General features: G+C 40.4%; 1 long non-coding RNA gene across 1 annotated transcript; it reads left to right on the forward strand.

Annotated features, from left to right (window-relative positions):
* The first annotated feature begins 34,667 nt into the window (after positions 1-34,667).
* LOC309488386 lies at positions 34,668-40,891 on the forward strand. Its single transcript, XR_014202107.1, has 4 exons — positions 34,668-35,241; positions 35,396-35,511; positions 40,411-40,541; positions 40,753-40,891. It is a non-coding gene; the product is annotated as an uncharacterized lncRNA (long non-coding RNA).
* Positions 40,892-72,089: the final 31,198 nt, after the last annotated feature.

A 72,089-nucleotide genomic window follows, 5' to 3' on the forward strand; every position in this document is an offset into this window, starting at 1 on the left:
TTTCTCCTAAAACTACAAATGTTATCATCTTTTTAACAGGCGCTACCATATCCAAAACGGAAAGACAGTGGTTGTTGAAACTTTGCACAAATGAATCAACATCATCACATTCAACAATAGAGCGAGAGTCAAAAGAGGCAGAGAAATCACTAAGTGTTGTCTCACTAATGATGCGTTTTTGTGTTACAACATTACAGACAGTAGGCATCATGGTAAGTGACAAATTAAAAGAAATACAACAATGGTCACTAATTTGAAATTCTTTAACACTCAGTTTATCAATGTTTAGGCCACAAGAGAAAACCAAACCTAACGTGTGGCCTTTTTTATGCGTGGGGCCAGATACATGCTGTACAAATTGAAAGAGTCCATAATAGTCAACAGTTCAGCTGCAGTCGAACAAGAGGGATCGTCAATATGCAAATTAAAGTCCCCAAGGACTAAAACGCGATCTAGTTTGATGATAGACGTTAAAAACTCAGAGAAATCATCAAGAAATGTACGTGCAGGACCAGGAGGTCGGTAAACTAAAACACAGTAAAAGGGGTGTGTTTTCCCAACCTTCCCAAACCTGCTCAGACGTGGACAGGCTCTGAGTTTCTGTCAGGTTGGTGTTGGACTTCTGGCTTCGGGTCAAGTCTCCAGCTCAGAGCTCTCAGCAAGTGTGTTATTTCCTATCCAAAACAAAGAGTATAAGAACAAGTCAACTCATGAATGTTTTTTTAGAGCTAGAACAGAATTGAATTCTGTTTGGTTTACTGATTCTGTTATTTTCCTGTTTACTACAGGGATGCCGCTTTAAAACAATCTGTATAGTATCAAGCGCTATATAAATTAAGGTGATTTGACTATAACAAGAACATTACAATGAACACAAATTTGAAAATCTCACTACAAATAATCCAGAATCTAAGACAAAAGATAATAATCCTACTCTGCCTGTTACACTTCCACACACCTGAAACTGATCGAGTGAATCTCCTCAACTTCTCCAGTCTAGTGTAGATCACGATCAAACCATTGATGTTGTAACATCTGCTCAAAGCTGGGGCGTTCAGCTGGATCCCGGGCTAAACACTGTCCAATCAGATCCCTGCAGTCTGTACACATTTTAATAAGGAGAGAGCTGGTTAGTCATGACCATGTGACCTGGCATTTTCGCTATACGTTGAGCTAAACTTTCTGTACAAATCGTTTGCTTTATGTGTGTGTTTATCAATGTTCTCATCATTATTCACTCACTTTTGGATAAGTTGCGGTTCTGAAATGTCACTTTAGCTTGTGTGATTTCCGTTCTATTAAGAAAAGGAAGACATTCGTTCGACAACTCGTACAGCAACACTCCTAGAGACCAGACATTTGCAGGGACGGCGTGGAATCGTGGTTCTGTCAAGACTTCAGGTGGGCAGTAATCCGCAGCTCCTGTAAGAAACACATTTGCACATCGTTGAGCTTTTTTTTTTTTTAAGCATCATCAAATAATTAGTAAGTCACTAGCTTCAGGTTTCCACACTCCCAAAATGCTCACCCCTGTATATGTTGCTCTCGTAGCCTTCACTACTAAATAGCTGACCGCAGCCAAAGTCTATCAGCTTGAGTTCTAGCGTGTCTTTCTTTATCAGGAAATTCTGTGAATGAATGTCATTATGGAAAACCCCACGATGGATGCAGTGTTGCACTGCCCGTACAGCCTGTCTCATGACGACCTGTGAGAACCAGTCATTCCAAGGTTGACAAGTGATCGAGTCCAGCAATCTCTCGCAGGGCTCCGGATACTCCATAACCAGAGTGAATCCTCTAGGATCTTCAAACCACTGGTACAGTTGAATGACGAAGGGGCTTATGGATTCTCGCCTCATCATCAGCAGCAGCGCCACTTCTGTAACGAGAGGTTCGGGATTCCCAGGCTAGAGAGAAGAAGCAGACAGAAGGTTAGCTGGGTAAAAATCTGAAGAAAACATCATTTTGAAATGTACTATTCTTTGATCTTTTTAGATGCGTTCAAAAGAGCCTTTTCAGCTCAAAGTTATTTGGTGCCTCTAGGCTTATTTGTTGATCACATTTACACCTAATGCTTCCTACGGGTGTATTAACTACAGTAATCTGCACTTAAACAACTCCATACACATTCAGGTTTTGGCCAACTTACAATATTAAGATAAAGATCGTTGTCAATCTTGCGCATCCGCTTGATGGCAACCTGCACACACACAAAAAAAACATCTTATTAAACCATCTGTAAATTGTTTTAAATGTGTTTTGATGCATGCAATAGCAAAATGTTTGTACAATTCATTAAGATTTACCTTTTTGCAATCAAATTTGCGTGTTCCCAGGAACACTCTGCCATATCCTCCGGATCCAATCATCTTTTTCACTTTATAGAGAGACTTAAAGGACTCTGAAAAACAAACAGAAAAATATGAGATCCATTGTTTTATTGTTATTTGTATTGTTTTAACTTGACTCAGTTATGCATGAAATAGCAAAATCTCTATCTGTAGACTTTGCACTGCCCAGCCTTATTTCAGTCTCACTTGTTGAGCTCTTGTTCACAGGAGAAGCCCCCACGGCACCCTGAGCAGTTCGGCCAGTTGATGTCTCTGTTGGCTCGACAGGAACTTGACCCGGCAGCGGAGGACACAGAAACCATTCGAGGCTGTCGGACCTGGACAAACCCTGTTGGTTTGGGTTCTCCGATCCATCGCCACTCCAGCTCCCCTCGGCGCAGTACGAGCCTCGGCTGCTCAGACTCCACGGGTCTCTACACATCCTCTCGACATTGGTCTCAGGGAGGGAACAAGATGAGGATGACGTGAAGCACGGAGAAGAATTTCTGGAAGCAGTTCTCCAGCATCTGGAGTGGCCTGAGGATGGAACATTTCAGACATCAAAAACTGTTTTTGTTTTTTTATAATATTAATTATCAATGTCAGTGGTCACATCAAATTGTTACTTTGGTTTCACTTTATTTTGATCCCTTTAAGACATTCTACATGTCTTAAATGTCTACTAACTCTCATTAGTAGAGTATTAGTAGACTGTTAGGGTTCGAATAAGAAAATAATATTATAATGGGGGAAATAATTTTAATATTCTGTAAAAACAAGCCTTATTTTGAGTGGAAAACAAGATAATACTGTTTAAAATAATGTTGGAGAAATAATGATTTACCATTATTTGGCTTGACGCCGGAGTGATCTGAAGCGGGTGATGACGGTTCAGGAACAGGATCTGCTGGAGGAATAAAAGGCTCCACAACATCCACAGCACTACTGGAACAGCAGCAGAAAACAGCCTTGAAAGCCTTCCAGAACCTGAGGAAACAATCAGGCCTCTTCCAACGTTTTGGAGCTTTTTCTGAAATGAAGAAAAAACAAATGAAAACAACTATTAGACCCATCTGTAGTTGCAAAGTTACTTATAGTCGACAGAATGTTCAAAAGGGACCATCAAAATAAAGTGTTACCATTACTTTAGTTGGTTTAGTTGACAAATCAGCCATTGAAAATAGAAATACAAACTAAGCCATTACTTCTTTATTAAAAGCCTATTCTGACCTCTGCGAGAGTGTTTAGATGAAGTGGACGGACGTCCATCATCTGTGTTCTGCTTCGCCTTCGTCCCGTGAGCCTGACCTGTGGACACAGAAACAGAAAACTCAGATATCCAGGAAGATCCTGACTCTGTGTCTGGGTCGGGTCTGGCAGCGGTGGACAGTAACAAAGCACATTTATTTGAGTACTGTACTTATGTACACTTTTTGAGCATCTGTACTTTACTTGAGTATAATTTTTTCTGGAAACATTTGACTTTAACTTCACTACATTTGAAAGACAAGTATCGTACTTTTTACTCCACTACATTTCTGTCAAGGTCCTTGAGTAGAAAGTAGTTGGATTCTGACATCAATCTGATTTTCATTTTCAATGTTTGGTTTGGTCTTCTAAATGTCATTGTTTTGGAGCACACTAGCTTATAACAGTGGCTGACATATTCATACTAAAAGCCAAAAAACTTTAAATAGGGCACTATTTGAGGGAACAGCCCGAAACAGGGTGTCCGAAACTATTGTGGACGTTATTGAGAGCACTTATTCAATATCTCATTCAATCCCACTACAGGAAATGTAATATTGATATGAGGGCAGGCAGGCATAGATTCAGAGGCATAAGGTACTGTAAGTATTACAAACAACAATAATAAAACAATGCATTGACATTAATTTACTTTTGATCCTTAAGTACTTTTAAAAACAAGTACTTCTGTACTTTTACTTGAGTAAAAATCAGTCATTTCAACTTTTACTCGTAACTGAGTAATATTTGACCAGAAGTATCTGTAACTTACTTTCACTCAAGTAAGAAAATTGTGTAACTTACTTTGTCCATCTCGGGGCAGCGGATCCTGATCACGGTCATCAGAATCGGGTCTCCAAACCTCCTGACCAGCAGCCGTCTGAGGGAAAGCAGCTCTCCTGGATCTGGAGTGATCTTAGGATGGATATTTCACATATCACATAGTTAGTTATATTTTAATAATAATAATAATCAGTAATCAATGTCTGTGGTCAATTACACATTTTTACTTCAGTTAAGTTACTCAAATTCAAAACTTTATGTCGCATGCAAGGAATCAAATAAATGTGATCAAATGGGTTCTTCAAATTAATGTAACGTTAGTCAGTCATTGTACAACATCATACCATAAACCATAAATGAACAATTAAAGCACTCACCTCCTTCGCCCATCATGCGAGCCATCGATATCCTCCTCCAAACTGCAATACAATCAACACAACACAACACAACACAACACAACACAACACAACACAATAAAATAGAAATCTCCTCAGAAATACACCCCTGAAAAAAATATCAAACAAATAAAAATATTCTCAGAAATTATATAACGTGTAATTAAATAAAATGTAACTCTATATAAAGGATATATCCCCCGATGTCCTTCTAGAATAAAAGTCTTCTCAGAAATGCAGAAAATAGCTTCGAAAGATCAAGTCAGAAAGTCTCAGCAAAAGTCTGTTAATTCTCCTCGTTAATTCACAACAGACAGCGGTCGATCGTGAAATGCGGATACATGCAGATTGCAGAATTCATAAAATGCGTAACTATTAGCAACTAAAATTCGAATCACGCATGCACGCGCACATCGACTCTGATTTATTAAAATGTAATGTTGACGTTTTCTTTAATATGATATTCATTCTTTCAGACCAGTTTTATTATTAAAACCCGTGGAAAATGCCACAAGGGAGAATAAATCGGACATCATATAAATAAATAAATTAAATTGGCCCTTTTCCGCATATAACCATCAAGGCCAATCAGCTTTCAGTATCACTAATGCGTCATCCAACCGGTTAGTAGTAGTGGTGAAGAAATCCAAATTAAGGTTAAATTCTCTATTAAAATTGTTCACAATTGCTACCCTGTTAACTATAAACTTGCTAAATTTGCCCCCATTAAATATCAAACTAAAACGACAGATTGCATTGTGGGTTTAACCTGATGCAGCAAAAGATTTGTTGATTACAGTGAAACTTTTTTTTCTTCTTTGCTTACAAAAAAATTGTCTGATAATTATTAAAGCATTGCAGTATTTCTTGACCAAAGTGCTTCTGTAATATTTAGTGTATCTATAGTGTATTAAAGGTATACATTTAATCACTTCTGTGTTTCCTGGAAATGGACCCTTCAACCTTTCCATTATTATCTCACCAGCTGAACTATAATGAGCATATATGTAATGAGCATAAATAAAAAATATAATAACATATATATACAATGTTATAAGACTGCAAATAATATTTTTACAAAACAGTTATTTCCTCCCACAATTTCTCTCATCTTAAATATATATTATAACTTTTTCTCACCCAATTGAATTTGATCAGAAGGGATGTGTAAGCACTATTATTTGAAAAACTTCTCTGTTTTGTATTATTAAAAGCATTGTTTGACTATACAAGGGTAAATATTTGATCATTCTACTATGGTATTTACCAAATGTTCTTATGCATTAATGCAGTAGTGGTTCTTCACTTTCTCTAGACTCAACTCACTGGGCCCATTTGGAGCAATCTGTGTCTATGTGCTAATATAATATACCTTGTATATCTAGCCTCTAGTCTAGAGAGAATATGGTTGTTCATATCCATATATTTACTGAATAGACAAGTATACAGTATATATATATTATACTGTACACACACAATGGGCTTACATTGTAAGACTACAAATGACTTCATATTTCCTGATTGATAGTTTCCCCAGTGTTGCTGTGGGTTTCACCAGTGTCCTCCGCACATGCAGGTATAGTTAATCAGGAACTAGAGGCTATATTGTGTGTGTCATCTCTGTGACAGACTGGTCACCTGTTCAGGGGGATTTTCTACCTTTGGCCTGTGCTAGCTGGGATTAGCTCCAGCTCCTGGATATTTCAGACATACAAATGTGGTGTTTTTTTAAAGGTCAAAAGATGTAATTGGACATAGTGAAAACACAAACCTTTATTTGTCCACTATAACAGAAACTGTGGTTCAAAAACAAACATACAAACAAAAGACTGTCTTCATGTACCGGTAATGTACTTAACATTGAGTGAGAGTAATTTTAACATGATCTTCAGGCTGCCAGGTGTGTGGCCATGTCCTCTTACTGGGAAAAAAGTAAAAACAACAATCAATAAATGAGAAATGTACAGAGGTGAATTAAGTTGCCATGTAGGTTTACTTATTCTTACCAGGATGGACAAGGCAACCAATGCACCAACACCTCTTTACGTCCCTGTGAATTAGGTAAAAATAAAGAGCCAATTACAAAACAAATCATCATTACATTTCAATTTTTACATATCATTACTACATTTTTAAAGCATTTAACGTAACTCATCAAAAACTTTTAACAAAGCACCACGGAAAGCCTCCATCCTCATGTGTCATTACTGTGGTCCAGCAACACCCCCAGCACAGAGACAGAGACAGGGGAAGCTGCAGGTCGAGGGATGTACGGAACGAAAGGTGGCGTGCTGAAAGGTGAATGCTACTACAACAGAAACTAACCCCTAACCTTAACAGACAGCTTTCACCACCACTTAAAGAGACCTTTCTCCACAAGCAAAGCTCCAGCATACCCGCACTACAGCAGGTTTTGTCATCAAAGCATGAAATCTGAAATTTTAAGGATTCTTATCATCTTAACCAAAACTGACCCATAAATGCCACTCAGACTGAAGAGCAACTTCAACAACTACCGTTAACATATTCAGAAGCAAAGGAAATATACACCTGAACTCTACATGTTATATAGTTAGATTATATGTTATATTCACTGTAGTAATGTACAGAATATTTTATATTAAAATATGAATTTACAATTCTTCACCTTATTAATCATTGTTTGTGTATTGGTGTGTGATCTTCTAACCGTATGCTCTTTTGCACTGCCTGTACTCATACTGTAATCAGTAAGCAAATATGAATTCCATTCCAGATGTTTATTTTTTTGCAATAAAGTACCCTACACATTAGCATACACTGAATGTGGAGTTCTTAACATTACAACAGAGCTAAATATTTGTTTATGCTTTGTTAAATGGACTATGTTATTGCAGTAGGTTTCCTTTAGAAAAAAGTTGTATTACTGGTTTTGGGTTTAGTTAAATCTAGAACGGTTATAACATGAAAACTTCACCGGTTTTATGGAACACACAACATTAACAGATTGAAATACAGATTAATGCCAACCTTTCTCAGACGCGTCTTGGGTACAAATTCCACTGGAAATACGTCCAGAGACGCATGGAATGGACATTCTGTACAAATGTAAAACTTGGTTAGAAATGAATTAATTACTTAACTTGAACAGAGAATGTAGTAAAGACCACCTTTGTCGAGTCCAAGACGAGTCCAAGACCAGGACTAGTCGAGTCCAAGTCAAGACCGAGTCCAAAGAGGTTCGAGTCCGAATCAAGACCGAGTCCAGGACAGGAAAAAAAAGTCTTTGCATGACATTATCAAGACAATCATTTTGGGTTATTATTTGTTGATCTAAAAGCAAAAACAGTGTCACAACACCCAGGATTTTTAAGTATAGACATTCCCCTTGATATCATATAATCTTCTAATCTAAAGAAAACAGAATGATGACATATGGTGATACCTCATAATAGCAGTGTTAGAACTGATATACAAACACCAACCCACTACTGTTACCACTGCTAGGTACTAGTACTGAGCATTTGAGCAACTAAATTACAATATAGCTTCACTGCAGATGTACACAGTAGTGTAGAAAAGAAGTGACCAGCTGAAAAAAATATTGTATAGTATTATATTGTTATTTGGACGTGGGTTAATAGGAAAGACATTGTATTTTCAGAAAACATTAAAGTTTGGTTAAACAACAATGAACACAGTGTAATTTAACATATGTTCTTTTTATTTGAGGACAAACTGCAGAATTTTAAAATAAATTCATCAGGTGTTTAAGAAATTCATAAGAATCATTTTTCACAGTATACTTAACATTACAAGCATTTGTACAACGGTGTATTCTTCAAAAGCTTTTTTTAACATGAACTATAACAGGAAAAACAAATCTGAGTAAATGATCAACTTTTAGAGTGTAGCATTCTGTCTGCAGGAGAGGTAAGAACAACTATTCAGTTTAGTGGTGCACGATATATCGGCCGCCGATATAATATCGGCCGATATGGTCATTTTTTTACACATCGGTATCGTTCCGATGTCAAAATATGGCCGATGTGAACAGGCCGATATTTGACGTGTGAAGTTGAAGATGAAGTTGACGATGCTGACTCGATCTTAGCAGTAGTGAATGTGCCTGAGATAAATACACATTTCATACAGATGACATAAGCAGAGAACAGTCTGTTTTCTTTCGTTTTGAATTGTTCTGTTTAAAAATAGACATTTCAAGCTTTCTATATATGTCTCCGGTCTGTGAGGCAGGTAGATTTCGGTTCATTTATGAGACGCGCTCCAGGTTCACGTGCCCTCGCCTCCGTGTCCTGATTAAATATTTTCTACTTTATTTAAATTTAAAGACAGGCTTTTTGTGCTTTCTGTTTGAGGTCTCTGTGAAAGTTTTAAAGCAGTCTTAGTGGCGCTTTCAGAGCGCTCACGTCAACTGTCCCGTCCGTAACATTGTTAACGCAGTCCAGTGCGACTTATGTTTTTTTCCTCTTCATGACACATTTTTGACTGATCGTTTTTTGACTCGTAGATATTTGAATATATTGCTTGATATTTGATACCCGTTCGAATTAGATTTTTCTCAAAAGTGACAGCACGTGTGATTTGTGGATTACTGATAAGCGCGAGTGGAGAAACAGGCGTTTATTGATTCATTCTCAGTGTTGAGAAACGTAGCCTTCATGTGTTACGTTATTGTATTAATAATAACTAAAGTAGCCTACCTAATTATGTTACATATTTATTTTGTATGAAAACTAGCGCGTTCGTTACTTATGGATTAAAAAGTAGGCTACCGTTGTATCAGTGCTGCGCGAGCTCTCTCTCTCACAAACACGGACGCGCGCACACACAGAGAGAGAAGATAATTGTAAAATGAAAAATTGACGGGCTAAGTTTAAATTTTGTTCTTGCTTGTTTTTTTTCTGTCAAAATATCAGAAAGTATTTTGTATTATCCATCCGTGTTTTTAAAATTCGTTAAATGACGGACGTTTTACTGTTAACACAGCCCATGTCGGATTCGTCTTATAGCCTAGGCTACTTGTTATTATTTTTAGAATGATTCGTTATGCTATTATTGGACTCCTGTCTATTCATTGTCAACTGTTTTCTATAAATATGTTTGTATTGGCTAACATTTATTCAGTTAATGAGTGTCCTGTTTAAAATGTGCAATGTTCAAACGCAAAGACAGCACGTCACAAATAGAAGCCCTTTTCCCTGTGGTATTTTTTAGTATCATATTTGGATATTGGAATAATAAATAAAGTAGCCTATCTTAATTTTACACAATATTCCTGTTTTTTTGTTGTTGTTTTTTTTACCGTTTTCTAAGGGTTTCTTAATTTTAGACAAGTTGACCAGCACACATTACTGTATATGCAATGCAGTATAATGCATGTGTGTCGTATGTGACATATTTTGCACACAGGTAAAGGTGCCCAATATCAGTCATTTCTAAAGTAAAAAAAAAAAAAAATGTTTTGGAAAATAGCTCTTTATTTGATAATCATTCAAATTTGTTTTCTATACAGAGATATCGACATCGGTAAATATCGGTATCGGCCATAACAGCAATATTAATATCGGTTATCGGTATCGGCCACAATTTTCACATCGGTGCATCACTAATTGTAATCAATACAATGCAATTAATATCAACTTTCTGACAGTGTGTGTACGAGTATACAAATATGTACGAGTATCGTACGAATTTGACAACTTGTTAAATCTTGTGAATTATTAAGACTTTCAGACTATGTTCGTACTGGTTGGGCTATGGGTTTTGTGAGAAAAGGTTTAAGAAACAACAAATGCTTGATAAAATGTTTGATTTAGGGTTCGAACCAACACATGTATATACCATTGCGAATATTTGCCTTTGCAGCTGTCCGTCTCCTCCGTTTACTTGTCCTCAAACAATAATAGTCCGAAAGGTCCTTTTGGTCTTTTCAGCTGAAAAAAGAGAAAATAAAATATCATTATGTTGTTTTACATCATTCCTGTGGTAAAAGCATGGTAAGCGTTGTAGTTAATGTGCATTTACAATAAGTATCACATTAAAACTACCAATAGTGTGGTAAAAGCATGGTAAGTTTTGTGATTACTGTCTTTTTACTACACTTACCACAGTAAAACTAATGTTAATGTGGTAAAAGCATGGTAAATGTTGTTTGTACTGTGCTTCTACTACAAATACAACTTTGGAACTAACTGTACTACTTTTAATCTGATATGAATATGATTAACTGATTTAAGGTCTTTAGGCCTATATAGCACGTCACGTGACAGCTAGGCAGTGTTTAATCACCCTGTTTTGAATTAGAAAGCAATAAAACGCAAAGCCTCCGTGGAGATGACAGATATAATGCCGTGACTGAACGTGAGCTAATCTGATTAATATCGACAAACAGAAAATACATTATATATCACATATTATTCGGACAGCGTATTTACTACTTACCAACATCTGACACACGTGAACTGATGCCAAATATCGCGATGTGTTCGGAACGAGACTTCTTCAGGCTTCTAAGGGTTTGAAACTTGCTGGCCCAGAAAAGTTCACTAAACACATCGTTAACAGAGGTGGGTAGTACTTTTACTTCGTTACATTGGGCGACGTTCCTCTCGTTACTTTATTTTAATGCAATATGTGTTGTTAAATGCGTAGTTTATTCCAAGCGCGCTGTATCTTTTTTTCTGGACTTGAGCGATGCTCAATTCACAAATGAATCACTCTTTTGAGTCGATTCTGTTCAAAGACTTCATCAAACAAGTTCAGATCTGTCTAAGTCGGTTCGCGTATCAGTTTGAATGATTCAGTTCCTGATTCTGTTCCCTGCACGCACTGAATCATCTGAAGCGATTTCAATTCACACTGGACTCGGAGTCGTAACAGGAAGATTTAAGCACATCAGGAGCGTTAGATGAAGTGGCAGTGGACCTACAGTACAGTCAAGTGAGAGCAAATCTTCAAATGCATCATATTTTTGCTAGCGATGAAGATCTTTATTAGTTGAACATCTTCGTAAGCTGTCTGTGAATGAATGATTCCACAGGAGTCAGGACGATATATTCGATTTCATTTCACTCAGGTAATACATTTTACAACCAAACAGATTATTACGCCACGATACTAGAAAGTATGACATTACCCGTTTTTTGGACATACATTAATTTACATTAAATAAAGCTCCCATTGTTCACAGTTTATGAACATCCGCCATCCCGCGGTAGTGTGTGTGTGTATGTGTGTATTGCGCAGTGGCGTGCGAACTCGACTTGAAAACGAATGCCTTTGCCTGCCGTAGATAGTTAACCAGTTAAAACATGCTTGCAGAAATATACATTTGATTATATTTTGGAGAACAGTCAGAAGAAGATTCGTCGATGTACTTTTTTTTTTTTTGTGTGTGTGTGTGTGTGTGTGTGTGTTCAGGTTCAGTAGCAGTCATGAGCGCGAGCACATGTGAAGAGTTCTTAACTCTTCTCTGTCAATACATGCCTTTGAATGCAACACTCTGCAGATTCACTTTATTTCGACATTGTCTAATAATCCAAATGTAGTTGTATAAGTTACTATTATACAAACCAGAGGACAGGCAATGATTTTCGAGCTATACAGATGGCAGAAATATTGCTTACGTCTCTCTTCTGTTTTTGTTGCAAAGATAGCTGATAATAATAGTCATTTAAATAAACAAAATCTAAATAATATCATATTTTATATATATGACGACTTAAGAGGCAAAAGCCTCTGAGTACCATCTGAAATTTCCTTCTAAAAGAGCATTTTTATCAAGCTTGTATGTTTATGTTCACACTTAAATGGCAATGAAAAGTAGCCTACCTATTAATTGTCATTAAAGTGAAATTACTGAATTTAAATATACGAGCTTGATAAAAATGATTGTTTTAGAAGAAAATTTCAGATGGCACTCAGAGGCTTTTGCATCAAGTCTTCATATATATATATATATATAGGCCTATATGATCCGAAGTAACTAGTTACTCGCATTGGATACTTTTTTACTCTTACTCAAGTAACTATTAAGATTATTACTTTTACTTTGAGTAAATATTTCTATAAGTACTTGTACTTTTACTTGAGTACAGTTTTTGGATACTCTACCCACCTCTGATCGTTAATATAGTCCAAGTGACTACAGTGGCTCAATCTTAAGTTTATCAAACGACGAAAATACTTTTTGTGCGCAAAAAAACAAAACAAAAAAACGACTTTATTCCACTATTCATTTCCTTCTCTCTAGGCGTTAGTAGCGCTTCTCTGTTATATGTCACATGTAGGCTCACTATTGGCCGACCTTAGAAGCCTATGGAGAGGTGATCCAGCTCTCAGATTTAATCAAAAATACCTTAATTTGTGTTCCGAAGATGAACGAAGGTCTTACGGGGTTGGAACAACATGAGGGTGAGTAATTACTGACAGAATTTTCATTTTCATTCTTAATAATCGTGACCGCCAATAGCAGCGCTTAGTAATCGTGACGTGGGCCAATAGCAAAGCAGAATCATTGTGGGAAATACCGACTGGTTTAACGAATAAAGGTAGAATTTGTGTTCTTATCGTGTTTAACACATCTGTATTTGCTCGCGCGAGTATATCCAACTTGAAAAATCGCAGCTTGAATTTCCAGTTACCGTCGAAGAGAAACACAGGTCTTATCTGCCCTATATAAATAGCTGCCGTTCACTCTTTAGGAGTGGAAGATAGGGCGATGAGGCTGCGAGCTACACCTATGAACCATTGAATCTCTTTGCTGGCTGGTGCACCGGCTAATCGTGGTTGCCTTGATGCACTTGCTGATCTGGCCGGGTTCGGATGCCTTCCACAAATGTCTTTTTGTGCTTTTTTTCTTCATGATAATGACATCAAATGAGAAAATAACTAATGGTAACATTTCATATAACATTAAAACACAATAAAATCATTTAAAATATTTACAATCTGCACATCGAGACGAGCTCCAGGTCCGTGTACTTTTTCGTTCATTCATTATTCTCTTTCGGAATGAAAGATGAAATTTAAAAAAGGGTGCAGCTTGGTTTTTTGTTTAAAAAAACAAACAAAAAAACAGAAATGGCTGTATTTTGTTTTCCAAATGTATTGTTGTCATCAAATAATAGTATTAGAAAATTGGATGACCGATTTTAATTTGTAATATTTATTTGTAGCCTACGTTTATTGTATTTCATTTGACTGATCGCATCTTTACCCAGAAGTGCGAAGTCATAGATATATACACTAGACGTGGCCTTGGCTACGGCAGTTGATTGGAACGAATGCCTTAAATATATAAATAAATAATTGAGCAAAACTTGGCCACTAAATATTTAATATTCAATTATTTTAATGATCACAATTAGAGTTTTAATTTTATTAACTGAACAAGCGCAACATTCGGCATTCAATCAAATATTCTAAAATATGTATTATTATTAATAATGTTATTTCAACATAATATCTCGTTATTTCGACATAATATGTGTGGGTGCAACAAGCAAGATGTGCATTTGGAAATCCGGTGACGCGTGCATTGATTTTGATTAATAAACTAGTGTTTTCTGACAGTGTCGACTCGGCTGCAAAGATGAAGTTGACGATCGCCGTATAGTGAACGCGCCTATAGAGAGAAATGCACATAATGGATTACATAATCAGAGAGTAGCCTTTTTCTTTTCGTTTTGAATTATTTCGTTTAAAGACATTTCAAGCTTTGTGTATTTGATGTATTTCTCATGCAATTGGTTGATGAAAAATTGATTAAAATTAAGATACAATTTATACAAAACGAAATTCACTTTAAAGAAAGCCTTTCTACAAAACAAAACTTAATGAAGTGGTCAAAATCATGTCTGATCCGCTCCATGTCTCTCGATATATTGTGCATCCCATCTTACTCGTGCTGTTCACTTTTCATAAATCAACATACATGGGGAAAAAAATAACATTATAACATTTGAACAAATATGAAAATAAATGCGCTTATTTAATGGCTACAACAGTATAGGCCTACAGACTCTCTATTTGTACAAATTGCTGCACGTTCATTTAATTCTGAATTTTGCACACACAAGTTGATAGGCATTTGTTCAAATCAAGTTCATGATAATTGTGCGTGCATTTATGAATCATTATGATTCTAAAATCATAACAAAGTAGGCTATGCTATGTACACAAAAATCAGATGAGCCCAGAATATTCCAAACTGCCGTAGCCAAGGCGACATCTAGTGTATATAAACTTTTGATCATTTCATTTCCTGTTTGGAATGGAATAAGGAGAAATGAAAACCAGCTCGTTTATTCGTTTTTTAGTTTAGCTTAAAAAAAACGAAAAATGAGATTTTGGCTCGATTTTTCATTTTTCGTTTATGGTTTACAAGTCGGTTTATGGGTTCGATATTTCATTTGCACACGTGGGCGGCGCTGAAACGCCCCTTTCATCTGATTGGTCAAACCGCTCCGCCTTCAGTAAGCTGTGAGCTTTTCTTTCTGTCAGGCAGAATAAGAGTCAGTGCGAGTGCGGCACTGACAAATGCACTTTAATGAAATAATGTCTGAAACCACCATTCACTGTTAACTACACACAATATTTGAAGCAGAAATATGTTGCTGGTCACGTAATTCGTGCTGCTGCGACTTGCAAGCAACCCCATTAATGTGAGCCACAGTATATGACAGATTATATTAGCATATTTCCCATTGATAAATACAGTGCAAATAGTTCCGTCTCTTTGGATAAAAGTGAAGTGGAAATAAAAATCAATAATAGGCTGAACTGTACCATGATAATATGTCCATAACATTTACCACTCTAGTCTTTTATTTACATCAAAAGGCAGGTAGGCGTGTGTGACACAGCCTATTGGCTATAAATAATTTTGAAAATTAAATAGAAATAAAGTTTATATTTTTGAATTTAAGCATGTGTAGCCTACTCAGTTCACATGAAAAGAAAGAGACAGAAAAGAGAGAAGCCAGAATCAGTGAACGTAAATTAAATACTGACAAAATTACCAGGTTTGGGATTAATTGTTATTATTATTATGAGAAATTGACTCCGGCTAGAACTTTGATGCTTCACCAAACTCAGCTCAGACCCTCAGACTGGTCTAACTTGCTTCTAACTGGTCAGACTTTCCCAAAAAATCCATCGACTTGAGTTATCTGAGCAATGAAGGCCGTAATACTTAATGCTGTCCACTAGAGGGGGCGACAGGATAATAAGTGTTTTCTACTCTCTTTCCCTGTTTGCATCAGTTTAAATGACAAATAAATGCATGAATTTCATTCATAAACAGGCAATATCTGTGTATCCACTCTCTAGTTTATTTTAAGATATTGTTATTCACACTAGTTTTTGCATTTAATGTTTGTCCATCCGGAACTTTTATTTGTCATGAGCTCTGTAGCCTACTAGAAAAAAAATATGATTCAACAACACAAACTCTGTTTTTACTCGGCAAATTTGTTTTTCTTTCAAGTAAGCTATAGCCTACAAGTTATCCTGCTTTTTGCCATGACTTGCCATACTGGCCAGAATAAACAATATTTTCTCCACACGAGATATTTAAAAACCCTGCTTTTAGTTTTTTGTGAAGACGAGCGCATATCTTACAAAGGTTCCAGTTCTGTTTAGGCCATTGTAGTTTGTAGGTTGTAATAATTTGTAAGTGCCGCACTCGTACTGACTCTTATTCTGCCTGACAGAAAGAAAAGCTCATAGCTTACTGAAGGTGGAGCGGTTTGACCAATCAGATGAAAGGGGCGTTTCAGCGCCGCCCACGTGTGCAAATGAAATATCGAACCCATAAACCGACTTGTAAACCACTAACGAAAAATGAAAAATCGAGCCAAAATCTCATTTTTCGTTTTTTAAACTAAACTAAAAAACGTTATGCTGTAACTCATTTCTCGTTATTCCCTTCCAAACAGGAAATGAAATGATCAAAAAGTACACGGACCCAAGTGCCAGTAGGCTACTTTTCACAGTACTGTAGCTTTGCAGGAAGGTTTCTTCTTCAAGCATCTTGGAGACGTTCCCGCAGTTCTTCTGGATTTAGTTTGTCTCAGTTTTTTCTGTTGAGACAAAATGTGTTTTACATACAAATCCATAACAATACATTACATGATCATGAATAAATTGTAATTCCTGTAAACTGACAGTAAAAAAAAAAAAAAAAGTAATTCATATTATTTCCACTGATGTGCCACTAATGGACAGAACTCTTGTAAATTAAAGAGCTAATAGGCTGTTGGTAAAGTCACACATCACTGCAGCTGCCATTAGAAGCTCTGGTTCCCAGTAAAAGGAGAACTACTGCACATGCACAATGACTAAATCTAATACAAATTTACAGTTTTAACTCTATTTGATCTTATGACACAGTTCGTGTCAGATTTTATTGCTAATTTTACAATATGTTTGGAGATTTCAGGAGTTCCCCATTCAAGTAAATAGCAGTTAGCCTTGCATAACCTAAAAAAAGTTGCTTGGAGGCTTTGCAAATATGGCTACCAAGAGAACTGATGTTCATTGAAAGCAGAAAGCTTGTCATACTCAACTTTAGCAGAAACCTTGATTTGTTTTGTTTTTCTGAAATTAAACAGTCTGAATAGCCTTTCTTATGGTATAATATAAATAATAATCTGTTTTTGTGTTCACGCAAGAAAAAACACATGTTGGCTTGGAGTCACATGATGCTTAGCATATTTTTTAACTGTTTCTTTCAGAATTATTATGAACCATTTTTAAAAGCTGTACTGTTTGACGTTCTTATATTTTAGATGGAGAAGCTGAAAGCTCTGGGATATGTTCCTCTTCTTCTACTAGGGAAATGTTCGAAGGCCCATAAGTGGACAACGGAGGTCCAGGAGTTCCCCCCTGAGGGACATATGGTGATGGACAAAATGCTCATCCTCTGTGAGTATATTTTACAGGGGAAATTGTATTTGCAAGCACTGATACCTAAATACTGTAGCTATACAAGTTTCTATGTTAAACTACACTTTATTTACAGTTTTTCTCCATTGGTTTGGCTCATTTCTTGAAACAGAAATGACATTCTCAAAACAACATGGACAAACCTCCAAACCACTTGGCAATTGTTCACAACAGAATTGAATTTCTCATTCATTTAATAAAATTGCAAATGTCTAAGTACATGTCTCAATGTCTCAGTACATCTTTGCAAATGATTAAGTACAGGTAGCCTATATTTAGCACAATTTCCAAGTGAATAGATCTTGTTGATCTAAACTGATTGTTGATTCTCAGTCTAATGGTTGTTCGCTCCAAAACGTGTCAGCGTCATTTCATTGTATAAGTCATTACATGCACAATAGTCTGTTCAGTTGTCAAAATTAGTCAAGAACATAATACCATGAATATCATATATACATATATATACACCATATAATATTATTGGCCACCGGGCCACGGTGGATGTCCCAGGCCAGCGAGGGGGCAATATAACTATGTGTGCTGCCATATCTGAGAATGGTGTGGCCACTCACATCCCCAGTCTTGGCCCATACAATACACAGAACCTCCTCATCTTCTTGGACTGCCTTCATTTTGATTTGATCCCTGAAAATGAGAGAGGTCTCGTAGGGCCTCACCTACCACAATGTCATTGTATGGGACATTAGCCGCGTTTCCACTGTCGGGCTAGGGCCGGGCCAGGGCTTTAAACGTGCTGTGCCGGGCTGATAGCCTCGGGCTAATAGCACCGGGCCTGCGTTTCCACTGTCGGGCCAGAAGCTCCACAGCGCTTCACTAAAACACGCCCGTAACACGCCTCTCTGGAACAACGTCACACTAACCAATTCACCAACAAATGGAAGTTTTATCAGAAAACTAATCAGAAATCACTGGAAACAGCGTTGAAAACAAACATGATAAAAGCGGCCGTTTGCTGGCATTTTTGTTGTTTACTTGAATATTTAAGACCCAAGCATCGATGTTTTACCACATGTTTACAATAAAAAGTGATACATTGATCATAATGAATTAATTTATGTCAAAATTGCACATTAGTCACTCAGAAATAAATTACCGTTAGGTCTATTTCACAAAAGAAAGAGGACACACTTACTTCTTCAGTCGCGTCTGTTACTGTTTATCTGGTAGTTACAGGACATATTTACATCACATTTAGAAAGAATGCAATAATTTCTACAAATATATGCCACCAAAAATACGACATGAGGAGCTTTAGCACTCTCTCGACTCCCATACAGATATTTTTTCCGTCAGAGAAACAGAGGAAGCTCCCGAAAAAAAAGTTGCTTTATTTTATGATAGTCCGGTATAAAGAGACGAGACGTAGGCTACTGACAGATCAAATTATGATTGGTCTGATTTCTTCAAGCGTTCACTATGTTTTTTTACTAGCCTATGCGTATCTTCAAGCGTTTACTATGTTTACTATGGTAATCACGGTTTTTCCTGCATAGAGAATTATGAGGCGGCCGCCCCCGTCAAATTTCGGGCCGCCTCCGTCTGTCGACAAAAACTCAAGACGGAATCACATGATTAGATACCTCTTTTCCACCGACACGATTCCGCAGCGGGTTCACGGCCGGGTTCCATTCCATTCTCAAACCGTTCTGCGCATTTCGACTGCATCAGAATAAGCACGAGCCCGGCCCTGGCCCGAGACGCTCAAGCACAAGTCCGACAGCTCATCAGAATTATCAGCCCGAGTCCGACTCGAGTCCGTTTTTTTTAATTATTATTATTACACAGCGGCAGCCTGCCCTATTTGCAGCCATTAAAGTAGGTCAGTTTTGTTAGTTATGTTTCTTTTCATTTCTTTATCATGTTAATTTAGACAAATGTTTTGGAGCATTTTTTTTTTAAATGATGACCAAGCAGCCGAACCGACAGCGAGTATAGTAAAACAACTTTTTTTGAAATACTGAGGCAGGCTCAGGCTGCTCGAACCAGCGCTCGCAAACGAAAGGAGCAATAGCCTATCTAAACCAATTAAATTAAATAAACTTGCAGGTTATCTTACCTCAAAAATGCACGACAGAACATGGCCATTCTTTTTTCCAGTAGTTTCCAACAGTTAAACGAAAATAAAAGTCCAATCAAACGAAAAGCATCCGTAGTTTCCAACAGTTAAACGAAAATAAAGTCCAATGAAACGAAAAGTTAGAGCAGTCTTTTACAGAGCATCGTGGAGAAAAAGAATAGCATCCACAGTGTAGCCTAAGGTTTTAACCCAGTCCTCTCCCTTCTATCACTCTTCCCGCTGCGTTTTAAGTTGGCCATCTGCGATTTTTTCTCTTAATATTCTCCATTATTTGCACATGAGGTGAATCGTGGGTCGCGCTGATGGGAAACCTTCTGTGTGTGTGTGCGTGCGTGCGTGCGTGCGTGCGTGCGTGCGTGCGTGCGTGCGCGTGTGTGTGTGTGTGTGTGCGTGCGTGCATGAGACTGTCATGTCAGTCATATGTCACTATGTAATTATAAGATTATGAAAGTTATGAGGTTATGAAATGTCTTTCTGGTTGTGAAAATGTGTAAATGAAAAGCAAATGATTGTTATTCAACCACAATGTTGTTAATATGGCCCCCTATGAACTGTAAATAAAATCAAATTATCTGATTATTAAATACCTACAAATAAATAAATACATGCTTGTAAAAAGTTTTTTTTTTCACCTTCTAGTGGTCATTATACATAAAAAGATGCACCAGATTAATGCATTTATCTTTAAAATGTACAAAATTTTCTTCCGGGGGGGCATGCCCCCGGACCCCCCTAGAGGTACCGAGCTATCGGATTTTGCCACCTCCGCCTCATTTTCAGCCAGGAAAAACCCTGGTAATGGTTAGCGCGCATAGTCTTTTGCATCACACAAGGCATTCAAACATGAACGCGAGTTAAATTATTTTAAAAGTCTTTAATGCTGACAGAATCATCCGGCGCTGCCGTCTCCCGCCTCTGTTCGTAACCACTCCTCTAGCCCGAGCTGGCCCGCTCTGGCCCAAGGTATTCGACGGGCCAGAAATCCTGGCCGTTGGCCCCGAGTAAGCCCCGGAAGTGACAGTGGAAACGCGACTGGCCCTGGCACGCACTAGCACGGCCCGGCCCTGGCCCGACAGTGGAAACGCGGCTAATGTGAATTTTCCACCGTGGCCCGCTCATCAGGGCCTGGTTCACTACTCATCCAAGGATGGTCAAGGTGTTCCTACCACCTTACTCTCCTTTCCTCAATCCTATTGAGGAGTATTTCTCCGCATGGAGGTGGAGAGTGTATGAGCATCGGGCTCAAGATCAGAGGTCCCTGCTCCATGCAATGGACGCTGCGTGTGAGGATATTACAGGAGATCAGTGTAGTTGCGACTCGTTGCATCGCAAGGGAGAATATACGCTGTGATGTGGACGAGAATCTGTGGCCAGACAGACAGCAGCGTGTGGATGGCCAGGAGGGTGAGGAGGACGGTGGCCAGGAGAGGAAGGGTGAGGACAGCGACCACTGAAGAACTGTTTGTTGTGAAACTCCAGCTTTATTTACAGCACTCTAGGCTGCATATCATTTTTTGTTTGTGTGTTTATATTACAGTATATTATGCTGTATACATTTTCTTTTTACTCTGATGTATGGAAGTTATTTTATGTGTGTGAATGATAATGGTTACAATTTCCTTGGCAGTATGAGTGCAGTGTGTGATGTCAAACCTTGGAGGCTACTCTTACCCTAAAATCCCATTTCTTTTTTTCAGTTTTATACACAATTGTATTCTGTTAGCTAAAAAAAAAAAACAGTACAGTAACCATTGTCAATGAAGGACTGGGCTAAGACTGAAAGTTGGACATGAGGGATATTTCAATGGTCCTCTGCCATAGTGACAAAACATCTAAACATTTTGACTTGCAGTGCTTACACAATGCCAAAGGGACGAAGCATTTTGGGGGCACTGACTGTTTAGATGAGAAGGAAATTTAGTTTTGACACATGAGTGAACTGTTCTGGGTGAGATATGAGCTTTTGCAGGTGAACCATGGTGTTGTGCCGAACCATCCACGTTATTTTGGCAAAAGCACCAAAAGTGTTGAGAACGTCCGGTCTGTTTCGAGAAATGAGCCAAAGCAAATGAGAAGGATCTTTGCCATTTTCGTGGTACTGACTCTTTATATGGGAAAGGAATTTAGTTTTGAAGCATGAGTGAACAGTTTTGGGAGAGATATGAGCTTTTTCAAGTGAGCTATAGTGTTGTGCTGAACTGTAAGACTGTTTTGCCAAAGGATCTTAGAGTTTTGAGAATGTAATTTCTGTTTCAAGAAATGAGCCAAACCAATGGTACTGTAAAAAAAAAAAAAAATATATATATATATATATATATATATGACTTTAATGGTACTTTTTTTAAAGGTTTGAGTCCAGAAGAAGAACAAGAGGTCACAGAAGGTAATGAAGCAGAAAGGCAGGACTTGAAAGAGACTGTAGAAGATGAAGAGGACATTATACTGGAAAACAATGTAGAAATGGAAAGACTGGAGGATGAAGAGCAGATCGAAGAACAACAGATAGAAAGTGGGGAGGAAGAACCAGAGAGGCCTGTTGAGGAACAGAGATTCAAAAGTCCAGAAAAAGAGCAAGAGGACACAGAGGGTGATAGGACAGAGAGTCAGGACTTAAAAGAGGCTGTAGAAGATGAAGACATTTAATCAGAGAAAAATGTAGAAGTGAGGATGAAGGAAAGATCGGAGGATAAAGAGCAAATTGAAGAGCAAGAGACAGAAAGTGGAGGCGGAGAACCAGTGAGACCTGTTGAGGAAGGAGACATGAAAGTGAAAGAAAAGACTAAACAGGCAAAGGAGATGAAGAAACAGGTAAAGAGAAGAATGATCAGTGCACTTAAGATGAATGAAATGGAAGAGAGAAGAGAGATAGAGGGAGTCGTATTAAAACCAGAATGGTGAGTAGAAGAAGATGGGCTGAAGCAAAGACTCACTTCTATTACTCATTAATAATGCCCAACATGGCAAATTAATCCAATCTTCTAAATAAAAGAGCAAAGTGTTGATTAGAAAAGTTAACACGTCATCCTAACTGCCGTTAGAAGCTCCGGTGGCTCTAGAAATAGACAGTATTCTGAGATTTGTGTGTATGACGCTCATGCCCATTGGCTGCTCCAGTCTGAAATGTTTTTTGTTTTTCTTTATACTGTAGGGAAAAAAAATTATGAGACTGTTGTTGTCAAATTTTATTGGTGATTTCAAATCTGAAATTTAATCTTAAATGTAATTGTAGCATGCCCCCCGAACAAGGATGAGACTTTTACTGATGGTTTTATGATGTTTAATCCTTTATAAACTTTACTCCGTTCACCATATCACCAACGTAAGAGCTGAAATGTATACAAATGATATAACTGATCAGCTAACATTGTTCACATTCATATGGTCTTACATTTGTGCAAAAACGAACATATTTACAGACAAATTGCTCAACTGATTTACATTAACACACCTTTTGCCTCTTCGGAGGGGCTGCAAGCATGAAAATCAATGTTTATCAGGTCTCCGTGTCGAAGTGCCGTAGCTGCTATTTGGAATGACAAGCTGCTATATGCTATAAACTGCGCTAGCTAGAGAGCGTGCGTTCAAAAAGAAAACAAAAGCGCGCAGCTCAAAACCGGAAGTCAGCCACCTCAACACAATTTCAAAATAAAATACCTTTTTTTTTTTGTCACCTCTTCTGTAACAAACTTATGGTTATTTACACTCCCACCAAATTATGAGAGTTTGTTATATCAGGATAACAACAACGAAGAATTTTCAACATGAAATAACCATTTCTCTTAAATCAACTTATGAGCATTCTAATATCAGAATTAGCTTTTGCACAGGACGCTCTACACTAGAAAGCTTATTACTGCGTTGACCTTTGTTATTCAGTCTCTTATCTCCAAAGGAGATTTTCACTCTTCTCACGAGACCGTCCTTTCCGGTAACAGTCTCCAGGACTCTGGCAAGTCTCCATTCACCTCTGGGTGACAGTTCATCAATGTCCAACACAACATCACCTACTCTTAGATTTCTTTTTGGGGAGTGCCAGCGCTGCCTAGCAATAATGTTGTGCAGATACTCACGCCTCCACCGGCACCAGAACTGCTCAGTCAAGAACTGAACACGACGCCATCTCTTTGCTCCATAGAGGTCCTCCTTTGGGAAGGCACCAGGTGGAGGTAGTATTGTGCTGGATTTCATGTGGAGCAGGTGGTTGGGGGTAAGTGGTTCCAAGCTGTCAGGGTTGTTAAGGTTGTCTACAGTCAGTGGGCGACTATTGACTATGGCCATCGCTTCATAGAATAAAGTCCTTAATGAAGCATCATTAAGTCTGCCATGCGCAAGGGACAGAGTAGTATTCAATACACTCCTGACAGTTCTTATCTGACGCTCCCACACTCCACCTGCGTGACTGGAGTGTGGTGCATTCATCACAAAGTCGCACTGTTTTTGGGACAGATAAGTACTCAGTCTTTGGGTGTCCAGTTCACTTAGGGCAGCCTTAAACTCATTCTTTGCACCAACAAAGTTTGTTCCCTGATCACATTGGATTTGGCGAATTGCACCTCTGATAGCAATGAAACACCTTAATGCATTAATGAAAGTGTCAGTGGATAAGTCCTCTAATAGCTCAATGTGAATGGCGCGAGAGCAAAAGCAAGTGAATAAAAGTCCATACCGTTTATGTTGTTTTCGGCCTTCTGTGGTTACAAAAGGGCCAAAACAGTCCATGCCGCAATATGTAAAGGGAGGAGAGGGCTCTACGCGCTCTGCAGGTAGATCGCTCATTCTCTGACCTTCCGGAGCTTTGCGGAGTCTGCGACAGATGACACACTGGCGGACGAAAGAAGCAACGGTTCTGCTCATCCCTGGGATCCAGTAGCCACTGGATCTGATTTCGTTAATGGTGAATCCTTTTCCTTGGTGTTTTACTTTGTCATGACAGTGAGCTATTATGAGTTTGGTCACATGATGTTCCTTTGGAATCACAATAGGGTGTTTGAAAGAGTCCTTGATAGATGAAAGTCTCCCTCCGACCTTGATGAGACCGTCCGTGTCCCTGAAAATGTCTAAGTGGAACAGTTTGTTGTGATGTGGAAGCTGGTTGCCTTTGGTTAACAGTTTTATCTCTTTTCCATATGTTTGTTTTTGTACATCCTGAATGATGACATGCACTGCACTTTCTTGTTCACTCACTGTAGCCGGTGCATTTGATTTGACTTTCTTGGCCCTTCTTATGAGACGTGCTACAGCTTTGACTGCTTTGGACCATGACGAGAACTTGGACAAACTTTCTGCAATGCTAAATGTCACTGTAACTTTGGTTAACATTGTCTGTGTTCTTCTGACTTCTGGATCTCCAAGGGACGGTTCCAGCTCTACACTTTGTGTTGTGGGCAGGTCCCTCTCCCAGAGAAAGGAGGGGCCGGTGAACCAGTTGGATGAGAGAAGCTCAGTGACCGATTTACCCCTAGACGCACTATCGGCTGGGTTCTCTTCCGATGGCACATAAAACCATTGCTGAGGGTTTGTACTTTGGCGAATCTTTTGGACTCTATTCGCTACAAAGGTATGGAAACGACGCGCCTCATTGTTTACGTAGCCCAAAACTACCTTCGAATCAGTCCAGAAATACTCTTTGACTTGAGCGTAGCAGAGTTCATCTCGCAACATGTTACTAACTGAGACGGAAACTACAGCTGCAGTTAACTCAAGTCGGGGAATTGTAGTCAACTTGGTAGGAGAAACACGGGCTTTGGCTATTACCAGCGAACAGTGAATCTCCTCTTTAACGTTTTTGGCTCTTAAATAGGTGCATTGTCCATAACCACTCGTGCTCGCATCCGAAAAGTGGTGCAACTCTATTTCTTTAAGCTCACCAAAACTAGCAGGAAAGTAACAACGAGTTATGTTTACCTTGTCTAAGTTGGCAAAGTCACGTTGCCAGCTCTCCCACCTTGGCCTCAGTGCTTCTGGCAGAGAGTCATCCCAGTTGATACCTTGATGACACATTTCCTGCAGGATCCTTTTTCCGTGAAGCACATATGGCGCCAGGAAGCCAAGGGGGTCGTAGATGGATGCAACAGTAGATAAGATGCCCCTACGTGTTGCTGGTTGGTCTTTTAAAGTGTTGTCAAATCTGAAGCAGTCCCTTTCAACGTTCCATTGGATGCCTAAGGCCCTTTCTTGTGGCATGTCTTTGAATGTTAAGTCCTTTGTTTTTGTCTCTACTGCACATTCAGACGGAGGGATGCTTTGTAGAACAGCAGGGCTATTTGAGATAAATTTGTGTAGACGGAGCCCTCCTTGCTTGCATATCTCTGTGGCCTCTTGTGCGAGCTGTATTGCCTTTTCAACTGTGTCTGTGCTTGTGACTCCGTCGTCCACATAAAAGTCCCTTTCCATGAACTCAGATCCTACAGGATGTGTGTGACAGTGTTCTTTAGCTAAATACTTTAGACCGTAATTTGCACACCCTGGAGATGATGTCGCACCGAAAAGATGTACCTTCATTCTGTATACCCGTGGCTGTGTCTCTGTGTTGCCGTTTTTCCACCACAGAAAACTCAGGTAACCTCTGTCGCACCGCTGGACGTGAAACTGGTGGAACATCTTCTCTATATCGCACATTAGAGCAATATGATGTCGTCTGAACCGTAGGAGGATGCCTGTAAGATTGTTAATCAGGTCTGGCCCTTGGAGAAGATGATCGTTTAGACTTGTACCATTGTGTTTGGCGGAACAATCGAATACAACACGAAGTTTAGTGGGCTTTTTGGGGTGATAAATCCCGTGATGGGGAAGGTACCATTGTTCACCTTGTTTCCCTTCATTGTGTACTTCTTCGACGTCACCCCTTTCAATAATGTCTTTCATGTAGGTTATATAGTCTCTTTTGTACTTTTCATCTTTGTTGAACTTTCGCTTTAAGTGTTCGAGTCTGATTTCAGCAAGCTTTCGGTTGTTGGGTAAGTGTGGCCTTTGTCTGAATGGTAGTGGCATCTCACAGTGTCCTTGTTCGTTTTTCCTTATTCCCTCCTTGAGCTTGTCCAAAAAGATGAGATCCTCTTGTGAGACTGTTTTGTCGCTTGCCTTTGTGTCCTTAAAATCTAACTCTAGCACGTTAATCACGTCCATGGGAGTTACAGGGGGTAATTCCTTTATTGTGATTCTATGACACAAACTTGACTGAGTTTCATTGAGCGCTGGTGTGGAGCCTCCAACGATACTCCACCCTAGGTCAGTGCGGATGGCATATGGCTCCTCACCTTCTCCTAATAGAACTTGTCTTGGAGCTAAAGTTCTGGGACAGTTAAATCCGATAAGAAGTCCAACATCACAACTCAGAAGAGGTGGTATCTTATCAACAATTTCGGTCAGGTGGGGCCATTGTTTTGCTGTGTCACTAGTGGGAATGTTGTCATAGTTAACTGGAATAAAGTCTTTGGTGTATGAGAGGGGTAGGTCGATACAAATGTCTGAGTCATAACCTCTCACACGCAGACCAGATACTCTGTTACTCTTGACAATAGAGTGAACACCCAGCATGGTAGTTAATTTTAACTTTACAGGGTGAGTGTCCGCGCGTAGCTGGTTGCTTAATTCTTCACAGACAAATGTGCTGTCACTTTGTGTGTCTAATAGTGCATAAACTAACTGCTCTTTAGACGGGCTCTGAACTGTAGACACCCAAACAGGAACAATCATGGATGTGCTACTTGACTCACCCACCTTAGTAACGTTGAGAGCTGTGACTGTCGCGGTTTCATTTGGAGTGCTTGGAGCGGTGTTGCCAGAGCTGCGAGATCTTTCATATGCCTTGTGATTGTCATTGTGCAGACAAGTGGGATGCCTTCCTTTGCAAATGTCACAAGTGTGGCGATGGCAACAATCTTTGGCGTTATGGCCCACCTTTAAGCATCCATAGCACAGTTTATTGTCCTTAACATATGTGCGCTTCTCTTCTAAGGGCTGATCTGAAAAGTTAGGGCACTTTGACAACTGGTGTTTTTCATCTTTGCAAAACATGCAGGGTACCTTTAATTTTGTGTTGCTTGTCCTTGCCTTGTTGTTTTGTACCGTGGTTTGCGTTGTGAAGACTTGTGAGGATCTGTTTGGTTTAAAGTCCTTTGTGGTCCTTTTTTCGTAGGATGAGCTGCATGAGTGAAGAGCATATGAAGAAGTGACCGGGTTGCATGCGATCTCTGCTTCGACTGCCACAAATTGTGCAAAGTCTTTGAAAGAGGGAAAATCCTTGCCATCCATAAGTGTAACTGTGACCTGTCGATTCCAACGGGCTGCCAGCCAGTCAGGAACTTTCTGCAACATCTTTTGATTTTCCTCACAGTCACTTAGTATTTCTAGACCTTTTACATATGGTGTGGCTTGGAGACATGCATTTAGAAAGTCTGAAAATGTCCTTAATCCTTCCTTATCCTTTGAGCTTATTTTAGGCCATTTTGACAGCTTGTCTCTGAAAGCTCTCTGGACAACAAAGGGTGGTCCATAACGTTGGTCAAGCTTTCGCCATGCATCCTTGTATGCCTCTTCATCACTGCGATAGAATATGCCCTCAAGACATTTTTGTGCTGGGCCTGTGACATACCTTTTGAGCAAGTGAAGCTTATCAGCAGGTGAGATGCTTTTGCAGTCCACAAGTGAAGAGAATGAAGCCTTCCATTCAATGTAGTTAATTGGATCTCCGCTGAACACTGTGGGCATTGGCACCGGGATTCTGTTTATGGTTATACTGTTTTGAATTGCTTGGGCCAACTGGGAAATGTCCGTGGGAGGTGCTTGAGTGACAATTTGAGGGTTTGGATTGTTCACCGTGGGATTTAACATATGGATAGACATGTTTTGTGGCATTAATGGTGGTAAGCCACTAGAGAGAGCTGGTGCTTCATTAACAGATTGGTGGTCAACAGAGAAAGGCATATTATTTGGTTGAATTTGCGGATTGTCCATATCCATGTTCATTTCTCTGTCGTAGATCTCAAGTTTTGCGCGAGCAGCTTGCATTTCCCTTTCTGCCTTTAAACGCTCAAGTTCAGATTCTATATCTTTCATTTTTTCCTTTTGTTTAATTTCCTCCTGCACAATTTTATATTCTGCTTCCTTTGCAGCCAACTCCGCAGCTGCATCAATCCTTTTGGCTGCGATGCTTGAAGTGTCTGACTGCTTACCGACACTAGACTGAGAGGCGGTACCGTAGATGGAGCGGGCGTACTGGTGTGACAGTAGCTGATGAAGGCGTTGTCTTTCTCTATCTGCTTCAAAATCACCATCTATTGCTGTTATACGTTCATTAAGTATTTTCATAATGTCTCTAGTTACTGCTTCACAAGAGTCCATTTTGCGTCTTGTGTCAGAAGATGGCATAGTACGTTCCCTTATTTCATTGTACACCTTCATCATGTTGTTCAGACCCTTTTCAATGTCATCGGCCATTTCACACAACTCGTGCTCTGATAAGTCAGTCTTTAGGCTTTCTCTGGATGTTCTGATTAGCCATTTCCATTGTTCATAGAGACTTAGCAGTTTTTTGTCCTTTTTAATCAGTTCGTCCTTTTGGTAGACTAGCATTTTCTCCGTTAACACACTAGGCCGCTCTGAACGCCTGGGTAATGATAACTCGGTCGCAGCCTCCATTTTATGTAGTTCAGCTAATTGTTTTTCTTTGCGTTCAATATCGTCCTTTAATTCCTGCCTTGACCTGCTCTCTGTATCTCCTTGATGTAATAAAGCTCTCGTTTCATTGATTTCAGTTTGTAGCTTACGTGTTTGCTCTTCAATGTCGTCCATTTTCCGTGTTGTCGTAACGTTAGCTCGCTGCCTGTGCTGTTGCCGTTGTCCTTTGAATTCACGGGCCGCTCGACGTAACGTTAGCACTCTGAGGTGGAGCTCTTACTGTAGCATGCCCCCCGAACAAGGATGAGACTTTTACTGATGGTTTTATGATGTTTAATCCTTTATAAACTTTACTCCGTTCACCATATCACCAACGTAAGAGCTGAAATGTATACAAATGATATAACTGATCAGCTAACATTGTTCACATTCATATGGTCTTACATTTGTGCAAAAACGAACATATTTACAGACAAATTGCTCAACTGATTTACATTAACACACCTTTTGCCTCTTCGGAGGGGCTGCAAGCATGAAAATCAATGTTTATCAGGTCTCCGTGTCGAAGTGCCGTAGCTGCTATTTGGAATGACAAGCTGCTATATGCTATAAACTGCGCTAGCTAGAGAGCGTGCGTTCAAAAAGAAAACAAAAGCGCGCAGCTCAAAACCGGAAGTCAGCCACCTCAACACAATTTCAAAATAAAATACCTTTTTTTTTTGTCACCTCTTCTGTAACAAACTTATGGTTATTTACAGTAATAATTTAACAGTTTTGGAGAATTGGATGTTTCCCCATTCAGAGAGATAGGAGCTGCTCTTGGATGACCAAAATCCCTCTGGCTCTCCCTTCATGTCAGTGTCTGGACACAGCTTTGAATGCCATTTGAAAGACATTTATTAGGCTAATAGTTTGACGATCCAGACACAACTTTATTTAGTTTTTCTCAGTATATGGAGTGGACATTAATGAATGATTGGGAATACAGATTTGACTTCTCTTTAAATAAAGCTTATTATCTGCCTGTTATTCAGTTCCAACACTTATAGATGCTTTTGTATTTCCATCTCCAGCCTGCAGGAGTATCGCCAAGGACTTCAACAGGGGGATTCACAGCCAATGATTGATGATGCATTTCAGCAGCGACCATTGCAAGTTCAAGTTTACAATGCTTCTTCATGTTTCGATCATCCATGACCTTATCATTGGCTGCTGTCTACCTATATCAATTGTGGAAAATGAACATTTCAGACATTTTTTACACACCATGGATGAAAGATACACCCCAATCTCCAGAACAACAATAACCAGCAAACAGATACCTCGACTAGTGATGAGAGTGAAAGAGTGCATCAAGTCCAGTCTGGTAAATCAGAAATCAATCTCTGTAACTGCTGATATATGGTCAGACCGCACAATGAGATCTTACCTGGGAGTCACAGCTCATGTTCTCAACTCTTCAGCCAGTGGGTACACTCTGAACGCCTACCTGCTGGACTGCAGGAGATTCAAAGGGCGTCACAGCTCTGAAAACATTTCAGCTGCATTTGATGAAATACTAGATGACTACAATATAGGGGTTGAACGACTTCAGATTTTTTGAAGTCGACTGTTATGACATCAAAGTCGAGTCGACGTTGACTAGTCACTCACGTCATTCATAAAAACACAAGAGATGGGACTGCTTTGCAACATGCCCCAATTTGCAATTTATTAGCAGAAAATGATACAGATGCTGACAGACAGTTCATAATATGTTGCAACTTAACGGTAACAATGCAACAATAACTTTTTTTAGTGATGCATTATGTTGGCATAACAATGCCATTTATGCAAGATGGGCTGTAAGTAAGCCTACTCACTGTCACAGTCCTGCTCATTCACAGTTTTTACTTTTCGATCATGGTTTGCATGTTTAGTGAAGTTTCTAATTGACCGTTCGCAAAGACCCTCCCCCTTTAGTTACTGTTGCTATGTCCGACACAGTGAAATATACATCGCGGAGCAGAGAGGACACTGACAACGTGCTGACAGACAGGACAGAGCAGGTTACTTTTAATATGTAAACAAAGTCTCAACTTTCATATTTGGTCATTTTATAAAGAAATGTAAACAATAAATACCGTTTTGTGGCTCTTTAATGTGTTGTGGCAGATCGCTGTAGAGCCTCTTAAAGCTGCTCGTGAAGCGATCATCTCTTCCTTCTAGTTAATTTATAGCATCAAATAAACATGAATATACATAAGAAGGAATGTTGTTTTAACTGCAGAAAGACGTCAGTACACGCCGTTATTCAAGTTCAAATCCTCCAACGTTAATCTACTAACTCTCCTGACTGCTTTGTCGGACAGAAATGGCGGATTCGGCGGATTATGATTGGTCAGATCGCCTGTCAATCAAACTCCCTGCGAAGGGTAAATTTACTGCTGTCGAGATGATTTGCATTCCTCACTTAACATTAGCGGATGCCTTTTCAGATGAGTGTGCATTGCACTAGTACTTTTGTTGTACTTCAGGACAGACTTACTTTCCAAGTGACATTTTTACAAGCTTCATCTTTAGTGAAGTATTTCCACACACTTGATGGTGACAATCATAGTGTCACATGATCAACGCGACTAGTCGACGTCAAGCTTAAAGCGTCACGGCATTGCATTAAGGTCGACTAGTCGACTAATCGACTAGTCGGTTCAACCCCTACTACAATATCAGTGATAAGGTAGATTTTATCATCACTGATAATGCAGCTAACACGAAGAAGGCTTTTAAAGTCATTATGGCAGACCACTCAGATGACAGTGAGGATGAGGAGGACATGGTTGGGGAACAGTTAGATACGGACTTTCTTCTTGGTTCCCGTCAACGGCTATCCTGCTTTGCCCACAGTCTTCAACTGGTTATCGGGGATGGGATGAAAGAAGTAAAAGTGCTGTCTCGGGCAATCTCAAAAATGGCCAAACTTGCCAGTCTGCTGCACAGTAGCACGATTTGAGGCTGTTTTTGGAAGTGGTAAAAGCATTCCAGTCTCAAGTGTCACGAGGTGGAATTCGCAATTCAGACAAATACAAGCAGTCATCGAATTAGATCATACTGCACTAACTCAGATGTGCTCAGTGGACTTTGAGAATGTTGTCCTCAGCTAACGTGAATGGGCCCAGTGTAGAGAACTTACACAAATTCTTGGACCGTTTGCTGAGGCCACTGAATTGACCGAGGGTGACAAAATTGTTACACCAGCATGGTTGTCCCTACTGTCCTCGAGCTACATTCTCATTTAACAGAAATGGATAGTGAAAAAGAGACTCTGTAGGCCACTGACCAGGGCCCTCAGAGCCTCACTTAAAAGAAGATTTGCCGGCATCTTTGTTGGATTATGAATGGCAGAAGATCATGGCCTTGATTTGCCATTTGGCCATGATATATACATGCTGGGAGCGATGCTGGACCCCCAGTTCGGGATGAATGTCAGAACCAGTGGCAGTGCTACCACCATACAAAATACTAAGAAGGAACTGCAGAAGTCACTAACAGGTATTTATTTCAAAATCCTCCCTTTAAAGTACAGTGTATTTGCAAGGTTATTGAAGTGGAAGAAGAAGTGAGTCAAATTTACTTCTGTTTTCTTTTTTTCCAGACAGCTTGATCGCTCAGGCTAAGAAAGTGGACCTGGACATCTGTGAGGAACCCACAGAACCAACCCAGGATTCTCCCCCAAACGACAAGATTCCACGGCTCCTGGCAAAATATAAAACTCACAAAAAGAACAATTCCACCCATGGATATCATCCAAGTGTCAACAGTGAGGTAAATACATACCTGGAGGATATTCAGAGCTGTCCGGCAGAGCAGGATGCCCTTGTATTTTGGTTGAAAAACAAGGACAAATACCGTCATTTGCATGCCCTAGCTGTCAAAGTGCTTTCTGTACCTGCTTCTTCAGCACCAGTTGAAAGAGTGTTCAGTGCTGGAGGGCTCATTATGAGGCCCCATAGAGCCAGTTTAGGAGCGGAAATGCTCTCCTTCCCTCATATTTCTCAAGTGTAACAAAACACTTTTGTAAAACTGAATTAGTGATGCACCGATGTGAAAATTGTGGCCGATACCGATAACCGATATTAATATTGCTGTTATGGCCGATACCGATATTTACCGATGTCGATATCTCTGTATGGAAAACAAATTTTAATGATTATCAAATAAAGAGCTAATTTCCAAAACACTTTTTTTTTTACTTTAGAAATGACTGATATTGGGCACCTTTACCTGTGTGCAAAATATGTCACATACACATTGTAAACATTTTCATTTTACAATTATCTTCTCTCTCTGTGTGTGCGCGCGTCCGTGTTTGTGAGAGAGAGAGCTCGAGCAGCACTGATACAACGGTAGCCTACTTTTTAATCCATAAGTAACGAACGCGCTAGTTTTCATGCAAAATAAATATGTAACATAATTAGGTAGGCTACTTTAGTTATTATTAATACAATAACGTAACACATGAAGGCTACATTTCTCAACACTGAGAATGAATCAATAAACGCCTGTTTCTCCACTCGCGCTTATCAGTAATCCACAAATCACACGTGCTGTCACTTTTGAGAAAAATCTAATTCGAACGGGTATCAAATATCAAGCAATATATTCAAATATCTACGAGTCAAAAAACGACCAGTCAAAAATGTGTCATGAAGAGGAAAAAAACATAAGTCGCACTGGACTGCGTTAACAATGTTACGGACGGGACAGTTGACATGAGCGCTCTGAAAGCGCCACTAAGACTGCTTTAAAACTTTCACAGAGACCTCAAACAGAAAGCACAAAAAGCCTGTCTTTAAATTTAATTTCGTTTTGTATTAATTGTATCTTAATTTTGATAAATGTTTCATCAACCAATTGCCTGGATTGAATTAAATAAGAAGTAAATAGAGTAGAAAATATTTAATCAGGACACGGAGGCGAGGGCGCGTGAACCTGGAGCGCGTCTCATAAATGAACCGAAATCTACCTGCCTCACAGACCGGAGACATATATAGAAAGCTTGAAATGTCTATTTTTAAACAGAACAATTCAAAAGGAAAGAAAACAGACTGTTCTCTGCTTATGTCATCTGTATGAAATGTGTATTTATCTCAGGCACATTCACTACTGCTAAGATCGAGTCAGCATCGTCAACTTCATCTTCAACTTCACACGTCAAATATCAGCCTGTTCACATCGGCCATATTTTTACCGATATGTAAAAAATGACCATATCGGCCGATATTATATCGGCGGCCGATATATCGTGCACCACTAATTACAATTATTACAAATTGGTCCCCGTCTGTTTATGTTCCAGTGATACATGATGTCTCTCCACACCTCATAACCTACCTCTGTTTGCAGGGGTGGAAAAGCTTATCTTACTTGTCACATGACATCAGATACTCGATTATTTTGTCATAATCAGATCAGTTACACTGCTGATAACTGTCCCGTTTGCATGTAAATCATTTTCACATGATTATTGCTTGCTATTAAAGATGTACTTTTATTCATAGAAATGCCCCCACATATCAGTGAACTTATAACATAAAAATGCTTTTAAAATTTAATTATTCAACACTCTTTACAGAAAAAAATATCCTACAGTTATACATAAACTGACTATTTGCAAGTAATGTATTAAAATTACCTTCCTTTCTGTCTTGCAGGATTACTTGGTCCTTTTTTTTTTTAAAGCTCTACAATATCAAACTCAACAGCTCTTTTAAGAGCCAACCCTCACAAGAGCTACTAGTGAGTCGCAGCGAATCTTGCCGGGATCAGCCCTTCCCAGGTAAAGTTTCTAGAATATTGAAATCGGTATTTACTCATCAAATGCTCTCTCCTGAATCGTATGGTAAATTAACTTATTTTTAACTGTCTTAATTTATGTTTCAAGAACAATAGTAATTGCACATAGAGTAAGTCGAGACTTTCTTGTTTTACAGCAGAGAAGGAAGACCAGTCCTTATATCAACGCAAGCTAATCGAATAAGTCCTTTGTTTCGGGTGAGGAAGGAACATCTGGTGCCCAAAGAAGACAGAAAGCTGCGCGAGTCCATTGGTATGTCTTGTATTGAAACAATGCTGTAATATGTAGTACATAATTTGATGTTGACAATTTTACATTGTACAGGTTATCACTTGGTTTTTGACCAAGTGAAGCTCTTGAAACAATTGACAGGAGAGTATGTAACTTGTCTGGAAAGTATCAAGCATGCAGGGCCGTGCACAGGGGGGTGGCCCGGTGGCTAGAGCCACTGCCCCTCTGCCCTCATTCAGGCATGAAAACTCCTCACCTTTCGGCGAAATTCGCCGTTTTAAAACCAAAATGGGTCACCTACGTGATTTGTGCAGATCCGATGAGAAAATATTTATGGGGTGGGAAGGGGGGTCGTGGTCGTGGCCAGCATTTACCCGCTATATCTCTATAGTTAGTTACCATAAACTTAGCAGCTTTAAAAAACCAATCATCATTCCTAATGCCGAAACCTGACAGCCAATCCGAGTCAGAGTAGGGCAGAATTGTTTTCAAAGTCTTTAACACCGCGAGTCTGATGACACACTGCCAAACAAAGAACCGCACGTCGGAAAGCAAGCCTGAGGTAAGTTAGCTTACAACTGTCCTGTCAGATACAGAGAGCGATGTTGCCAATGTCATTATTTTTATTTTTGACATAGAAGAGGGCGGGATAATATCGCGAGCGGGCGCGGGCGCCGTGAGTAACAGTTAGTGAGTTGTCGTCGAAAAAGATGGATAATGCAAAAAAGCTGTCGGGGGCTAAAAATAGAAAAAGAAAGAGGGGAAAGGAGATGGCATGTCAACTGATGCGACAGCAGCTAAATAAGTGGATGGTGAAAGGCTACAGGTAGGATTTTGTTTTGTGTGACGTCCAGGCATGTAGGCTAATGCCATCGGGACTACCGGGAGATTCCCGGTGGGCCGACGTGCTTTTTGGGCCGATACATCTCATACTTTTTTGTTTAGTTTTTTGTCTTAACGGCCCATAAAACTCGTACATCGGCGGCCCATTCGTTTTGTTTTGCTTAATTGGCGGCGCTGGGTTACTGCGTAATTAGTGTGTAATGCATTGGTCAATAAAAAGTCAGCGTTAGTTTTTTTTTTTTTTTCTGACACCCCATGAAACACGTAGATCAGCGGCCCATTTGGTTCTTTTCTTGATTGACACTGGGCTAGCCCAATCACACCTTTAATGTGAAGTATAGAAATATACTCTTTCAAGTATAGAAATTAGTACAAAACTAATTATGAAAGTTTCCTTTATTTTTCAGTGCAGTTGTTTTACAATATATGGCTATTACTATCATGGGATTAATATTATAACTATTATTATGTAGTAGTAATGTAGACAGACACTAACTAAAATAATTTTTCTTTGTTTAATTTTCACCAGATTGATGAATTTAACATTAAAAAGCACTATATATATATATGGATTGGATTTTTTGCTGCCGCATCCTTCTCACCTTTTTTACCCCTGACCTGTTTTCATGCCTGCCTCATTGACTGAGGTGCCCCTCTTCCCCACCCCCACCGCTCCGCTCCGCTCAAAGCATTCCGCTGATTCCGCTAATCCGCTCCGGGTTTTCCCGCTCGCTCCGCAGCATCACTCACAGTATGTGTCTGCGGCGCTCTCTTGAAACTGAGAGTGAACACGACAGTTCACGAAAGCTGTCGCATTAAAAGGTAGGCTATGCAGGACAGTGTTTGAATCTGCGAAATTAGTCATTTGTTTTGTTTTTTTGTTTTTTTTGTATTTATGTTGGTAATGTTTTGCTCTTGGTTTTCTACTAACAATTTGTACAACATATCCACGTTCTTAGAATTAGCTGCTTGTCTAATCCAGGGGGGTAATCCAGCATCCAGAAAGAGTACCATCCCCGGGGGCGCCATTGGCTAACAAGCCATCACCTGCTGTTAGCATTCCATTGACTCCCATTCATTTTGGCATCACTTTGACAGCGAATAACTTTACATCTGAGGCGTTTAAAGACTCCATTTGTCCATTGTTTATTTCTAAAGAAACATGACAATGTATAAAAGGCTCCATTACCTTGTATCTTACGTTATGGCCCCGTAGAAGCAGTTTTTGTAAAAATAGGCTAATGATTGCGTCATAACCACGCGACTCTCTGGAAATTACCGTATAGACAGGAAGAGAAGCTTGCAGTTAATCGGGGGGACGTGGAGGCATAAAGCCCGATAAAGTCAAGGGAGAAGCCCATAGAGAGTCATAAAGTTGCTCATGCTCCTAGCTCATGGACACCTCCTACTCACGCTCTCCGTCTCTGCAAGATTCGGAAGGGATTGATTCAGATTTCTCTTGGCACAGCTACTAGAAGACTTACAACTGTCAGACAGGTTGCTCACGTCACGTCTACGTCGTCAAGCTCAATTTGAGTCTGCGCAGTACGCTCAGCCATCAGGAAGTGAGTGCTTCTAATTTGCTTCACTTTTCTCCATTGAAATCTATGGGGTCGCCGTGTCCATTTCTTTTACTGTCTATGGTCTAATCAAATTATAGTACTCTCGATCAGATCTAATACAAATAACTACATTTTCTGTTGATGGCACACTTTGTAGACAAACCTATGGTCCCCCAGTGGCTAGACGTTTTGATGGCTGTAAACCAAGCCCTGGGTATTTTTGAAAAAATGAAAGCTCAGACGGGCGAATCTAGAAATCTTCCCCTTATGTCATCATAAGGGGAAAGGTTTCCTCCCCTTTCTCTTCTTTGCCTTGGCCCGCCCATGAGAAAATGAGTTTCGCGAGCGCGATATTGGTTTTTCCTCGAGAGACACCATGGCTTGCAAACGAGCGGAGCGCAGTTACTTTTTGCCAGCCCTCTCTCCTGGCTTTTGCACAATTTGATTCCCAGTGTTCCTTGGCGTTTTAATTATTTTTTCAAACTCTGCATACCCTTCCAGTAAAAATTTTTGCTCTGCTGCGTTGAAAAACTGAGCGCGCTCTTTGGCCATGGTGAGCAGCCAATAGCAGCGTTGCTGATCAATGTTTCTACTATCGATACATATCCCCTTTTAAACCAGCGCGTGAACGCGCAATTATCTCACTAACTCAATCCAGCTATACTAATCATATCCGGCAGGTGTGTTCGAAGAACCAAATTAGTCAGATCATGATTAGCACGATGATATCATCTTGGATGTCTCGTTTGATCTCAGATGTTTTAAGCAACGTACGAAGAACGGGCCCCAGTTGCTATGACAGCAAGTCCAGGATGAGCGTCGAAGACCCAAACAATCCAAGATCATGCCAAATCGCCAACAATCAAATCCAGCTAACTGAGTTCTTCGACGCTCATCCTGGACTTGCTGTCATAGCAACTGGGGCCCGTTCTTCGTACGTTGCTTGAAACATCCAAGATCAAATTATGAGACATCCAAGGTGATATCATCGGCCTAATCATGATCTGACTAATTAGTTTCTTCGAACACACCTGCCAGTTATGATTAGTATAGCTGGATTGAGTTATCTGAGATAATTGCGCGTTCATGCGCTGGTTTAAACACAAATCTCGACCAGTCTCAGACCGCTCTTCAAGTCTACGTTCCGTGGATCACTTTCCTGCACCGGAGAGAATCATCGGTTGCATCGCGGATAAACTGAAGTAAGTGAAAAAAACAACCATTTAAATGTGCTGCTGTATTAAGTAGCCTGTACATTTTATGCCAGACATGTTGCTCTGCTGACTTTCTCTGGTAGATAAGTATATGTACGTTAGTTTGAAAATGTTAACTTGGTGTTAGCTCGCTTAGTTTACACTAGGTAAGTTAACGTTAATTTGTCAACGTTAATCAATTCCTGACCAATTGCAAAAGGGAACATAAGTTTACCCGTGGCTTATTTAGATTTTTCAATGGTAAGTTAATTAACGTAAACCTTTAATCATTGAAGGTGTCTCGAGTCAGCGTCATAACGTTAAAACCGTAGAAGTTAACCTGATCAACAACTAAAGTGAATGAGCTAACTTACATCTAAAGTGAATGAGCTAACTTACATCTAAAGCGACTGGCTTACACGTGTGATTAATGGTAACGTTAGCTAACAGTTGTGACTGGCGACACACACAATGGTCATTTATTTATGGCTTGTATGCATAGAAGCATTGCTGCATTGACACCAATCGGTTGATGTCAGTTGGTTTTCAAAAAAGTGTAGTACTAGCCAGAGGACACTGGGGGGCAGTAAAAATAAAAAAAGATTTTTTCGTGGCGATAATAGGGTTGACACACTATTGAATAATAAACCATAATGTCCGACTTATATTTATATTTCAACAATGAATTGGAGTAAAATTGATCATTTATCCTCTTGGTCAACTTTTAAGATCACTTGGTCTCAGTTTTCACTTTTATGCAGATGACACCCAGGTTTATATACATTCAAAACCTGATGTTAATGTGGCTGTGTCCTTTCTTTCTCTATGTATTTCTGAGATTAAAAAATGGATGTCTAGGAATTTTCTATGTCTAAACAGTGACAAGACGGAGGTAATGCTCTTTGGTTCACCACACCAGCTGCGGAAGGCTGGGTCTCCAACTATAAGTGTAGATGTTTCTACACTTCAATTTCAAACAACAAGGGATACTCCACTTTAAAATGAAAATTCTGTCATCATATACTCATCCTCATGTTTTCAGTGCTGAACAGAAAGGAAGATATTTAGAAGAATATCAGTAACCAGACAATGTCTGGTCTCATTGACTTCCATAGTATATATTTTTCCTACTATGGAAGTCAATGAGACCAAAAACTGTCTGATTACTGACATTCTTCTAAATATCTTCCGTTCTGTTCAGCAGAAGAAAGAAATTCATACAGGTTTGAAACAACATGAGGATGAGTATATGATGACAGAATTTTCATTTTAAAGTGGAGTATCCCTTTAAAGGTAATAATAATAATCTTTCACTCTTTTAGATTTGCCAGCTACCGCCACCTACAGGCATTTTGGAGACAGATTGAACCTGCAACAAGGAGAATAGTGCGTGTTGGTACACAGTCATCCACTTCCAGCTCCTGACAATGCCACTGATCCACCTCGTCGACCGGTTGGCATAGTTCATACTTAATCATTTTGTTTATAAAAGTAGCTTGCTGATAAATCTGCATCCGTAACAACACAACTGTCTAATTCAATATAATTAAAACCACATACAAGTGGTCTCAGACTTTTGGACCCCCACTTTACAAACATTTATGATGACCATGCAATGATTATCATTTTTACTACTAAGACTTGTTCCCCCTGCTCCCCACCAGAGCCGATGCCTTCCGATGATTGATGAACTGTTCCTGTTCTTGGTGTACCTATCACTGGGACTGAAGGAGAAAGATCTGGGTGATCGTTTCAATATTCATCAGTCCACCGTCAGCAGGATAATCAAAACCTGGGTAAATTGTGCACCTTATTGGGTGCTGTTGGGATATGGATGTCTCCTGAGACAATTAGAGCCACGATGCCGAGTGTATTCGGCAAATACTCTGACACCCAAGTCCTTATTGATTGTACAGAGATGAGATGTCAGATGCTCTTACAGAGTGAAATGTTTTCACAGTATAAATCCCACACTACCCTGAAAGGAATGATTGGTGTGTCACCACATGGTGCTGTTACTTTTATTTCCTCACTGTATTCCGGCTCTATCAGTGACAAAGAACTGTTCAGGCAATCTGGCATTATCCCTCTTTTGGATAAAGATATGGCTGTAATGGTGGACAAGGGATTCAGAATTGATGACCTAGTGCCTTGCAAAGTTTACAGACCACCTTTTCTGAGTAAAAAGTCACAGCTGTCTCATGGCGAAGTGCTGGTCACTCAGGACATTGCACGGTTAAGGATACATGTGGAGAGGACAATTAGGCGCATCAAAGAGAACAAACTGTTTGACACTATTATCCCTCTGTCCATTTGTGGCAGTATCAACCAGCTTTTTGCAGTAGCCTGCCTCCTAACAAACTATCAAAACAAGCCACTGGTCAAAGCTTGGGCCAAATAACTGTGTTAACCTCACTGAGCCAGTCTCTATGGATACTAATACACTGAATGGTCAATATTATTGTCTCAGATCTGCTCGCTAAACTGCTAATGGACCTCCCTTAATTCTGTTCCATTTGTCTCTCTTTATAAACAATAACACTACATAACAATTTCAACAAACTGGATTCTCTGATGTAGATTTAACATATGTATTCCATGATACATGTTTATGTAGCAATACAAGTTATGTTATGTTTGACTTTGAGTGATTTAATTTGTCAAAGTGCCAACTGTTCATTAATTGTCCCCCTCTCTATCTCTTGTAGTAAAATGTACATCTTTTATACAGTCACCATGAGACACTGTATATGGAATGATTTAATTATTTTTGTTACAAATAAATCTGAAAAAATAAAACTTTTTTCTCTCCTTTGTGTTTATTGCAAAATACGCTGTATTTATATAACTTATTTATATAACATTTATGGTGTAACTTTTTGATGCAAATATTGCTTCTTTGGTGATAATGAGTTTGGCATAACAGTGATGCATAAAACATTGAAATTGCCTGTAAGAGCCCCTCAAAAATAGCTATGGTTTCATTTCTAGATGTAAATAACAAACGTGAACTGTGAAAAAAAAGTCACCTTGTTTGAAAAATCTGAACCATATTTTACTGTCGAGTAATAAACAACATTAAGTAAATGGCACCTGTGTGTGGTGTAATTACTTTAAACAGGCATTTAAAAATTAAACAAAGCATGAAATAATTAATTACACAGATAGCAGGTGAATATAATATAACAATACAATAGTGAAATAAGCCAATACATTTTCCAAATTCAGGTGAAATGCATAAAATGTTATTTACTCCTGCTTCTCACAATAACAAAAGTTTATTGCAGGTAATTTCATTTTTCTTCATACAAAGGCCCCCACCTGAATTATCCTGCATCGATCAGTAAGATCTTTTGGAGACAGACAAGTACTTCTGCATGTACACTGTAAAGTAAAACTGGTCCACCCTCTCTCTGATGACTGCTTTTACCTCCGGCTCAACCTGGATACGCTGCACCAGCATGTCTTCCTGAGCACAAATCACAAGGTCACACCATTGCAGGCCAGTGATCAACAGTTGACCCTGCACCTGCCAGTAGTAAGAGTGGCTTTTACGAAGAGCCAAAGTGCCATCCTGCATTTTAAGGTATTTACAGTCCACATAGTTCTTCACATTAGGGCACTTTATCTCAACCAGTCCAAACGGTGGCTGTGCGAATGGATCAAAAATCAAGCCATCTGGCGAGGCACCAAGCCAAGGGGCATCTGGGTGGATGACGAGGCCACAGGGTGTGTAGTTGACATTTTTCATCTGGCAGTACTCCCTTGCCACCTCAAACTCCATGTCTGCACCTCTTCTCATTTCTGCAGTCTGCCTTGTTCCTTTGAGGGCTCTTTCTGCAAGAGACTCTGCAGAGCTCACTCCCCTCACAAAACACACCTCTCTAAAGCATGAGGAGGTGATCCTAGGCCTGCGGAGCTGATGCCACTCCTGGTCTGCTGCCTGCTCTCTTGTCGCTGCCTCAATCTTATAGGCCATGTCCAGTGTAACATTCAAGCTTTTAAGGTGGAAGTGCTCCTCCTCAGTGCACACATGCACACAGTATGTCGGGGCAAGCCTGTACTCCCCAATAGGCAGCGGTGGGTAAGGTGGAGGATCCTGGTGCATATTGACTAACTTTGTGGGCAATACAGGCTGCTGGTATGAGAGCACACTCCCCCTTTGTGCTAAGCCAAAAGCTGTCTCAACAAGGGTCTTCTCGTCACTGATGCCCATAGTTGCTGCTAGAGGTTTCTCTCTAATGCTAAAGTCTTTGTACATGTCTTCCATCAGTAGCAAAGAGATGTCTAGTGGGTCCCCAACCAAGCCCTTGTAGAGTGTCCTCCTGTGAAAGAATGTAATAGTGTTAGTAATATTTGCAGGTTACTGACACCTATGGAATCTTTCTTTTATTTATTTGTGTGTGTGTGTGTACATAAGTGTGTGTGTACACTGTATGTATGTGTATGCGTGTACATATACAGTATGTGTGTATATGTGTACATAAGTGTGTGTGTGTGTGTGTGTGTGTGTGTGTGTGTGTGTGTGTGTGTGTGTGTGTGTGTGTGTGTGTGTGTGTGTGTGTGTGTATACATATGTAGACTGTATGATGCAGTAATTGCAATAGCATCTCACTACCTCACCTGACTCCTCCTTCCGTGAGCCGGTTGAGTCTTGGTTTGCTAATGACCGTTTTGTTTATTGGCCCAGGTTTCACTCCCTGAAAAGAAAAAAGGACAAACAACATACAATCTTAACAATAGGAGACAATAAAATTGAAAAGAACCCCCATGTATCATGGTACAGTTCAGCCTATTATTGATTTTTATTTCCACTTCACTTTTATCCAAAGAGACGGAACTATTTGCACTGTATTTATCAATGGGAAATATGCTAATATAATCTGTCATATACTGTGGCTCACATTAATGGGGTTGCTTGCAAGTCGCAGCAGCACGAATTACGTGACCAGCAACATATTTCTGCTTCAAATATTGTGTGTAGTTAACAGTGAGTGGTGGTTTCAGACATTATTTTATTAAAGTGCATTTGTCAGTGCCGCACTCGTACTGACTCTTATTCTGCCTGACAGAAAGAAAAGCTCTTAGCTTACTGAAGGCGGAGCGGTTTGACCAATCAGATGAAAGGGGCGTTTCAGCGCCGCCCACGTGTGCAAATGAAATATCGAACCCATAAACGAAAATGAAAAATCGAGCCAAAATCTCATTTTTCATTTTTTACACTAAACTAAAAAACGAATAAACGAGCAGATTTTCATTTCTCGTTATTCCATTCCAAACAGGAAATTAAATGATCAAAAAGTACACGGACCCACTTGTGTTAAAATGCTGTAAAGTGAGAATGCTTTAAAAAATAAAATCACAAACTGAATTTATTTATGATTTAATTTCTATTACCTAATTCAAATCAATATGGTGTAACGACCCTTTGCGTTTAAAACGGCTTTTGTCCAGGTACACTTGCGCATAGTTTTTCAGCTTTGCGGGAAGGTTTCTTCAAGCATCTCGGAGACGTTCCCACAGTTCTTCTGGATTTAGTCTTTCTGAGTTTTTTCTGAAAAAAAAAAAAATCTAAACACATAAATGCTAGAAATGTATTGCTAAAACACATTACAAAGACTGTGAACTGTGAAGTACTGAATTGTGGCGTTAGACCGTTAAACAGTTTTTCACCATTGCTGTGTTCAGGATTTTTTGGGCAGGGCTAAAACGGTGGCTCGATGATGCACTGGAGCCGCTGAGCTCCTGGCCCCGCCCATAGATATCATATAATAAAGGCTAGATGTCTCGTCCGCGCTGCTGCCCAATGGAGGTCGACGTCCGCACACGGCGGCCATCTTGCCACAGGCAGCTCGCTCACTCGTAACTTTGTGTTAATGGTGCATGTACTTTTTAAATAACCATAACTTTCTCAGTTTTCTACCGATTTTCAAACGGTTTGGTTTTGTTATAAACGTCAGAGATGTAGTTATGACACTGCATACTTATCAATAAATATAATATTATATATTTAAACATGTTCAAGCATCCAGGATTATAGCCACGTTAATAACGTTTGTAAGAAACCAAACCGTTTGTAAATCCGTCAAGATTTCAGCGAGATAAGAGGATTTGTGTTCGTGCTGATCATCACCTTACTTCAGATACCACAGAGCTCGCCAGAAAGCTTCCCTGTGACAAGATGGCCGCCGGTGTGATGCCGTTCGAGACTCCGCCTTAAGACATCTAGCCTTATATGGATATCTATGGCCCCGTCCACTGACACGGACACTGGCTCCTGGACACTGCTCTGCCATATTGGTATATCCTAGTGAGAGAATCAATAGGACATTTTATGATTTGACTGAGAAAACATTGCCTAATGAGACACCGTTTATAAATCTAAAGTCTCCCTGAACATTCTTACAACGCAAACATCCTAAGCATTTGGTAGGTCCTTACCTAACCTTACCTTAAATCCTAAGCATTTTGGGGGGGACAGAAATGAACTCCTACTGTACCCCTGTTTCTGACAGGCTATTTGTTTAAAGTCGGACATTTTTCCTGCTTATTAAAAAAATGTAAAAACGGCAATTTCTTTGCAAAAGGAATAAAAAGCTGTGAACACTAGTCGGCCTTCACTGAAGAGCTATCTTCACAGGTGTTCCTTTAAATAGTGAATGCTAAAGACCTAGGCTATATATTTTTTTAAATTGGTGAATATTCAGGTGAATATTGGCCACGAATTAATACCTCAGAACGTTTTACTAATTTGTTCCCTCGTTTTACTATATTGTGGCCACGTTGTAATTCGTTAAATCAAAACGAGGGAACAAATTAGTCGTCGAAACAATGAATTATTTAGATCAGTGGACAGGGCGCATATGAGAGAGAGAGAGAGAGAGAGAGAGAGAGAGAGAGAGAGTGTGCCGGCCGCGCGCGCACTCTCATAGTCTTCAAACAACACGAGCGCTGTATTGCTCTCTCTCTCTCCTCGTGCATATCAAAATCAAAAGGTCGGAAGACCGATTGTGTTTTATAGATAAGTAGTTTGGTCAAATAAAGTGTTTGATTAGTTAGCAAGTACATGTTCAGGAAATGCATAATACAAATTGTACGGGTTAATGTAAGTAATGGTAAACGACTCTGCAAGCTCTTTTGAAGCTGTCAAATCAAATGGTGTCGCTATTGGACACTTAATTGTGATTAATTGAGATTAATTAATTTCTTATAGGATACTGTTGACCGGTGTGGGTTTTTTTTTTTTCAGAGGTTTATTTATATTATTATTATTTGTAAACATTATATTAATTATCATTTTAATTATTTTAATTATTATTATATTAATTATATATATATATATATATATATATATATATATATATATATATATATATATATATATATATATATATATATATTAATTATAATTATTAATTGTTATGTTTTTCACTATTGATGTTTTAGAGTTTGACCCCTTCATTGCCGAGCACTTTAATTTCTGCATCGTGGCCGATTTGTAAAGAATTTTTGTGTTTTTGTCAATTTCCCATTCATTTCCTAGGTCAGTCATTTTTGACCAAAGACCAAAAGTGTGACTATTTTTCCGATGAAGCTGTGATTTAAAAAAATTCAAAACAGATTTTTTTTTATCACAATTCATTGGTGTGTGTATATAAGTGTGTTTGTATGTGTGTGTGTGTGTGTGTCTGTTTTGCACTCTTGATGTTTAAGAGTGTCACCCCTTCATTGTTGAGCACTTCTTTTCTGCATCATGGCCGATTTGAAGATTGTACACACAAAAATTCTCAGAAACTTTTTGTCAATTTCCCATTCATGTCTTATATGGTCGGTCATTTTTGACTGAAGAGCACAAAAGGCAAAAGAAAAATTTACGACCACTTAGCATGCTCGGATCATGACCTCAACTTTTTCTCACATATCTAATGCCATAAAAGTCACCAAGTTTCGTAATATTCCGATGAATCTGTGATTTTTAAAAATTCAAAACAGAATATTTTCCGGTCAGAAATGACGAAGAGCACCTGAAGGGTTAACCCTCTGGGCTTCTTCGTTTAGGGGTCACACTTGGCTTCTTCCCGGTCTGACTGAAGCCTTAACATTTTACTTTTTTCCTCCAAGGAAAACCAATGTAATATATTTTTGTGCAATAATATTTTTTTAATTATATTATAATATAATCAATAATTATTTAGATTTTTTAAAGGTTTTTATGTTACTTTGCATTAATTACAAAAATTGTATGAGCTTTTTTTCCCTTTAGAATTAATATATAGGCTATATATATATATATATATATATATATATTGTAAGGCCCGCTATATTGGCCCAATCTCCGGTTCGCCAATACACGGGGAAGGTTATCACGCGTTCTGTCCTCACTCATGCAAAGTATTGGTTGGTTAAATTTGCAATACATTAATCATGTACTCACTCGTTAATTCATCTGACTCCATAAATGAAAGGTTTTAATAATATCTGTGCCTCACTAAAAGTGAGCGAATGTTTGACTATTCCTTTTAACCATTAAATAAACAATGTCAAACACAGTTATAATAATCATATGTAACAATTTAATATTTCAGATATCAGAGATCAATTCCACAATCAATTCAGATATCTAAAACATGGTTATACATTGGTTACACCAAAGAATCTTACCCAGCTTGACCAGAGAGAGAGAGAGAGAGAGAGAGAGAGAGAGAGAGAGAGAGAGAGAGAGAGAGAGAAACCACCTATCCAATTCCACGTCCAGCCAAGAAGAAGAGCCAGAGAGAGCCAGAACACCTTCCTTTATCCTCTGTCCAGGTGACAAGGGGGATGGGGTGAGACCACCCTCAAATGGCTTCTATCCCACAGAAGGGGGGTTGCCTTATCTGGCATTATCTCTAAACCAGTTCCCTATGAACTTCTATAAACCTTATTTCCTTTTATTTTATCTATCTGGATATGAGATATCTGTACCACTCACTTTGAGACATTTCAAATGACACCAAAAGCATAACAGTCAATGATAAACATTCGCATTAAACCATGCTCTTGTGTGGGTTCTTTGTTGTTAGTTCATGCGCTTCTGAGAGTTCCAATGTTAATTAGCCAGCCGGGCCCTTTTGTCCCATAAATCAGGCCTCAACCAGTATTTTCAGTCTTACAGTTTCCCTCCTTGATCCCGTGGGTCACATTCCGATGAACACTTACGGGGTCACAGTAAGACGTTTGTTATAATCCTTGAAGATGTAGCACAAAAATTGTCTTTGCAATGTTGGCATCTGTAGAAGCTCAGTGGGCGGTGTTCACCTGCAGAACACCTGTTCCCACCAGGTGTATAGCTTGAGTCCAGCGTGTGGATGAATTCGTTCAGGTTCTCTTCCTGTAATCCTGTGACGTGAGCAAAGTTCATAGAGTCAATCTGGACCTTTTGTGACTTGTTCAGTTGACGTGTCATTCCTTCATTGAGAAACTTCCGCTTCCCTGGCACCTTCTCCACGATGATGATCTGACCCTTCTTGACCAACCCTGTCACCTCCAGCGGTACGGTTGTCTGGGCAGACCTCAGTGGATGAAGGGCTTCTCCTTTGGTCCACACTGCTTTGTGTGAGACACCTGAAAAGCATCTTAAATGTCCGCTTCACGATTGAGCACATATGAACTTACAATCGTAAGGAAATGCATAGGAACGCATAATGCAATAAGGAAAAATCATGTCTCGTTCAATGTAAAATACCATGTTCATGTCAGCAATTGTGAGTGGTACGTTTGGTCTCATTAATTACCTGATTTTTAATTACCACGTCAATAGTACTCCTATAGATGGTCAAGGAAGGACAAAGGAAGATCTTACAAGCTCTTACCCTGTTTCTAGAAACATTTAAATAAATGGCATTCTAACAAAACAACCAGTGCTATTTTGGTGTAACCAAACATAGAGATTCAATTGAATTGATGTCCAAATACATTGTTGCAAGTAAAATGGACAATATACAAATATGCAGATAAGTTTCAGAAATGTTTTTCTGAATTACTCAAAGGAAATCAAAATAAGTTTCAGAAATTAAAATCAAAATAAGTTTCAGAAATTAAAATCAAAATAAGTTTCAGAAATGTTTTTCTGAATTACTCAAAGGAAAAATGCAGAAATCTAAATAAGTTTCAGAAATTAAAATCAAAATAAGTTTCAGAAATGTTTTTCTGAATTACTCAAAGGAAAAATGCAGAAATCAAAATAAGTTTCAGAAAATTAAAATCAAAATAGGTTTCAGAAATGCAGCAAGAGGTCGGTGTAAACCAATCAATGGTTTTGTGTTTGTGTGAGAATTTTTTTGAATGTCAGAGTGTGTTTTTGTCTGTGAGAGTGTTTGTGTGTGTGTGTGTGTGTGTGTGTGTGTGTGTGTGTGTGTGTGTGTGTGTGTGTGTGTGTGTGTGTGTGTGTGTGTGTGTGTGTGTGTGTGTGTGTGTGTGTGTGTGTGTGTGTGTGTGTGTGTGTTTGTGAGAGAGTGTGTTTGAGAGTGTGTGTATTGATCTGGCTAAGTCACAGTCGATGACAGAGTTGAATTGTAAATTTTTGTACTTGATTGAATTGGTCTCACTTCAGATTTATCCATTTTAATTATGTTTCTGTTATTAGTGGTAAGTTGAGAAATCAGGGGCCCTCTGATCTTCCAACTCCCACCAACAATCATAGAGTTTGAAATTTAATGGCAGGTCTGCCTTAGAATTTGTCTTGATTTGTGACTGCAGCCATTCAGTTGTTCATGTGTGTTACATTAGTTAGCAGTTTGTTGTGAATAGCGTATGCTATTCTCTGTGTCTCTGTTAGACCATGATCATGAGGTCAGCTCCACCCTGTGTGTGTGAAGCTATCTGGATCTGTTAGTGTGAAGATGACACATCTTCGTCTGATGTGCAGTGTTCAGCCTGGATAGACCATCTACCCCAGGTGATGTTGCTGTGAGGGTATAGTGATGGAGGGGTGTGTTCAGTGTTCATGTCTAGGAGATGGGTGGAATCTAATCTATAACAATTGTGTTGCAAATTTCAATCCAGTTCTAAACTGGGAGGCCATATTTATGCAGTAATGTGATAGTGTGACGTGTGAAAAGGCCTTTTATAATGTCTTTTCACCCATCTCCCGAGTCTCAGGTTATGTTCGAACAATGCCGCTGTCCTGGATTTGCTCCAGGTGGGCTCCACCATTTTGCAGAAGTAGCCTAAGCCTGAGACAGAAAACAGAGGAGAGCGAACCACAGATAATTCCAATATTTCAAAAGCATTAAATTCAGATGTGTAGAATTCTTTTACTTGTTAGCAATTTTAATTCCAGATGTCACATGAAACCGAGTTTCATTGACCACGTCTGAATTGTTGCTGTTGTCTCAGTGTGTTGTGACACCTGAAGCTGCTTTTTCAGTTCAGCCTTCAGTCCGCTGCATGTGCAATGCATTCACACATTTTAATTTGTGCAGATATTTTTTGACCTGCAAAAAACTGTGGTGCTTCTTTCTGCTGTTTAGCATTTCACACCCTCCTCGTAAATTTACTTATCTACTTATCTTATCAGATTCAATTCAGTTGGTGCACCCCAGTCAAGGATTATTTAGCGTGCTATTACCTGTGCCACACTCCTAGCCGTGTTTTCTAACGGTGAAAAATAAAAGCATACTCCGACCCTTTTTGGCACTGGGTAGCACACAAATGAAATTCTGTTTCAGAAATTCAATTTTAATGATGAAAGTCACACTTCTCCAATTATTGTCCTGCTCGGCGAGTTTAATATAATGTTTATTATAATTCATGTTATAATATAATTATATTCTTTAACAATACAAGTCAAATTATATTGTTTTCGGTCTCTGGACCAACTTAACGCATGGTCAAATCTCTACTTGTTCTCATGTCAATACATTTGAATATTAAAAGGCCTTTTGGCTCAGGGCTGATAAGATGTACATTCGCTGTTTTTCTTTTTCCCTTTGCTAGGTTTCAAATACCTTTTCTTCTCATTTAGTCTTTTTAAATGGCCATTATAACGTTTGATTCTTCTATTTACTCTTACTTTATATTTTTCCGTTTATAGATAAGGAAACTATATCGCTTTGCAGTCCTTCTCCTAAGGATGCACGACACAAGTGGTCAGTCCCGAAGATCAGAAGCTGAGGCAATGGCTAAATATCTAGGACGTTGCCGTAATCCCAACGCGCAACAATCAAAGATATATTCAGTAGCCCTCTTGGATGCCCTTCAGGAACTCAATTCAACCGTTTTCCAAAACTATTAAATTAGAACAGAAGTCATCGGAAGCGTCCAAGCTAGGTTAATCAACCAGCGTAAAGCTGATCCTAGTCGGACTAACCCATCCTCTCATCCAAGTCGCCCGCACACTTCCTGATATCAGCTATTAGCCGTCCCGTCGCCAATCTCTGACACAATCTTGTGGAAACATACGAATCCGTTAATCTATTTTGGAAAAAACGAATCTCAGAGTAATTCAGAATACATTCAAACATAACAATATTTCGTTCTCTGAAGCCTTAAATATGAAAAGGTTTTTTGTTTCAGGATTAATGAGATGCGTTCACTGTTTCTGATTTTCAAATTCATTGTGAATCACATTATAGCCATCAAATTCAGCACAGACACACGCGTTCACTTCAGTTAACACAGGACACATGGCCTAGAATACAACATCTACAACCCTTTTACCTAAGTGTTCCAAATACACCCACAGCAAAACAATAGAATACAACATCTATATCACCTTTGCCTAAGTGTTTCAACTACACTTACAGTAAAGCAATCCTGTGTTTAAAGAATAAACTTTAAATTAGCCTATGTGCATGTTGTAGCACAAACAACCAAATTGTGTTCTATGTGCACGATGTGTAGGGCACGATGTGTTAAGCACAATTTCAAATTTGAAAATGCAGACAGGTTCAAGGAATTTAGATGTTAAACATTTAAGCTATTTGCTATTGGGCTGCTACCCGACTAGCAAATGACGCTAATAGCTGAAGGCCTTGAGCGTCCAAAGTTGTTAGGTCAGTAAGAGTTTTAGATGCATTTGAGCTTTGGTTACTTGCAGAGTGCTGGTTTTTGTCATTAGATTGTGATTGTCTGCGTTTTATGAAATAGGGTGGAGGTCTGCCTCTGCCCAGTGACCAACACTTTTCCTCTGTATGGCCTGTTTTGTGACAGGAATTACAGAATCTGTTCAGTTTTCCACAGTGTGGCTTTCTGAATTCTCCTGCAGATGGAGGATCTTCATGACATTCTAACACAGCTACCTCACCATGCATTTGTTTTCGTGACTCAATTCTTGTTGCCCAACTAACAATACCTTCGAATGTGTTTTTTGCTGGAGAAGCACCACACATGAGTGATTGCTGTACACGCGGCCCTGCATTTGTAAGCAGGAATTCAAGGACAATTACATTGTTGTGGTTAACACCCTCAATTCCAGAATACTCCTCAAAAAGTTCAAACATATTTTCTGCATATGTCTCAAACGATTCTTCAGTACTCTGTTTCCGATTGAAAATCAATTCCCATCCAACAGGACTACAACCACGCAGCTCGCGAAGGCATTGTTTTAGTCTATTCAAGATTTCGCTCTCAGGCTCATTTTGATGCATTGACTGCACAATGGTGCCTGTCATCAAAACCTGTGGTATCTTATAGTTCAGAACATCTGGAATTGAGCTGATAACAATTTGCCAAATATCTTTTGGTTCGAGCTGAAATGCATGTTTTAGACTAACAATGTGTCTCCACCATGGTTCGAATGGCCCTTTTAAAGGGAATGGTCCGATCTCTGCTTTAAACAAGCTACATTCAGTTACTGTTAAAGGACGCCGAATGAGTGACTCTGTGCCGTTTGGGTGCTGTATCACCTTAAGGGCAGAAACAGGCACTCTTTTCATAATTTTATCACATGCTTCATCTGTCTGAAAAGATACAAGATTATTAGAGCAGGCTGCCTCATCTAAGAAGTGTAAATTTTTTGCCCAATCGCTGTTAAGCTTGTTGGGAGACTTGCTTTTAGCATTTAGCTTAGCCTTAAGATCTGCAATGGTGTCTTTGTGATTTTTACACTTTTTAGTCAGGGCTAACAGCTCATCTAGTAATTTATCTAGCTGTGTTTGAAGATCTTGAATCTTTTCCTCAGACTTTTGTGCCTCTGCATTTTTAGAATGCACTTCTTCACATTTAGCATCCATAAGCGAAGATAGAAATTTTGTTAACTCATTTAGCCGTTTATGACTTATGAAGTTTAAAGCCTCAATTATTTCACCATGTTTTGATTTCTTCTGTTTACTACCCACTGTTTTCCACCAAGTGAAAATTTCATTGTCAATAGCATCCATGTTAAGACCTTTTCTACTGAGTTTGTACAGTGTAGGCTGAACCTTTTCGGCCCATAATGTAAACAAGACATGATCAGTACACATGATTTCACAATAATGGGCTTACAGTTAATTTTCCCAGATTTTTGACTAGATAGTCTTCTTTCTAAAAAAGATCGATCTCCATCCCAGCATATCAAATACTTTAGGGGTTTACTTCTCAGAGGAACTTAAATAAGCCAAATTAAATTGAATTACTTAATTTAATTCCATCTGTGTCAAAGTTTAAGATTTTAATGGAATATAGAGTTTGTCAAGATTAGTTTAGGTTTAGTATAGGATATTAATGTTTTCAATGTGGCTTTTGGGCCTACCCAGCCAGTGAGACGAAACATGGTTTAAGTGTTTGGACGCAGCATGGCTTTAGCCTTTAGCATTAGCCTTGGGCACAGCATGGCTTAGCATTGACAATAGCACTTAGCATTAGCCTTGATATTTGAGTTTTAGCTTGTAAATCATATCATCCTGTTTTATCATCTGCCTTTTTTATTTATAAAATCACGTTTTCCGATCTTTTACAAACTTAGATTTTTCTTTCTCTGTTTTCTGTTAGTTTGCTCATTCTCTTCGAGTGTAACTGGTTTCAACAATGGCCGGAAAACATGCGCCTGATTTTAAAACTTTTAGGCTTTACTTTTTTAGCTCTTCATCGATTATTCATTATTTGGAAGATGCTATACTTTAGGTTTCGTTTCTTGTTGCTTAGGCAAAACAAGGAGATCTTTAAAATCTAATGCACAAGGGTTTTCATTCTTCATCTGGCTGCCGCATCACGTTCTAAACAAAGGGCTTTAATTCCGACCCGTAAACAATGCAAACATTTCTTCAACACTTCTATAAAGGGCAGAAAAAGTTTACTTACCATCGCGGCGGAAGAAAGAGAAGATGTTCAAACCTCTTGTTGATTTTAAAATCCCAAATACTTGCTGAAAAGGACGTCCATTTTGTAAGGCCCGCTATATTGGCCCAATCTCCGGTTCGCCAATACACGGGGAAGGTTATCACGCGTTCTGTCCTCACTCATGCAAAGTATTGGTTGGTTAAATTTGCAATACATTAATCATGTACTCACTCGTTAATTCATCTGACTCCATAAATGAAAGGTTTTAATAATATCTGTGCCTCACTAAAAGTGAGCGAATGTTTGACTATTCCTTTTAACCATTAAATAAACAATGTCAAACACAGTTATAATAATCATATGTAACAATTTAATATTTCAGATATCAGAGATCAATTCCACAATCAATTCAGATATCTAAAACATGGTTATACATTGGTTACACCAAAGAATCTTACCCAGCTTGACCAGAGAGAGAGAGAGAGAGAGAGAGAGAGAGAGAGAGAGAGAGAGAGAGAGAAACCACCTATCCAATTCCACGTCCAGCCAAGAAGAAGAGCCAGAGAGAGCCAGAACACCTTCCTTTATCCTCTGTCCAGGTGACAAGGGGGATGGGGTGAGACCACCCTCAAATGGCTTCTATCCCACAGAAGGGGGGTTGCCTTATCTGGCATTATCTCTAAACCAGTTCCCTATGAACTTCTATAAACCTTATTTCCTTTTATTTTATCTATCTGGATATGAGATATCTGTACCACTCACTTTGAGACATTTCAAATGACACCAAAAGCATAACAGTCAATGATAAACATTCGCATTAAACCATGCTCTTGTGTGGGTTCTTTGTTGTTAGTTCATGCGCTTCTGAGAGTTCCAATGTTAATTAGCCAGCCGGGCCCTTTTGTCCCATAAATCAGGCCTCAACCAGTATTTTCAGTCTTACAGTTTATATATATATATATATATATATATATATGTTTTTTTTAATAAATGCAACATTTCACACTAAAATAGAGTGCAGGCCTTTAAAAAATAAATTTTCAAGTGAGAAACACTTAGAGAGGCTTTTTGATTCCCATTGTTTTTTTAGACATGATTTCTCTATCTCGTTTTATTATTTAGATATATATTTAGATATTCTAAAAGACTACTTTTTGATTTTTGTTTTAGATAAGTATCAGGTTTTGCATTATGGTTACAATCAAACAATAACATTTGGTTAGAAAGGGAACACAATGCAAACATTTTTGTTACTCAGTATTTGATCATTTAAAAAAATCTAACAAAATAAGGGATGGATAGTGATCATTCAAAACACTTTATACAGACATTTTGCAATTAATTGGTAGTTTTTTCATTTTAATTCTATAAATGGTAATTAAAAACTTCAGAAGGGAAATCAGCAATTATGATCTAACAGTAAAAACATAATAAAATAACATAACAGCAAACAATCATTATAAAACTGTAAGTTAAAGAAGAGGAATAAAAATGTAATAATAATAATAAATATTATTTTAACTATATGTAATTATTTAATTTATTGTTGCATATGCAACAGATATCAGGAACTCATATTATGCTAAAATAAGAGCAAACAATAATTATCAAACAGTAAATTGATCAGTAAATTGAAGAAAAAGAAGAATAAAAATCGAAATACCCATTGTTATGTCCCCGGCGTGTCTAGGGGTTTGGGACATACAAATAAATCTACCCAGGATGGAAAACTCAAGGATGACTCGAAACAGGTGTCAAGTTTGGGTATTTATTGATAAACTAACAAAAAACGTAAACGCTAACTAGAAAAATATAAACAACACAACACACAATCTCCACGGCTTCCACCGCGCAGATGAAATGCACACGAGGATAGCCCGCTGCTCACCCCACCTCCCCAGCTGATCACGAACACTGGTCCGACAGCTGGTTTCACACAGACAGTGCCGGGCAAAGATCGCGATCTGCTGCACCCAGCCGAATTTATAGTCCACACAGCAGTTCACACAGTAGTCCCAGTTTAGTAATCCACAGATTTCAAGGGAAAAGAAAGAGATCTCGATCGGCTGCACCCAGCCGAATTTATAGTCCACACAGCAGTTCACACAGTAGTCCCAGTTTAGTAATCCACAGACTTCAAGGGAAAAGAAAGAGATCTCGATCAGCTGCACCCAGCCGAACCCCCCAGAACACTTCACTAGCCCTGTTTATACACCTCACTGATTTCCACTGATCAGCTTCAGCTTCAGCTGTCAACCTCCAGACACCTGCAGGAGAGAGAGAGCGCGACACACCCACACCCACACACACACACACACACACACACACAACACCCACAGACCTCACGGGTCGTAACACCCCCACCCATAAGAACAAACTTATATAGTGTGTATCTCATAACACATAAAAATTTGTTCCCTTATATATTAAAGAATTTTTGTCTTACCCACGGGATAGGGCATCAGCCAAGATGTTGTCTGCTCCTCTTTTATGTTTAATATGCAAGTTGTAGCCTTGAGCCAAAAGGGCCCAACGCATCAAGCGTTGGTTACTGTTGTACATGCGGGCTAGAAAAACAAGAGGGTTATGATCTGTGTAAACAGTGATCGGCAAGAAACTTGAGCCTACATACACTTCAAAGTGTTGTAGAGCCAGGAGCATGGCCAATGTCTCCTTCTCTATGGTGGAATAGTTCAGCTGGTGTTTCTTGAACTTAGTTGAAAAATAACACAAAGGTTTACACATGTCTCCCTCCCCTCGCTGCATCAGCACCGCCCCAGCCCCAGTTGCACTAGCATCAACTTCTAAGTAGAACGGTTGGTAAAAATTTGGCGCCACCAACACAGGTGCACTGCAAAGAAGAGACTTGGCAGCCTCAAAGGCCTGAGCACACTCATCATCCCATCTAAAAGGTACCAAAGGACTACACAGTCTGGTGAGTGGAGCAACTACCACAGAGAAATTTTGGCAGAAACATCTATAATATCCCGTCATTCCTAAAAATCGCCTAAGCTCACGTCTAGTGGTAGGAGTCGGTAGAGATAATATAGCCGTCACTTTGGCATCTAGAGGCCGGACCTGCCCCTGACCAACCTGTTTACCAAGATAAGTAACTGTGGCTTTTCCGAATTCACACTTTGCCAAATTCAATGTGAGAGAGGCATCTGCCAACCGCTGACATACAGTCTCCAAAGTGGACATGTGGCTACTCCAATCCTGAGAGTATACAACCACATCATCAAGATAGATGCTACAATTTGGTACATCCCCGAGTACAAGCTGCATTAAGCGTTGGAATGTGGCAGGAGCATTTTTCACTCCAAAAGGCATTACCGTGTACTGCATAAAAGCATCTGGTGTCACAAAGGCTGAGATGTCTGAAGCACGCTGGGTCAAAGGCACCTGCCAGTATCCTTTCAGTAAATCTAACTTTGTGATACATTTAGCAGGGCCAACCATATCAATTAAATCGTCCATGCGCGGAAGCGGGAAAGAGTCGGACACCGTAACTGCGTTGATCTTTCTAAAATCGGTACAGAAACGAAACGTTCCATCAGGCTTAGGTGTTAGCAAACAGGGTGAGCTCCATGGGCTGTAGCTAGCCTTGGCTAACCCATTTTCTACCAGATAACTGACTTCCCTTCTCATTGCCTCTCGTTTAGCTATTGGAGAGCGATAAGCATGCTGTTTAATAGGTCTAGCGTCACCCACGTCAATATCATGTTCCAGCACCGTGGTGCGAGATGGCACGTTACCTAAGATAGTAGGATGAGCATGAAGTAACTCCATTACCTCCTGCCGTCGAGAAGTAGATAGGTAAGACAATTGTTGAGTTAAAGTAGCCATGAACTCAGTATTTGCCAGTCTGCCACACATGTGATCTTCACATGGCGTTGCTAGATCGGGCTCTGACCACTCACTAACAAGAGATGTAACCCCCACCACTGCAATGCTTTGAGACTGTAACAGATCCTCCGGATTTCCCTCTCTAGAATGAAAAAACTTCAACATGTTTACATGACATAAGCGTGTTTTTCGTCCACGGTCAGGTGTACGGATGATATAATTTGTCTCTGACAGCTTCTTTTCTACCTCATATGGTCCTGAGAATTTAGCAGTAAGAGCAGACCCAGGAACGGGCAGCAAGACCAACACCTTGTCACCCGTCTTAAACTGCCGTTCAACGGCCTTTTTGTCAAACCGCCTCTTCATTTGGATCTGGGCAGACGAGAGTGACTCCTTTGCCAGCTTCACAGCATGCTGTAACCGCTCCTTGCACCGGGAAACAAAATCCACCACATCAGCTTTAGAAGGCTCATCATGCACCATCCTTTCCTTCAGCATCTTTAACGGGCCACGCACATTATGGCCAAAGACAAGCTCAGCTGGACTAAATCCCAACGATTCTTGCTTTGTGTCACGAGCAGCAAACAGTACAAAAGGAACTCCTTCATCCCAGTCTTTACACGTCTCATGGCAGTATTTTTTTAGCATGGACTTTAACGTTTGGTGCCAGCGCTCCAAAGCTCCCTGTGACTCGGGATGATAGGCACTGGACACTGAGTGAGTGATTCCTAATGAACTGAGGGTTTGTTTGAACACCCTAGAGAGGAAATTAGTTCCCTGATCAGTTTGTACTAGCTTAGGCAACCCAAATGTAGTGAAAAATTTAACTAGTGCTTTTGTTACGGACACAGCCGTAATTCTACGTAGGGGAATAGCTTCAGGAAATCGGGTAGCCACACACATCATGGTGAGCAAAAACTGATTACCAGCTTTGGTTTTAGGTAAGGGGCCTACACAATCAACCATGACGTGTTCGAATGGTTCACCAACTACGGGAATGGGCTGTAACGGGGCTGGAGGAACAGGTTGGTTTGGTTTGCCAACAAGTTGACAGATCCTGCAGGTTTTGCAGAAACGAGTTACATCAGTTTTTAGGCCTGGCCAAAAGAACTGTTTTAGTACACGGTCATAGGTTTTACTAACGCCCAAATGACCTGCCCATAAATGCTCATGTGCTAATGACAGTATCTGTTGTCGAAAGTCAGCAGGTGCAACTACCTGATAAACCACTTTCCAATCACTATCTGGTTCTAAACCTACATCATCTGTATGAGAAACCCACCTGCGCATCAGTACCCCTTTATCCATGAAGAAAGGTTGTTTACTGTTACACTCTGTTTTTTCCTTAACCACCGAAGCAAAACATCTAATCAATGAGGGATCACTTCCTTGAGCTTTTATCAAAGCCTTAGGAGTGAGCGTCAAAGGTGCAGGATCAAACTCACCCACCGAGTCCGCCACCTTTCCAACCCCATCCACCTTGCAGCTCACAGGATCATCATGGGATACACCCTCCTCAGAGAAAATGGAGGCAAAAAGTGAATCAGACAGGTTAGTTTCCTGAGTCTTTTTACGTGATTTCGCTCTTGTAGTCACGCTAGCTGTAAAAATATGAGGATGGATTTGCCCTAACTCATCCTGCTCAGACTCAGGAATAGGATTGCTAACAACCCTAGGGACAGGAAACACTTTTCCCCCAGCTATATCATTTCCAATAATGACCTCAATACCCTCTATCGGAAACTCGGCCCGTACACCCATCATGAAAAATCCAATCACTAAATCAGAATGGACAAAAATCCGGTGCAGTGGTCTAGGGGTATGATTCTCGCTTGGGGTGCGAGAGGTCCCGGGTTCAAATCCCGGACGAGCCCCCACTTTGTTATGTCCCCGGCGTGTCTAGGGGTTTGGGACATACAAATAAATCTACCCAGGATGGAAAACTCAAGGATGACTCGAAACAGGTGTCAAGTTTGGGTATTTATTGATAAACTAACAAAAAACGTAAACGCTAACTAGAAAAATATAAACAACACAACACACAATCTCCACGGCTTCCACCGCGCAGATGAAATGCACACGAGGATAGCCCGCTGCTCACCCCACCTCCCCAGCTGATCACGAACACTGGTCCGACAGCTGGTTTCACACAGACAGTGCCGGGCAAAGATCGCGATCTGCTGCACCCAGCCGAATTTATAGTCCACACAGCAGTTCACACAGTAGTCCCAGTTTAGTAATCCACAGATTTCAAGGGAAAAGAAAGAGATCTCGATCGGCTGCACCCAGCCGAATTTATAGTCCACACAGCAGTTCACACAGTAGTCCCAGTTTAGTAATCCACAGACTTCAAGGGAAAAGAAAGAGATCTCGATCAGCTGCACCCAGCCGAACCCCCCAGAACACTTCACTAGCCCTGTTTATACACCTCACTGATTTCCACTGATCAGCTTCAGCTTCAGCTGTCAACCTCCAGACACCTGCAGGAGAGAGAGAGCGCGACACACCCACACACACACACACACACACACACACACACAACACCCACAGACCTCACGGGTCGTAACACCCATAAATAAATATAATTGTAACTATTTACATTCAAACTGTAGCCTAATTATTTTACACATTGCTTCAGATGCAACAGATAGTAACATAAAGGGGTACACCAGCGCTTCCCCCAGCTCCTCCAGAAAAAGCCTCCTTCGGTAGCTTTTGGCCTGTCCCCAGGTTGTCACGCTCAATGAGACGGAAGCAATAATGCAAGTAAAACTCTTTATTGAGGAAAATAGATGAACAAGTCTCTCTCAGGCTGGAATAGATGAACAGGTCTCTCTCTGGTTGGGTGACGCAGGGACAAGATGGTCAGCAATCCGGTGGTGTAGTGATGTGATGACGAATCGTGAAGAAATCCAGATGACGAACGAAAACCAGTTGAACACCAAACAGGAAATCAAGACAGGAACTGAAACTCCGACGGGGACTGGATACACACACACGGAAGACACCAAAACAACGATCTGACAAAGAGAGACAAGTGCGGTGAGACTTTATAGGTGGATGGATTGACTGCAGCTGGTGATGAGAGTGAGATCAGCTGGATCGCTGATGCGCTGATCAGAGCGGTAACGCCCACTTGCACACACCCACACACACACATAACAACAAGTACACGAGACAAGAAGGAAACAGTGAATTCATGAACCGTGACAGTACCCCCCCTCCTAGGAACGCCTCCGGGCGTCCCCAGACTCCCTTACCTGTCGATTGTAATCATCAATAAGGGAGTGATCCAGGATGTCTCTAGCAGGTACCCAACTTCTCTCCTCCGCACCGTAACCTTCCCAGTCCACCAAGTACTGGAAACCGCGTCCCTTCCGCCTTGAGTCCAGAATACGGTTAACCGAATATGTAGGTTCCCCTTCTACGAGCCGCGGCGGGGGGGGAACCGGGACAGGCGGATTAATACAAGAACGAAACACGGGCTTTATCTTGGAAACATGAAAGGCGGGATGAATCCTCCTGTACACTGGAGGGAGTTTGAGGCGGACTGTCACCGGGCTAATGATCTTGGTGACAGTGAACGGGCCGATAAATTTGGGAGCAAGTTTATTAGAGACGGAGCGGAGAGGAATGTTCTTGGTAGAAAGCCACACTTTTTGACCAACGACGTATACGGGAGGCCTAGACCGGTGGCGGTCGGCTTTGGCCTTGGTGCGCGCCCCCACCTGGAGTAGAGTCTCACGGGCTCTAGTCCAAGTGCGGTGACACCTCTGGACGAAGGCGTGAGCAGAGGGAACCGCGACTTCGGATTCCAGACTAGAAAAAACTGGTGGCTGGTAACCTACACTACACTCAAACGGAGACAGGCCCGTAGACGACACTGGTAACGTATTGTGGGCGTACTCCACCATTGACAATTGTTGGCTCCATGAGGAAGGATTCTTGGAGACCAAACATCGCAACGACCTCTCCAAATCTTGGTTGGCTCTCTCAGTTTGACCATTGCTCTGGGGATGAAACCCTGAGGACAGACTGACAGTCGCTCCCAATAATTTACAAAACTCTTGCCAAAATTTGGACACAAATTGGGGTCCTCTGTCGGAAACCACGTCTGTCGGGAGGCCATGTAAGCGAAAGACGTGGTCAACGACAATCAACGCTGTCTCCTTGGCTGAAGGTAATTTGGGCAAGGGAATAAAATGGGCCGCCTTCGAGAACCGGTCCACCACGGTCAAAACTACTGTGTAGCCTCGGGAGGGCGGGAGGGCGGTAATAAAATCTAGCGCAATATGGGACCAGGGTCTCGAAGGGACAGGCAACGGTTGAAGTAACCCATCTGGGGGTCGATTGGAGGTCTTACCAACGGCACAAACAGAGCAAGCCAAAACAAAACTGTGGACATCACGAGCCATAAGCGGCCACCAGAATCGTTGCTTGACCAAAAACTTGGTACGACTAACTCCTGGATGACAAGCCACGTTGGAACAATGCCCCCACTGAATAACGTCAGACCGTAATCCCTCCGGTACAAATAAACGGTTCGGTGGACAATCGGGCGGAGGCGTTACCCCTTCTAAGGCCTTCTTGACCTTCGATTCGACCTCCCATACGAGTGTGGAGATGAATAGAGTCTCCGGTAAAATGCACTCGGGAGTGGACGGGCGTTCGGAACGATCAAAAATGCGCGATAAAGAATCGGGTTTGATGTTTTTAGAACCCGGGCGGTACGAGAGAGTAAAATCAAAACGTCCGAAAAAAAGTGCCCACCGAGCCTGCCTGGAGTTCAATCTTTTGGCAGTCTTAATGTATTCCAGATTCTTATGGTCGGTCCAGACGATAAAAGGCACCCCCGACCCTTCTAACCAGTGACGCCATTCCTCCAACGCTAACTTGACTGCCAACAACTCTCTGTTACCAATGTCATAATTTCGTTCGGCAGGGGACAAACGATGAGAAAAAAACGCGCACGGATGCATCCTGTCGTCTGTGAGAGAGCGTTGGGAAATCACTGCACCTACCCCCACCTCTGACGCGTCGACCTCCACCACAAACTGACGTGCTGGATCAGGGGCAATGAGGATGGGGGCTGAAACAAAGCGGCCCTTCAGCTTGGCAAACGCAGCCTCAGCTGCGTCTGACCACCTGAACGTAGTTCTGGGGGAGGTCAAGGCAGTCAGAGTTGAGGCTAGTTGGCTGAAATTGCGAATAAACCGCCGGTAGAAATTGGCGAACCCCAGAAACCTCTGTAGGGCCTTACGGGAATCTGGACTTGGCCAATCCACCACAGCCTTAACCTTGTCAGGATCCATACGTATTCCCTCAGACGACACAATGTACCCTAGGAAAGGAACAGACTGTGCATGAAAAACGCATTTCTCCGCCTTGACAAAAAGCCCATTCTCTAGCAACCTCTGAAGCACTCGTCGAACGTGCTGCACATGTTCCTGGAGAGAAGAGGAAACTATCAATATGTCATCCAGGTAGACATATATGAACTGATCGACCATATCTCGCAGCACGTCATTGACGAGTGCCTGGAAGACTGCTGGGGAGTTGGACAACCCAAAAGGCATGACCAAGTATTCAAAGTGCCCCCTGGGGGTGTTAAAAGCAGTCTTCCACTCATCCCCCTTCCTGATGCGGACCAAATGATAAGCATTACGTAAGTCCAATTTAGTGAAGATGGATGCTCCCTGTAACCTCTCGAAAGCTGAAGACATCAACGGCAAAGGATAAGTATTCTTTACCGTGATGCTGTTCAGCCCCCGGTAATCAATACAAGGTCGCAGAGATCCGTCCTTCTTCCCCACAAAAAAGAACCCCGCCCCCGCTGGAGAAGAGGAAGGGCGGATGAACCCCGTCGCTAGAGAATCAGAAATATATTTCTCCATAGCCTCCCTTTCTGGGACAGAAAGCGAATATAACTTGCCTTTAGGCGGAGACTTACCTGGCAATAACTCTATGGCACAGTCATAGGGACGATGCGGAGGAAGAGAAGCAGCACGAGACTTACTGAACACCTCCTTCAGGTCTTGGTACTCCGCGGGCACGTTAGACAAATCCACTGCCACCTCCTGAAACACAGAAACAGAAACAGACGAACAGGCAGACACAAGACAGGACTCATGACATTTACTGCTCCATTCCAACACTGAATTCTTCTGCCAGTCTATTCTGGGGTTGTGATTGATGAGCCAAGGATGTCCGAGAACAACAGGTGCGAGAGGTGAGTCCAGTATGTAAAATGAAAGGGTCTCAGTGTGATTGCCAGATGTGATGAGTGTGATGGGTCCGGTGATGAGTGCAATGGTGGGTAAATCCTGGCCGTTGAGTGCATGAACAGCGATCCTTTGAGTGAGTGGTTGGATGGGAACTTGGAACTTGAGTGCAAATGAATGGTCCATGAAATTACCTTCGGCCCCTGAATCCACCAGTGCGTGACAGTCGTGATTGTGGGCTGACCATCTTAGTCTTACCGGGAGAAGCGTAGATGTTGATGAGGTCTTCTCAGCGGAGATCCCACCCGACAGTAGCCTCATACTTACTGCCGGGCTTGGCCTTTTACCGGGCAGTTGTAAGCATAATGTCCTGCGGCGCCACAGTACAGGCAAAGGCCTTGGGATCTCCGCCTTTCCTTCTCCTCCCGGGAAAGCCGAGCTCGACCGACCTGCATGGGCTCGTGATCGTCGACGAGGCTGACCGCGTCCCTGCCGCTGGACCGCTGGTTCTCAGTTCCTCTTAATCCTCGGCTGGGTAGCATCCGTCGCTCGACCCTAGTCAGTCGTGCATCCACTCGAAGTGCCAATTCCACCAGTCCATCAAGGGAAGTAGGAAGGTCCAGGGCGTAGATCTCTCTTTGGACGCGGTCAGCCAGCCCATGCAGGAACATGTCCCACTGCGCCTCCTCGTTCCACTGACACTCAGCCGCCAAGGTCTTGAATTCAATCGAGTAATCTGAAACTGACCTCTCTCCTTGTTTGAGTTCCGCGAGCATCCGAGCCGCCTCTCTCCCGGCAACCGCTCTGTCGAAAACTCGTTTCATTTCGGCGGTGAGTGTCTGGAACGAGGCGCAGCAAGGGTCTTGATTCTCCCACACCGCCGTCCCCCATAGAGCTGCCTTCCCAGTCAACAAGGTCAGCACAAATGCCACTTTGGCATTCTCGTTGCAGAAGGTTCTGGGCTGGAGGGCAAAATGCATCGAGCAACGTGTCAGAAAAGCTCTACAAAAGTTGGGCTCACCCGCGTATGATTCCGGAACAGGTAGGCGGGGCTCCGACTGGGAGGCGCTCGCTGATGGTGTGGGGGGAACGGCCGGTGTGGGTGGCGCAGTGGGAGCTCGCAGATGTTGAATTTGCTGGGTGAGCTCGGACACCTGCGTCACCAAAGCTTGAACAGCCCGGGCCGTATCATTCAGATTCTTCTCCTGACTGTCCATCCGCTGAATGCTGGAGTTTACAAACTCATCCAAAGTTGAGGGATTACTCGCTGCTTCCATTGACACGGTCAGATCGTTATGTCACGCTCAATGAGACGGAAGCAATAATGCAAGTAAAACTCTTTATTGAGGAAAATAGATGAACAAGTCTCTCTCAGGCTGGAATAGATGAACAGGTCTCTCTCTGGTTGGGTGACGCAGGGACAAGATGGTCAGCAATCCGGTGGTGTAGTGATGTGATGACGAATCGTGAAGAAATCCAGATGACGAACGAAAACCAGTTGAACACCAAACAGGAAATCAAGACAGGAACTGAAACTCCGACGGGGACTGGATACACACACACGGAAGACACCAAAACAACGATCTGACAAAGAGAGACAAGTGCGGTGAGACTTTATAGGTGGATGGATTGACTGCAGCTGGTGATGAGAGTGAGATCAGCTGGATCGCTGATGCGCTGATCAGAGCGGTAACGCCCACTTGCACACACCCACACACACACATAACAACAAGTACACGAGACAAGAAGGAAACAGTGAATTCATGAACCGTGACACAGGTGGGATTGATCTCCCTCCACAGAACGAAAGAATTGTAGGCCGAGACATCATCAATAATGTTGAAGAAGATAGCCATGGGCCAGCGAGCTGTCTTCCGTCCACATGTGTATGTTGCAACAATCTGTAATATTACACGAACATGCACAACATTTTAGTAAATGTTTGCTCATCTATTTGATTATGCAATTTACTTTTCCCCCCCAATACATTTCAAGTTCAATTTAACATTTAGCTTAGAATATAAGTTATTATTGTACAATTATTTTTAGCAGAGAACAAATACAAAGTAGCACATACCTTGTCTAGATTGTCCACTCCACCTTTGGTGTCGTTGTAGTCCAAAATCATCTCTGGTTTTCTGTCCTCGCGTTCACTGACTGCTGCATCCTTGTGTGTGTGTGTGTGTGTGTGTGTGTGTGTGTGTGTGTGTGTGTGTGCTCATAAGAATCACGTTCTTCTACTTTTTTTGGGGCAGTAGGACACGATGGTGTGTGTCTCAGTGAACGCGAACAGAGATGAAAAAGGAGCCCTGTTTCCACTTGTCACCAATGCACTTGGGAGCTCTGCCTTGTTTTTTCGCATCCTTATTTTTCTTCGTAAGAGCTCTGTGCCAAGAGCATAGGAGGTGAAAAAAATTGTCACACGTGACAATATGCCCCTCAAGATCATGTACACTGTCGGATTTATGAGGACATGGCCTCTGTCCTCATAAACCCAAATGTCCCCATAATGCGGTGCGTAATCAGGTCAAAAGTCCTCCGGTGCGTCCCAATTCGCATAGCCTACTATCCGTCCTAAAAAGTATTCGAAAATAGAATTAGTACGTCCCAAATCGTAGTATGTTGAAATGAGTGTTCCAAAGATACACGGATGGTCTACTATTTCCGGTCAGAATCCGAAGTGCAGATCGATGCGCACGGCTAATATTACCCACAACCCATCGCGCGTTGGACGAGGATTCGGTTAGAACTACAAACACGAGTGAAAAGTGTTAAAAAACTACAGACATGGAGGACGCGCGAGTCCGGCGGTGAGAGGTTTAGATAAAGGGGTTTGAGTGATTAATTATCAGTATCTAACCTGACGAAAATGTATTTTTTCAATGTTGTCCACATTATATTGCATCTGCAGCGGCATTGTGAACTTTTGTAAAGATACGTTTAGCCATTAACTTTTAAATGCATCATTATATTCAAATTGCAAACACACGAGGAGAGTCTCCGCATGAAAGACCATATATTTCATATATTTTGTTGAAACTAAATATAAAAAAGTGTATAAAATATAAAAGTGAAACTCCTCCAATGCCAATCAATCTGTGTGTGGGCACGAATAGCCAGGTGTGTAACTCTTATTTTTATTAATATGATTCTTATCATGAACTGCACTAATGACTTGAGATAATAGTTTATTATGTGATATAATAGTGTTGTCCAGTTCAGTGTCTGTTTAGCACCAAAAACACTCATATTTCAGAGTCCTTTCCTGATTTCTTCTCCTCTCTGTTCCATCATTACACCAGTAGATGGCGATGAGTGAGTGAGTGAGTCAATATATCACTGACAACCAAGGATGGACAAATAAACCATCATAAATAGCGTTTAACAAATGTCACAATATACATAAATGTCAGACATGTAAACAGTGTGAAAGATGTGCCATTTTTCTGCCTGTGATATTGTTTTCATTTAATTTGTATCTTTTTTGTCTATTATTGTTTGTTACTGTTTTGTCTTGTTTTGTATTTGTTATTGTTACATAATAATAAATCCATATTAATAATAAAAAAATACATCCAAATTAATAAAGGATCCCAAAACAAGTCCAACTGAAAAAGTCCATTTACTACAAATATACATGCAACATTTCAATTCAAGAGATACAAATGTTAAATAAAATATAAACACGTTAAACAAAATAAACAAAATAAACACATTCTTGCTCAGACGTGGACAGGCTCTGAGTTTCTGTCAGGTTGGTGTTGGACTTCTGGCTTCGGGTCAAGTCTCCAGCTCAGAGCTCTCAGCAAGTGTGTTATTTCCTATCCAAAGATAAACAATGAGTCCGCACACCAGAAAATGCTCCTTGGCAATTTTAATGGTTGCTCACCACGTGCAACGTTTCGGGCCCAAGCCCTTCATCAGACATGAAAACAAGTGGGGAGAAACACCTCCATATATACAGCCATGCATGATCACATGATCACATACATCCATGATTACTCACATGACCAATCAAGTGAAAATGCAATTACATCAGGAAACCAAATAAAAAACAAATAAAAAACACATTAAAAAGCACATTAAAGAACAGGCAAAATGTAGCAACATTTGTAATACAAAAATATCTTTAGGAAGAAAACTATTAGAAATATATTAGACGCATACCGAAAATATATTAGAAATATATTGGAAATATATTAGAAATACATTAAAAAAATCACCTTAATATATTAAGTGGCTAAACGAAGACCTGTAGTGCTTGAAACATAATCTAGAAGTTTTTTTTTTTTAAATATGTCTCTACCACTGTAGGCAGTAATGATAGATGAGCAAAAATATCAGTACATAAGGGAAACCACAAAGGTGTGCTACATGTAACATATATCAAATCAGCAAAACGATAACACAACATTTACAATCCTTACAAAGTTATGGGAGTTATTTACAGAAATGATAAAAACGGCCTCAGGTCAAAAAAGGTTGTTACTGTTTTGTCTTGTTTTGTATTTGTTATTGTTACATAATAATAAATCCATATTAATAATTAAAAAAATACATCCAAATTAATAAAGGATCCCAAAACAAGTCCAACTGAAAAAGTCCATTTACGATTTTCTTTAACATTTATTACAAATATACATGCAACATTTCAATTCAAGACATACAAATGTTAAATAAAATATAAACACGTTAAACAAAATAAACAAAATAAACACATTCTGCTCAGTCGACAAAAAGTTGTTACAGTCCTCATGTGTGTACACAGGCACAAGAGGAGCCGAAGGTGCAGTAAGATTTTCAATGGTGTCAAACAAGACTTTTGGATTTTTCTTATTTCCTGACACAAGATTAGAAAAATAAGCTGAGCGAGCCTGCTTTATCAATTCATTCAGATCCAGCATCATGTCTTTTAAATGGAGTCTGTGTACCTCTAATTTAGTGGCTTTTCCACAGACGCTCTGTCATTTTCTCCTAAAACTACAAATGTTATCATCTTTTTAACAGGCGCTACCATATCCAAAACGGAAAGACAGTGGTTGTTGAAACTTTGCACAAATGAATCAACATCATCACATTCAACAATAGAGCGAGAGTCAAAAGAGGCAGAGAAATCACTAAGTGTTGTCTCACTAATGATGCGTTTTTGTGTTACAACATTACAGACAGTAGGCATCATGGTAAGTGACAAATTAAAAGAAATACAACAATGGTCACTAATTTGAAATTCTTCAACACTCAGTTTATCAATGTTTAGGCCACAAGAGAAAACCAAACCTAACGTGTGGCCTTTTTTATGCGTGGGGCCAGATACATGCTGTACAAATTGAAAGAGTCCATAATAGTCAACAGTTCAGCTGCAGTCGAACAAGAGGGATCGTCAATATGCAAATTAAAGTCCCCAAGGACTAAAACGCGATCTAGTTTGATGATAGACGTTAAAAACTCAGAGAAATCATCAAGAAATGTACGTGCAGGACCAGGAGGTCGGTAAACTAAAACACAGTAAAAGGGGTGTGTTTTCCCAACCTTCCCAAACCTGCTCAGACGTGGACAGGCTCTGAGTTTCTGTCAGGTTGGTGTTGGACTTCTGGCTTCGGGTCAAGTCTCCAGCTCAGAGCTCTCAGCAAGTGTGTTATTTCCTATCCAAAACAAAGAGTATAAGAACAAGTCAACTCATGAATGTTTTTTTAGAGCTAGAACAGAATTGAATTCTGTTTGGTTTACTGATTCTGTTATTTTCCTGTTTACTACAGGGATGCCGCTTTAAAACAATCTGTATAGTATCAAGCGCTATATAAATTAAGGTGATTAGACTATAACAAGAACATTACAATGAACACAAATTTGAAAATCTCACTACAAATAATCCAGAATCTAAGACAAAAGATAATAATCCTACTTCCACACACCTGAAACTGATTGAGTGAATCTCCTCAACTTCTCCAGTCTAGTGTAGATCACGATCAAACCATTGATGTTGTAACATCTGCTCAAAGCTGGGGCGTTCAGCTGGATCCCGGGCTAAACACTGTCCAATCAGATCCCTGCAGTCTGTACACATTTTAATAAGGAGAGAGCTGGTTAGTCATGACCATGTGACCTGGCATTTTCGCTATACGTTGAGCTAAACTTTCTGTACAAATCGTTTGCTTTATGTGTGTGTTTATCAATGTTCTCATCATTATTCACTCACTTTTGGATAAGTTGCGGTTCTGAAATGTCACTTTAGCTTGTGTGATTTCCGTTCTATCAAGAAAAGGAAGACATTCGTTCGACAACTCGTACAGCAACACTCCTAGAGACCAGACATTTGCAGGGACGGCGTGGAATCGTGGTTCTGTCAAGACTTCAGGTGGGCAGTAATCCGCAGCTCCTGTAAGAAACACATTTGCACATCGTTGAGCTTTTTTTTTTTTTAAGCGTCATCAAATAATTAGTAAGTCACTAGCTTCAGGTTTCCACACTCCCAAAATGCTCACCCCTGTATATGTTGCTCTCGTAGCCTTCACTACTAAATAGCTGACCGCAGCCAAAGTCTATCAGCTTGAGTTCTAGCGTGTCTTTCTTTATCAGGAAATTCTGTGAATGAATGTCATTATGGAAAACCCCACGATGGATGCAGTGTTGCACTGCCCGTACAGCCTGTCTCATGACGACCTGTGAGAACCAGTCATTCCAAGGTTGACAAGTGATCGAGTCCAGCAATCTCTCGCAGGGCTCCGGATACTCCATAACCAGAGTGAATCCTCTAGGATCTTCAAACCACTGGTACAGTTGGATGACGAAGGGGCTTATGGATTCTCGCCTCATCATCAGCAGCAGCGCCACTTCTGTAACGAGAGGTTCGGGATTCCCAGGCTAGAGAGAAGAAGCAGACAGAAGGTTAGCTGGGTAAAAATCTGAAGAAAACATCATTTTGAAATGTACTATTCTTTGATCTTTTTAGATGCGTTCAAAAGAGCCTTTTCAGCTCAAAGTTATTTGGTGCCTCTAGGCTTATTTGTTGATCACATTTACACCTAATGCTTCCTACGGGTGTATTAACTACAGTAATCTGCACTTAAACAACTCCATACACATTCAGGTTTTGGCCAACTTACAATATTAAGATAAAGATCGTTGTCAATCTTGCGCATCCGCTTGATGGCAACCTGCACACACACAAAAAAAACATCTTATTAAACCATCTGTAAATTGTTTTAAATGTGTTTTGATGCATGCAATAGCAAAATGTTTGTACAATTCATTAAGATTTACCTTTTTGCAATCAAATTTGCGTGTTCCCAGGAACACTCTGCCATATCCTCCGGATCCAATCATCTTTTTCACTTTATAGAGAGACTTAAAGGACTCTGAAAAACAAACAGAAAAATATGAGATCCATTGTTTTATTGTTATTTGTATTGTTTTAACTTGACTCAGTTATGCATGAAATAGCAAAATCTCTATCTGTAGACTTTGCACTGCCCAGCCTTATTTCAGTCTCACTTGTTGAGCTCTTGTTCACAGGAGAAGCCCCCACGGCACCCTGAGCAGTTCGGCCAGTTGATGTCTCTGTTGGCTCGACAGGAACTTGACCCGGCAGCGGAGGACACAGAAACCATTCGAGGCTGTCGGACCTGGACAAACCCTGTTGGTTTGGGTTCTCCGATCCATCGCCACTCCAGCTCCCCTCGGCGCAGTACGAGCCT

Source organism: Leuciscus leuciscus, assembly GCF_965113295.1.
Source record: "Leuciscus leuciscus genome assembly, chromosome: 23".
Classification (NCBI taxonomy): domain Eukaryota; kingdom Metazoa; phylum Chordata; class Actinopteri; order Cypriniformes; family Leuciscidae; genus Leuciscus; species Leuciscus leuciscus.